Source organism: Rhineura floridana, chromosome 3 (genome assembly GCF_030035675.1).
Source record: "Rhineura floridana isolate rRhiFlo1 chromosome 3, rRhiFlo1.hap2, whole genome shotgun sequence".
Lineage (NCBI taxonomy): Eukaryota > Metazoa > Chordata > Lepidosauria > Squamata > Rhineuridae > Rhineura > Rhineura floridana.
This window is the reverse complement of record NC_084482.1, coordinates 11,021,655-11,079,946: the sequence shown is the minus strand read 5'-3', so window position 1 is coordinate 11,079,946 and position 58,292 is coordinate 11,021,655. Positions and strand designations below refer to the sequence as shown.

Genomic DNA, 58,292 nt, shown 5'->3' with positions numbered 1-58,292 from the left:
GCTGCCACAAGATTCTGTTTTTCTTTTGCAGCTCTGATTCCAGCTCTACACTCCTCAAGTGCATTGTTTGCACTTCAGTTTCAGAGCTTATTTTGTTTTGTATCATTCTGAACCATGAAAGCTTTTGCATGGCTGGACAAAATAAGTTTTGCCAACTGACCAGATTTTCATGCTGCTGGCCAGTTACCAAAGCAAGAGGAAATAAATCCCAAAAACAAAAAAATAATTATGTGATCAGTGTTTAGTTGTTGTCCAAGATGTGTATTTGGCAGAGGATGGGGATGGGGGGAGGCACTATTTATATGCTCAAAAATAGTCTGTGATTTTGTTGGAAAAGAAAGACACTCTGTACATAGTCAGAAACACTTTGTCTTTAAGCTCCTTTTTTTAAAAAAATCTCACTTTGGCAAAAAGCACTTTGCACATGCTCAAAGGCACTCAGCTTGAGGTGGAAGGAATAATATTGAATCTCAAGAAGTGTCCAGAGCACTGTCTAGTCCTCTTGTGGTGGATGAGTTTCAGTTGATAATAATAATAATAAATAATAAAATTTTATTTCTAAGCCGCCTATCTGGCCGAATTAACGGCCACTCTAGGCGGCGTACATAATAGGATAAGATAAATACAATATAAAATACAACATATAAGCAAAAACATCAACTGAAATTAATCTAAAAACCACCCACAACTGCAACAAGATAAAAACTAGTCCGCCCCAAGAATCCTGTAAGCTCGTCTGAATAACCAGGTTTTCAAGGCTTGGCGGAAACTTGGCAGGGAGGGGGCATGGCGGAGATCATAGGGCAGAGAGTTCCAGAGGGTGGGGGCCACAATCGAGAATGCCCTCTCTCTGGTCCGCACCAGCCTGGCTGTTTTAACTGGTGGGACCCAGAGAAGGTCTTGTGAGGCTGATCTCGTCGGGTGGCATATTTGGTGATTCTGGAGGCGCTCCTTCAGATAAACTGATAGGGCTCAAGGACATGGACATCTTGGCTCGGTGTGGGCAACTACTTATTTATTTATTTATTTATTTATTTATTATACTTGTATACCACCCCATAGCCGAAGCTCTCTGGGCGGTTTACAGTAACTACTTGCGCTCTTGACCGTTCCCCTTCATGGCTGATAAAAGCTAGCAAGGAAGAGACAGCTGGCTGGGTCAAGGAGATGATTAATGCCTCCTTGAGAGTGGGGGTGGTCCCCACCTGCCTAAAGAGACGGTGATAAGACCACTCCTTAAGAAACCCTCCCTGGATCTGGAAGATCTAAATAATTACCAGCCAGTTGTAAATGTTCAATTTTTGGACAAGTTTCTGGAGAATGTGGTTGCAGGTCCGATCCAGGCTGTTTTGGATGAAACCGTTTTTCTAGATCCATTTCAGTCAGGGTTCAGACCCAGTTTTGGCAGACTGCCTTGGTTGCCCTGTATGATGACCTATGTCGGGAGAGAGAGAGGAGGAGTGTGTCCCTATTAATCCTCTTTGATCTCTCAGCATCTTTTGATGCCATTGACCATGGGATTCTTCTGGAGCGGCTGTTCAAGTTGGGGGTGAATGGCACTGCTTTGCAGTGGTTCCAGCCCTATTTGGATGGTCGCTCTCAAAGAGTGATGTTTGGGGAGTATCGTTCAGCCCCATGGAGCCTCCAATGTAGGGTCTGACAGGGCTCAATTTTATCTCCCATGCTATTTAACATCTACATGAAACTGCTGAGTGGGATCATCCGAAGATTATGCTGGCGACACACAACTCTATCTCTCCTTTACATCTCCAGTGTGGCAACAGATGTGGTGGACCAGTGGTTCCCAACCTGGGGGTCTTGATCCCCCGGGCAGCCACGAAGTAATCCAGAGGGAGCCGCGAACAGTAAAGAAACGATTTGTTTAAAAAAAGTCTTCACTCCTTGGATGCTGTCTGCTCTCCACTGCCACTGCAGGTGACACCTCCCTCTTGCTACAAACGAGAGGGCAGGACTTTGCTGAAGCTCCAGAGCATCTTTCAGGCTCACTGAGGGCAGGCATCTGCCTATATCACATATGGCAGATGCCAAAGGAGGCTGACGGTGGAGCTACCAGGAAGAAAAGGGGATTACTATCCCGACTCCTGTCTCCTCTGCCACTGCTGCTGCTGCCCTTGCTCAGAACGAGAGGAGAGGCTTTTCACGAACCAAAAAGACGCAAGGCTGCAAGGAAAAGCTGCTTTCCCCCTTCCTTCCTGGCAGCCAGCCTGCCTGCCTTTCTTGGCTCCTGCTTCGCTGCCACCTCCTTAAAAAAATTATTCTTATTTGTGAGGCCACCCAGATCTCACCTTTTTGGAGACGGAGCCAAGGAGCAGTGAGGAAACTCAGGACTTGCTCACTCCCCATCTCTGGGGCTAAGTGTGTGTGCCAGTGTCCTCCCTTTCTTCCACCTACATTCCACCCTCCCAATCTCATTCTCCAAGATTCTGCGGCAGTTGAGGGTTCCCCCCTCCCTCGTGCCCAAATGCATGCACACCTGCAAATGCTTGCAGGAGGGGCAGGTGTGTTTGTGTGTGCACGTGCGCTGATCTATCTTCTGCTCCTCTCTCATTCCCCAAGTGCATGCTAACCAAGTCATCAGTTCTGATGATCATCCCAAGGCCTAAATGCACTAACCCCCCTCCTCAATCTAGCCACCCTTTTGTCTTCACAATCTAGCATCTCCACCACTACCACACTGCTGCTTCTTGATGATGATGATGATGGTTTTAAAAAAGCTCAGCAGGTTGGCTGAGGCTGGGGTCCACATACAACAGCCAAAATGTATTTATTTAATTATTATTGCATTTATATTCCACCTTTCCTCCAAGTTGCTCAAGGCGGTGCACATGGTTTCCCCCCCCCCTTTCCATTTGATCCTTACACCACCCCTGTGAAATAGGTCAGGCTGAGAGACTGTGTCTGGCCCAAGGTCACCCAGTGGGTTTCATAGCTGGGTGGGGATCTGAATCTGGATCTTAGTCCAACACTGTCACCCACTGGTGTTGGGAGACCAAACTGTACATCTTCAGACTGTGTGTGTGTGGGAGGGGGATACCAATTTGATTGGACCTTTGCATTAAGAAAAGAAAGCAACACCTCCCTGTCTGCAGGGAGCTTTTAATGGAAAGGGATATTTGGAGATGTGATTTTGCCACACACCAATTTTTTCAATTAACAAAGACTAAAATTACAATGTGGGGGTGCCACAATTTTTTGAGCTTGCAAAGGAGGTCCCGTACTCATAAAGGTTGGGAACCACTGTGCTAGACCAATGTCTTGCCTCGGTAATGAACTGGATGAGAGCCAATAAACTGAAGCTGAATCCACACAAGTCCAAGGCATTGTTAGTGGGTGGTTTCCTAGACTGGATGGAGGGGTGTGGTCTGCTCTTGATGGGTTTACACTCCCTCTGAAGGAGCAGGTACATAGTTTGGAAATACTTCTGGATCTACTATTGTCACTTGAGGCTCAAGTGGCCTCGGTGGAGAGGAGTGCCTTGTATCAGTTTCAGCTGGTGGCCCAGTTGTGCCCATATCTGGATAAGGATAGCCTGACTTCTGTTGTCTACACTCTGGTAACCTCTGCGTTAGATTACTACAGTGCTTTATATGTGGGGCTGCCTTTGAAGACAGTTTGGAAACCGCAGCTGATGCAGATTTCAGCAGCCCAACTGCTCACTCGGACAAGACAGTTTGAGCACATTACACCAATTCTGGTGCAACTGCACTGACTACCAATTAGTTTCCGGGCTCAATTCAAAGTGCTGGTTTTGATCTATAAAGCCTTATATGGCTCAAGACCCCAATATCTAAAGGACCACCTCTCCCTATATATACCAACCTGGACTCTGTGTTCGGCATTGGAGGCCTTTCTTCATGTGCCCCCTCTGAAGGAGATGTGGAGAGTGGCAACACAAGAACGGGCCTTGTCAGTGGTGGCCCCTCATTTGTGGAACACTCTCCTCAGGGAGGTATGCCTGGCACCATCATTATTCATCTTTAGATACCAGGCAAAAAACATTCTCTTCTCCTAGACATTTGCTTCTTAACTTGGGAAGGCTTTTGGAGGGCTTCTGTTGTGTAGCCTTCCATTGCCTTATGTACTGTTTTGTTTGTAACTTTTTATATATTTTATTTTCTTTATTATTAACTGTAAGTCACTTTGAGTGCACATATTTGTGTAGAAAAGCAACTAACAAATTTAATTAATAAACAAACAATATTGACAGAGTGCCTCCACCTAAGGACTCTTGAAAACAAGAACTTGGAAACCTTGACAGGAAATCTTGTGCTGACATTCTGCACCAATCCTTTCTTCATTACTTGTCAGGAAATGCTGAGCCTTTTTACTGTGGAAGGTTCTTTCCCCCCCCCCCGATCCCCCAGTGCATTTGTCCTATGGCATCATTAGGCTTGCACCCCGCTGATTCTGCATATTACGCTGTTCCTCACTCTGGGGATTGTTTGAACAATGAAGAGCAGGTCAGAAATAATGTAAATAAATAAATTCTTTTAGCAAAACTAAACCCAGCTAATTCATGATCACAGAGGACAGAGACTTTGCCAGTCCCAAGTGTTTGGGATAGATATATAGGTCAGCAAATGGTCATTTCTTGCCAAAGATTGGACTAGATGATCTTTGAGATGCCTCATGCCTTCATGCCATGCTTGTGACGCATCCCCAAAGCACATGGCTGGCTACTGTTGGAAATAAGTTGCTCATCTGATCCAGCAGGGCAATTATTTGTGTTCTTGTTGCGATGGAATGTGGGGGAAAGCTGGGCTAGAGCCAGCTGGTTTTATTTTATTGTTGTTTATATAGTACTTATAGAGTTTAATAGTGCTAAGTGCTTGGTAATGTTGCCTCAAAGTAAAGCTGTGTTCCACTGATTTTTACTGAGCGCAAATGGCATCAAAGCGGAAACTGAAAAAGAAACTTACTTTTCAGCTAATTGAAAGAAGATCATTTTTGTAATTAACACACAACCAACTTGCAAAACCTTGAAAAAAAAGGTTACAGAGACTTGCTGGTGTTGCCACCCTACCTCACTGCAGACAGTGCATTCAAAAAACACAGCCCCTGAGCTCACCTCGGTGCCCCGCGCCACCACCCAGCTTGGTGCCCCCAAGTGCGCCCTACAGAATATCATAGGGCGGTGACCCCAACATGGGCATTTTCTGCAGGAATGCCATTCCCTCTGCCATACATGAACCAACAACCATCAATTGCTTAAAATGTCTTATAAAAACTTTACCTCTTTGCCCAGGCTTTCTTTGCCTCATAAGATCAGTCCCTGTTTCAATCCCCTAATTCCTGTTTTATTTTTTTTATATGTTTTTATCTTACTGTTTTATTGGTTTAAGTCTGTGTCTTTTAAAAATTATATCGGGGTGGGTTTTTTTCAAATATTAAGTGGTTTATAAATCCTTTTAAATAAATACAATAGAATAACAGGTGTGTTATATGCTGAAGCATATCTGCAAGACTTGCCTTCCCTAGTAACATCAACTAGCCCATATACATTGGGATCAACTTCAAAGGCTGGAAAAAGGACCTTCTCAGTGGTGGCGCCCACATTACTGAATGCTCTCCCTGGGCAGGCTTGCCTGGTACTTACTTTGTTGTTGTGCTCAGCTTTTTATTTTGCTAGGCCTTTATATGCATTTTAGCAAGTGTTTTTATGCTGTTTCTACCTGCTTGCATAGTGTATTTTTAATCATTGTTGCTGTGTATATATTGTCCTGTATTTTGTCATCTATGGTTTGTGAAGGGCCCAAGAACATTTTATGTTGAAAGGGGGGCATGTTATAACAACAACAATAATAATAATTTGGACAAAAAACGGAGGGTTAAAACGTCACCACACTGCATTTGGAGAAGAGACCTTTTTTATTTTTCGTTTCTGTCTTGCGCAATCGCTTTTGGGAACAACTATGATAATAATCTAAATTAAGAGGTTAGAGCTGTGGCTAAAACTGCAGCTGTTTCAACCTTCTTCCTAAGAACTGAAAGGGTACAGGAAGAAATATTCCAGCCAAAGAAATGAGCTACATTATCTGTAGAATTAGGAAGGTAGCAAAGCTTAGAGTGTGTGTGTGAGAGAGAGAGTTGAAAGCGAGACAGATTTCCTTGGCAAATCTCTGCTCTGCAAAAAGAAATGGAGCCTCGCTGCTCAAAGAAATCAATATGTGGTGGAATGGAGCCCAGGCAAGTTCTGTGCTAGGAAACTGGGACAGCTGTTAGGAAGAAAACCAAAGGGAAATAGATGAGAAAGGGACGTTCGGTCTCAGCCAGGAAAAAATAGAAAAGAGGAGATTATGAGATTGAAAATTTAATGCTTGATTTTAGAGGTTTTTAGATAGCCATAGCCTTGAGTCTAGAAGTAGGGGTTCCAACTGACCGGGGACAAAAATGGCCTAGCTTGCTTCTGTGCTTTTACATTTATATCCCACTTTTCCTCCAAGGAGCTCCAAGGTGGTATACATGGCTTCCTCTCCTCTCAGTTTTTATCCTCACAACAACCCTGTGAGGTAGGCTAGACTGAGAGACTGTGACTAGCCCAAGGCCAGTCAGTGAGCTTCATGGCTGCATGGAGATTTGAACCAAATCTCCCAGGTCCTAGTCCAACACTCTAACTACTATACCATCCCTACCTTCCCAGCTATCTGCTCCCACTAGTGGTACATGCCCTGGTCTCCTCTCACCTAGACTACTGTAATGTGCTCTACTTGTGGTTACCCTTGAAAACTGTCCAGAAGTTGCAACTGTTACAGAATGCGGTGGCTCGCCTGATTAAAGGCAGCTGCCGGCGAGATCACATTACTCCAGTGTTAAAGGAGTTACACTGGTTACCAGTTATTTTCCGGGCCAAGTTCAAGGTGTTGGTTTTGACCTTTAAAACCCTGCACGTTTTCGGTCCAGTCTATCTGAAAGAGCGCCTCCAGCATCATCAGCGATGCCACTCAACAAGATCAGCCTCAAAAGACCTTCTCTCCATCCCATCAGTTAAAACAGCTAGACCGGTGAGGACTAGGGAGAGGGCTTTCTCAATCGTGGCCCCCACCTTGTGGAATTCCCTCCCAAATGATCTCCGCCATGCCCCCTCTTTGATGAGCTTTGTTGAGTCAGAATTTGCGATCCAGTTCCCTGCAGAATTATAAAACACGTGCCTTGCAATGAAACAGCTTGAGCATTATGGGAAACTGAACCAAAGTGGCCTTTGAATGACTTTTGATATAAAATATCGGTTTATTTCCTGGTGACCTGACCCTTACCTACATTCCAGTGGCTCGAATAATAAAAGCCGGTTTAAGCTGGAAACATTACCATTATGCATTCTTGTATCACAACTATGCCTATAACCTTGCTTATTGTTACAAATGTGCCTCACATAGAAATGTTAAAAGTTATCCCGATGTCCCACAGACCTTGACTTGTAAAACCTTTGATATGCAAGCGTAGTAATTTCATGTCTGTCTCCATTTCGGGGCGCCCGGTTGCAGCTGGGCCTTCTCTTCTGAGATTTCCCTTTGTCTATGGATGTAGAATGCTTATCTCAAGGACATGCGAAATATGCAGACATAGAGTCTGAAAGGCAATCTCAATGTTTCCACTTGTGTCCTTCCCCTACACCCCTTTTACCTCCTTCTACATATCTTAAGGTTGAAACAACTGCAATTGCTTCTTTTGTATTTATGACGTTACCCCAATATTGTAAACTTTGGGGAGAGGCTATATATACCCTAAGCTATCAATAAACGAGGTTCCCATGCTGACCTGCTTTGGCTTGTAAGTATTGGGTCCCCTTTGCAAAGGAATTCTCTTGTCTTTATTTGATCTCTGATAGTGGGTTCATTTGCACTCAACTCCGCACTTTCTCGGGTGTAAGCGAGTTGGGGTTGACAGAGGCGACTCGCGTGTTGGGTTTGGACCTAACAGCTTCCACCAGGCCTTGAACACCTGGCTCTTCAGGCAGGCTTTTGTGGTGGGGTGGGTTTTACTTACTGTTGATTTTAATGTTCTAATGTAATTATATGTTTCAATTATGTATGTTGCCCAGAGTGGCTGGACAACCAGCCAGATGGGCGACTAATAAATCTAATAAATAAATAAATAAAAAATACGGACTTTCATGGTACTATCTTGCATATATCTCCATGCCCTCAAAAGGCTTAAGCCGCAGACTGTTGCAGATCAATTTGCTGTTTAAAGGCATACCAGAAGGAGCAGGATGGAATGGTGCCCATACTACCTGAGCCACTGCAACCCAGGGAATCCTAGCACAGCCGTGCTCCTTCCCTTGGAATAATGTGGTTTTCTATATATTGGCAAAAATGCTGCACAGAGCCACTGCACTCCAAGGACTCAAGAACACTGAAAGCATCAGATATGGTGGGTTAATGTTTTCCAAGGGGCGTGTGTCAGCTTGGGAACACTTCTTTCACTTTTGGCTGCTTGAGTTCCCCAGCAACTGGTATTCAGAAGCACCTGATCCCACTTATACTGGAGGTAATACATAGCCATTATGGCTAGCAGTCATTGATAGCCTTCAGGAATTTTTCTAATCCTCTTTTAAACCCATCCTAGTTGGCAACCAACACTGTGGCTGCGAGCACACTAGTCGGCTACAGCAAAGTGTTTCCATTGGCTGCACCTGGAGGGGGAACAGGTTGATCTGCCTTGCAAAGCCTCTTTGAAGTGAATTTAAAAAAAAAAAACACTCAAGCAGATCTCACCAGGTTTTACAGTAATCAGGGGCACGGTTTGACTAGTGTTGTGTGCCCCCGTTTTCAGAAAGAGAGGTGGGGATACACTGGAACCGGCAGAACAGTGAGTGTGTCTGTACACTACATCTTGTGGGAGCGAATTCCATAGTTTAATAAGGGCTCATCCAGACGACTGCAAAATGTGTGACACGCGCGCTATGTGTGCTTATTATTTTTCGGTCATCCAAATGACATTGTGCGGTGTCACGCATTTTCACTAGTTAAATCCGCTCCTTCCAATACCGGCAAAAATGCGATTTGCTGTTTGAAATCGGGAATTTCATTGGGATATTTTTTTTCATTGGAAAACAGCGAAAAGTGAGGACTATTAGCTGACAAACCGGATATGGAAACGGTGGATTATCCCGCTCCGTTTGGATAAGCCCTAAGTATGTCATGTGTAAAGAAGTACTTCCTTTCATCTGTCCTAAATCTCCCAACAGTCAACTTCATTAGGTCATTTTGGGTTCTAGTATTAGTAGATAGGAAGAAAAACTTCCTCCTATCCAAGTTACTTTACTTAATTTTATTTATTTATTTTTGTGAGCGGAGTTCCACTTTAGGGATGCTTCCAGCCTGCTCATATTTTGGGGTGGGATTCAGACCCATACTGGCTGATTCAGGTTGCACGACTGTAGTTGATTTGGAGCACTTGCACAACAAACCAGCTTCCCTTCAAAACTGGACCTTTTGCAGTAAGAAAAGTGATGGGAAAATGCCCTGGAAATTGTAGGATAACACTTGCTTTGATGCAACAGCAGCTAACCTCCCCGCAAACAAGTAAGAATGAATGCTTAACTAATCGCCAATGTCGTCCAATCTCCCTCCAAACAAATCAGGATGAATGCTCAGTAAACAGGCTGTCTGGAAGCACCCTGAGTGCAATCCTAACCCTGCTTACCTGGAAGTTAACCCATTGTATTCAGTAGGATTTACTTCTGAGCAGACATGGTTAGGATTGTGTGTAAAGCATGAGTTCATTTTTTAAAGTGCTATAATGAAGTGAGGTTCTTTAAATGTATTTAGGGAAGTGCCTATGGCACTGAGGAAGTGCTTAAATTATACAAGTGCATCCTTCCACTCCACTGGCAAGTACATTTTTTATTCTGGCAATCCCTTTTCCGGAGCTGAGAGAAATGGGGGGGGGGATTGCCCATACCTCACTGTGAGCTACAGAGAGGCTTGCAAAGCAGCAGCTCAGTGCTCCAGGGTCAAACCCCAACCTCTCCACCAGCTCAGAATTGTATTGTTATATAAATATATATATATTTGCAGAAGTGCAAGTCGGGTGCATCAGTGGTGCTTTACTAGTCCACATGTGGAAGTCTGCTGCTGCAATTCTATACAAACTCAGGCTTTGTTGTCCAAAAGAAAGGAGGAGGAGGAGTGTAGTAGTTAGAGTGTGGGACTAGGACCTAGGAGGCCAGGGTTCAAATCCCCTCTCAGCCATGAAGCTTACTGGGTGATTTTGGGCCAGTCACAGTCTCTCAGCCTACGCTACCTCACAGGGTTGCTGTTAAGATAAAAAGGAGGAAGGGGAGGACCATATATGCTATCTTAAGCTGCTTGGATAAAATCTAGGATATAAATGTAGTAAATAAAATAAAATAAAATAAATGAGGGGAAATAGTGGAATGTTGCTAAATAAACTGGCAACAACATAACTTAGATTCTCTGGAAACCCTGAGATGGAACCTGGAATAATGTCAGTTCTGAAGAGAACACCTAAACAACTTGGACCTTAACCCCAGTAACCTTAGGAACTTCAATTGTTTTCACACAATAAAGGGCTCTGTAATATGATCAGAAACATTTCCTGCACTGCTATCATTCACTAACTCCTGAGCTGTTATGTAATGTGTTCTCAGCAGGTTGTCATTTACATACTGGTGTATATTTTTGCTTCTAAACATGTTGATTCAGACTGCGAAACCTGTCCACAGTTCATGAGAGCAAGTCACACTGAATTCCAAGGACTTACAAGTAGACAGAGCATTGTTATTAATTTAAACAACAAACAGATCCTTCATTAATCAGGGAAGCAACAAGAAAAAAGAGGAGAATCTTCATACATCTTTGTTGATCAGAAGGCTGAAGGATGTATTTAGTTTGACAACTTATGGGTGACCACAGAGGCCTATTGTTCCCTGATCTCAAAGCACATGAGGCCATCACCTGTTCAGCACTAGGTGGCTATGCAAGAACCGCAAGATTTTGCAAGCACACCAGGGGACGCAAATATTGGCATACACTGGCTGCCCTCACCAGAGAGAGGCTGTATACACACTAGCCCAGCCAACCAGTGTGCCTCCAGATGTTGTTGGACCACAATTCCCATCTTTCCTGACCATTGGCAATGCTGGCTGAGGCTGATGGGAGTTGTGGTCCAACATCTGGTGGCCCACTATTTGGGAAAGGCTGCACTAGCCCATTTGTGGCACAAAAATTTAGTTTTTCTTAACCCAGAATAGTTCATGCTTGTCCTCAACATGCTGCTTTGAAACTATATTGACTCTAGATCTTGCTGTCCACAAGGGTGGGTGTGGTTACTTGATACACATTTGAAAACTCTCCCTTTGATTATGTTATCCATGCCTTTTCCTCCCTGCATGTGCTCCAGGTGAATGAAGAAGGAAATGGTTATTGCAATCTTGGTATATGTCCACCCACAATGTGATTGGGCAGGTATAGATACACACCCCTGTTGTTGGGACCTCCTACATCTGTTTTTTTCTGTTTTCAAATGCACACACTGCAGGGTAACATAGAATCAATCAGCATTGAGCTTTTATTTTTGGAATGAAACCAGTTTCTCAAGAAGTGCTTTTAAGGGGCAAAAATAAATGCAACAGATCTAGATTGTGTGTGGACTGTGCAGAAAAAAACAAATACTAATTCTCCATTGATTTTATAATAAAATGTGATCTGTATACAGCCAGAGATTACTTGTACATATGAGACTGAGGAGTGTGTGGACACAGGATATATGACAATACATCTGCACCTTTTGCCAACTGCTAACACAGGGCTGAGCCTTTATTGGATCTCCTAGCTCTGGTAAGAAGAAAAGCCACCTTATTTATTTGTTTGTTTGTTTGTTTGTTTGTTTAATTTGTATCCCGCCAGGTTATTCACCTTCTGAATAACACTGCTCCACTCACCAGTAATTTATTCAATATCTATTTATATTTCCACAGGTTATGTCCTCCACCTCCATTCCCCCACATGAAACACTTCTGGAACCCAAGTCCAAATATGGCATGAACCTGAGGAGCATCTTTGTTTTGATTGGTTCATTGTATTCTTATCCCTCTCTAACCTGGGGTGGGAAACTTGTGTGTCTCCTTAGCATCTCGTAGATCTCTTTTGCCCTTTGGTGTCAGCCTTACCCTCACAGCTCCTGCCAGGTCCTAGTTTGCCTTTTGTTTTCAGTAACTTCTCCCCATGGGAAACAAGAGTCTTTAACGGTTTGCCCCAGATGTACCATTTTGTTCAATCATTGTAGATCTCTCTCTCTCTCTGCTGCTCCAGGCTTTGCTCAACTCTGCTTGACCTCTTGACACCATCATGAGTGCAGAGTGCTTCTGCTCTTGCTACATTGCTTCCCTTGCCTCTTCTCTAGATTTATTGTTTTCTTTGGGTTAGTTAGAATCCTGAAGGGAGCACAAGCCTTGTATTCCCAATTAAGGAAAGGTTTTGCTTGTTTTAAAACCTTACTGGGAGGTTCTAAAGAGCTCAGGTTGCTTGGCTGGGGTCAAGGATGACCTACAAAGGCTGCCATATTTTCAGTCACTCCACAACAGCAGTCAGTGTCTCCTGAACAATACACAGTCTCCTTGTTATCTGCCGACTGCACCATCCATTCACAAGGCTGGCTGCCTAGCACTTGCTACAACTCCAGCATACAGCTACAACCCCATGCCCTCAGGTCACAGTGACATTCAGGAAATGGGCTCTTTTTCTTCTGCTTTTGTTGGAACAGTTTATTCCAAGTCATGATTTATTATTTCCCTTTCTATCTTCTCCATTTCCAAACACAGGCTAGGTTTGCCCCCGTGTGCCCCCAACCTGAGTCATTTGCATTCAAGCGTTTCCCCCTCCCTGGTGCATCAAGACCTCCAATTCAACTCCCCAGATTCCTAGCAACCCTTCCTCGTTTTTTTATACAGCAACCGTTAGACTCTCTGCTCCTGTCTGCTTCTATCTCTTTCACGGACAAGTCTACGCTATCGGTCCAGATGTGGGTTTGGGCTGTAAGCTGTGTATGTTCTTGCTCTAGCTAACCGTTTTGCCATTTGGTGGCACTGCATCTGGCACTGCAAGCCACAAAGCCAATTTACCCGACTGTCCAGCATTGCCTTCTGTATTCAAAAACAAATTGTTTTATTCATGCCCAGATTGGGTCTCGGTCATTTTCACAGATTTCCCCCCAATAGGTAAGGTGAGTAAAGATACTGTGCAATATCCCTCACGTCACGTAGCCGTCTCCAGATTAAAGATTTTTTTAAAAAAAAATGCTTCCATAGTCAGACATGTAACTCACATGTTGTTCATGTAACATGAGAACGCACACAGGCAAGCTTCGAAACATAGTTTCCTGCTGTTATAATCCCTTCCCTGGTTCTGCTTTCTCCAGAAGGTGCTGTTGCAGCAGGAAGTCCTGGCATGTGATCACTGCACCAGGATAAAGCACCCTCTCTGAAAGGTTGCTGGCCCTGTTGACACAGATAGGACAGAATACTTAGTATGGCCACAGTTTTTACCAGCCCTGGTCCTGGGCCACAGCTTTAACTCAAAGACGGGAAAGCTGCAGCCTTCCATACATTGCTGGGCTCCATCTCCCATAAGCCCCAGCCAGCACAGTCGTGGCCAGGCATGATGGGAGATGTAGTCCAGCCACACTAGGTGGGCTACATTCCCCATCCCTGCTTTAATAGCAACAACATTCATAGAAATTGAGCAGCGGAAGCTTAGGGAAAGCTCCTTCTGCTAAATTTCAGTGTGCCAGGTTGTTGCCAAGAACATGGCAACAGAGCCAGCCATTCTAGCTGCACGCACCTTACCTTATCTGCCTTCCTCCTTCACAGACACCCTTAAGGTATGTGCTGTGGGACTGTTTGGCTGCCTATGCACCATGCATTTAAAGTACATTTCCCCCTCCCCTGCCCCCAAGAATCCTGGGAACTGTACATGGTTATGGGTGTTGGGAATTATAGTTTTGTGAGGGGTAAACTACAGTTCTCAGGATTCTGCAGGTGGAGAGGGAGTGCCTTAAATGTACAGTATACAGTCTTTGTGTGCATCTTTCTGGGCCGGCCCAACCCAGTAATCAGTACAGGTGGCTGCTTGGAGCAGCCAAATTCAAGAGGTGCCGGCATAGATAGGAAAACTCCAAGGGTGGAACACAATTCCATCCTCCCTCACAACAATCCTGGTGATAAACAGGCAGCTTGTCCACCTTTGAGCATTCTTTTGTGGTTAATCCACGTTTTCCCTGTTCAAATTAGACTGGAGTAGTTCACATCCACACATATTTGAATTTGTACATGAGGAGCAACTTGGTTCATACAGATAAGCATACCCTTCTGTGTGTGTCCCCACCATCTCCTCTGCTGATCATATTGTTGCGCGCCGGGGCAACTAAACAGGCCCATTAACTACCTGGCCACTCTATTTGATTAACAAAGGAGATTCATCTGGCTAGCAGAGCCAGCCTCCCAGGCACAGGATTCCAAATCAGAGGCTGGAAAGGTGACCCACAGAAATCATCCATTCCAGCCCCCCCTAATGCTCATAACACTACACCCTTCTCTGAAAAAGGTCTGTCCCAGACCTGCAAACAAACAACAGAATAACAGCTTTTCCTGCAAAGAGATAACAGGTACAGGTTAGTAAGACATTGCAATATACATCATTAAAAGCATAGTCATATTACAGTCTCATTTCCACACAAGTACAAAAACAGTCCATTCCCTTACAGCACCTTTTTCAATTAATTACCCTCTCTTTGGGCTTCTTTCTTGGAGCTCCCAGTCACAGTTCTGCATCCAACAGCTTACCCAGTCCTCATAACTTGGCAGTTGCCTGAGTTCCTGATATGTTTAAGCATGCCCTCAACCGCATGTACATTTACTCCTTGCTCCCCAAAACAGTTGTACATACACAATCCAAGTCACAGAATAACAAATCCTAAACATTAAAATCTTATTACAAAAAAAACCCTATCAGCATGATTCCTAAAAAACCATTAAACAGCTCATATCCCCACCAGCACGCAGAAAGGCACAAATCAACAGCATTTCAAAAGGCAATACTAAAACCATCAGAAAAATTCCTACAGCAAATGAGTACACAGTCCCATCAGCACGAAGCTCACCCCCAAGACCATGCGGTTGGCCACATGGTGCTTTGTCTTGGGGCTTCATGGAGTTCCCAGTCCAGGCTGATCCCTCCTGCTGCTGCCTGCAGGGGGTTGGGGCTCCTCTCCAAGAACAGATCAGCACATGGCAAGCTGTAGCCATTTCCTTTCCACTCTGTGCTCTGGGAAAAGTCTTTAAGCCAGTCCACTTGGTCTCCTGCCCCAAATGCCAAATCAAAGTTCTGCCACAAGTCTTTATCTGGGGGGATCTTCTTAAAGATTAGCTGGCCTAGTCCACCCAGGTTGGCAGAAAGAATTCTTCTCTGTTCTCCCTCACAATCTCCAGTATGAAACATGAGCCCAAACAGAGGCAGGTAACCCTCCCAGTGTCTCTTACCCTTCAAACTCACAGGGTACTGGGTGCCTCTCACTGCTGGAATTTGCCCAAGGACTGCACCCATCATAGGAGCTGGATCCCACCTTATAAGGCCATTATGGGGCACCCAAGGGACAAAGTCAAGTGGGGACCTTATGTCACCCGTCTCTCCAGGTGCTGGGAGTTCCTCTCCAGCCTCTAGTTCACCTTTCTCCAAAGCTTTTTCTTCCTCCTGCACTTTCTCTTCCACAGCTGGCACACAGGGAGCAGAGAAATCTATCAGCAGCATCTCTTCTCCAGCCTCTATCTTACTTTCTTCCAAGGCATCTTCCTCTTCTTTTTCCAGCCTGTCCTCCTTCAAATCTTGGGGCTTCACTTCCAGCTCTCTGCTGTTTTCCCCCCTGGCAGGCTCCTGGACAATCAAAACTTCTCCCTCCTCCGCTACTGACTGCCTCCTTATAGCCCACTCCCTCCAGCTGCCCATCCACTTTCTGGATCTCTTTAGCCACCCCCATCTGGGTGCTCTGCAGCTGGCCTCCTGGGTCACCCTCGACCCCTTGTAGTGGCTGATCAGGCAGGGCTCTCACCTCCTCACATAGGGTCTGCTTTTCCTCTCCAAAGATGCTTTCAATTATCTCTCCCATTCGTTTCCAATGCTCCTGCTGCTCCTGTTGCCTTTGCTGCCGATCCTCCTGGCGCTCTTTCTGCCTTTGCTGCTGGTCCTGCTGGAACATCAATTTCATCTGTTCCAGGAGAAATGCTGTTCTCCCCTCCATCTTGACTCAGGCACACCTTGCTCCCAAGGCTTCTTCTAGGAAACTCAATCCCACTTCTAACACCAGTGTTGCACGTCTCCCCCGATCTCCAAGCAGTGAGATTTCGGGGGTCCCTGCGCCCATCCAGGGTTTGGTTTCCTTTGGGAAGAAGGTCAGCGGAGACTGCGGTGTCTTTATGAAATATGGTTTATTTATTTACACACATCCCAACCTGAGCTTAGGATGGAGGGGTTCAAGGCATCAGCAGTCTAATATCCAGCTTTTCCATGTGGGTGCAGGGGCATCCTATCACCATGATGCAGAGCCTGATTTCCACCAACTGATTGGATTATCCCTGTATTGGGTAAACCCGAATCTAATGGGAAAGCATCTAGATTGGTGTTGTTTGAAGGTAACCTCATGTGGACTAGGCAAATTAAATGGGAATGCAAACAGCTGCAAACACACAGTAAACTCCAGCGGTGGACAAGCGCAGCAGGGTCCGTGGTGTGCGAGGGCAGGTGTGTCTCCCTGTCTCACTGCAGCCCTGTTTTCTTGCTCCTTGGCTTTCCCAGCTTTTCACTGCTAAATTGCAATGTTTTGAATTGCTGCTAGTTTCCTTTTCTGTTTTAAATTGTTGTTGCAGAATGATGGGAAAGAGCTGTTGCTCAGTGGTAAAGGGCCTGCCTTTCATTGCAGAAGGTCCCAGGTTCAATCCCTGGCATCTCCAGGCAGGGCTAGGAGAGACCCCTTCTTAAAACCCAGAGGAACTGCTGCCAGTCAGTGTTGACAATACTGAGTTAGAAGGGCCAATGACTCGGTATAAGGCAGCTTCCTAGATTCCTATGTTTGTTTATTTGAACTATTTATAGCCTACCCTTCACCTGAAGAAGGTCTCAGGGTGGGACCCCAGAACATGTTAAAACCACAAATGAAAACAATATAAAATCAACAAAACAATCAACATTAAATAAACATCAGTCAAATAGCAGCAAAACAGCAGTGACAACTGGCAAATGGGGCTCTGCCCTCCCAACCTCAGTCGGCCCTCAACCAACTTCATCACTGCACAAAGCCCAGCTTGCAAAAAGAGGGTTCTGTGACATATTTTTTCATTGAAAAACACTGGCTTTTTCTCTGCCATCCTTGCATTTATGTCATAAACAGAAAAGAAACGCCGACTTTTATGGCCCATCCACCGAAGCCGGCTTTCCTGCATGGAATTGTTTGAAGACACTTTCCTAGATCTCTCTGTTTGTCTTTTATATCATGTTTTACTGTTAGGATCTCTCTTCTTATTGATTCTTTTATTGTTGTAAGTCTCCCTGAGAATATTTATATTGAAGTGTGGCACAGTACCTGAATGAATAAATAAATAAATAAATAAAACATTTAAAAATCACTCAGGAAGTGGGGGTGGGGTGGGGAGAGGGACTGTACCCAATCAGACCACCTAGGAGAAAAAACATGGTGGCTACTTCTTCACTCCCCCAGAAAGCCAAGAGTGGGATGCACAAATGAATTCTTGCCAGGGGAGCTAAATATTTATTTCATTAGAATGATAGGCCTCCTTTCAGCATAAAGCTCCCAAACAGCCTGAGCTAGCCTTCATGCCTTTTCCATATAAGACCAGGTAGTGATGGACCTAGTCCCATGCATCTACAGGAGTGGGGAAGAACCTGTGGTTCCTCCAGATGCTGCTGGACTAAAGCTGCCATCATCCCTGACTATTGGCCATGCTGCCTGGGGCTGATGAGAGTTGTACTTCTCAACATCTAGAGGGCCAAAGGTTTCCCCCATCTGTGATCTATAGCGAGTCTTATTCCATACAAACTCTGTGGAGAGACTGCTGGGTTTGGAAGCGAGTCTGAAACATTTATCCTCAGCTGGGTAACTTTGAATGTGGGGTTTCATGCTGCCAAATACAAAGCATGCTCAACAGGAATAACAACAACACCACAATAATAATTAATAATCTATTATTAATTACTCTTAATATTCCTGAAAAAGTTGTTCACTTGTCTTTCCCCTCTGTTTTCTCCCGATTGGTCTCATTTTAAGCAAAGAACAGAACCAATAAATGTGTAATAGCCATGTCTGGCCACAAGAGGGAGGTACTAAACCACAACAACAAACCACGTGCCGCCATAAATGAGATGTTTCAAAGCCCCAACAACTGGTAGAGGTGGGCTGTGGGCTGGGCTTCAGGAACAATGGTAACATCAAGGGGATCTGGAACATCCCAAGTGTGGAAACTCTGGAACTCCTCCTGATTGAGGGAGGCTCATCTAGCTTCCTTGTTGATAGCTTTCTGCTGACAAGCAAAACTTTTTTTTCAAACAGGTGTTTTAAACAGTGGCATCTGGTTGGCCACTGTGCAAACTGGATGCTGGACTACATAGGCCATTGGCCTGATCCAGCAGCGCTCTTCTTAGGTTCTTATGTTTGGCCTACTGAGCTCTGAGTGGGCCCCTAGACTCTGCTGCCCTGAATTGAATAGTTTTTGGTTGCCTGCTATTAAAAAAAACTTTTTCATCTGCATTTATCTGATACTTATATTGTGTTATTGCTTAGCATATCAGATAAAAGCAGATGAAAAAGTTTATATATTTATAAACCTTATATTTTTAATCTTTATATTTTTATCTGATTATTTATATTGTGTTGTTGCTTAGGATGCACACCTTAACGTGGTGAGGGGGTTTGAGAGTGTCAAAGAAGCTGAGAGCAATGCTGTCAGGGGTCTAGACCAAGAGGTTAGACTCCTAGCGGGGCACCCAAGGTGGAATGGTAAACTGAGACATCAGACTAAGATGCATCCAGACTCAGAGGAAAGCAATAGTAAATCACCTCTGAAGAACTCTTACCATGAAAACCCTATGAACACAGTATCCAAAATGCAACACAACATAGTGCTGGAAGATGAGACCCCCCAGGTCAGAAGGCACTCACCAAGCTACTGGGGAAGAACAAAGGACAAGTACGAGTAGCGCTGTGACTAATGACACAGCTGGGTCAAAGCTGAAAGGAAGCCCAGAGGCTGATGCGCACAGATGCGAAAGGAGACTCCGGAGTTGTACAAAGTACACAATAGGAACATGGAATGTAAGAAGCATGAACCAGGGAAAGTTAGAAATTGTCAAGAAAGAAATGGAACGTATCAACATTACAATACTTGGTGTGAGTGAATTAAAATGGATGGGAATGGGACATTTTCAATCAGGCAACTACAAAATATTTTATGCAGGAAATGAGAAATTAAGAAGAAACGGGGCTGCTTTAATAGTGCGAAGTGATGAAGCAAAAGCAATTAGGAGCTATAACACAAGGTCTGAGTGAGTTATATCAATGAGATTAAACGGGAAACCTATTAACATAACCATCATCCATGTCTATGCTCCTATGGCAAATACAGAAGAGGAGGAATTGGAGAGATTTTACGCAGAAGTACAGGAAGAAATTGATCACACACCAAAACAAGATGTGCTGATAATCATGAGGGACTGGAATGCAAAAGTAGGGAACAGAGAAGAACTAGGAATTGTGGGGAAATGGGGCTTAGGAGACAGAAATGAAGGAGAAAGACTTACTGAATTCTGTGAAGCCAATGATTTGTTTCTTGCAAACACAGTTTTTGAACAACTTAAAAAAAAGACAGTACATGTGGACATCACCAAATGGTCAATATAGGAATCAAATTGATTATATAATTGGTAGCAGAAGATGGAGAAGTTCCATACTTTCTGCAAAAACAAGACCAGGAGCAGACTGAGGTACAGATCATGAAGTGGTAATATCAAAAATCAGAGTAAGGCTAAAAAAGAAGAACAAAGCAATCATAATGCCAAAATACAATTTCAATAACATCCCAGAAGAATATAAAGATCAAATAAGGAACAGATTTGAGGCTTTAAACTTCTTTGACAGAGAACCAGAAGAACGATGGAGTGAAGTCAAAGATATTATCAGGGAAGAATGCAAAAAGACAATACCTCTAATTTAAAAGAGAGAAAGACCTCAATGGATAACTGAACTCTTAAAATGGTTAAAGAGAGAAGGAAAGCAAAAGCAAAAGGAGATATAAACACGGTTAGAAACCTAAATGCAACTATATTACAATAATTATTGTATAGAAATAGAAGAGGACAACAAAAAGGGTAGAACAAGATTCCAAATTCCTATTCCAAAAGATTAGCGAAATTAAAGGGAAATTTAAACCAAGAGCAGGGATGTTGAATATTCGACAGGGGAACACACTGACTGACCGAGATAAAATAAAAGGAAGATGGAAGCAATACACTGAAGAACTCTATAAAAGACTCTATAAAAGATGCAAAGATGTATCACTGAACATCCAAGTCAGAATCATTCAGACCATGGTATTCCCAATCTCTATGTATGGATGTGAAAGTTGGACAGTGAAAAAAGCGGGTAAGAGAAAAATCAACTCATGTGAAATGTGGTGTTGGAAGAGAGCTTTGCGGATACCATGGACTGCGAAAAAGACGAATACTTGGGTGTCAGAACAAATTAAACCAGAACTGTCACTAGAAGCTAAAATGATGAAACTGAGGTTATCATACTTTGGACACATATTGAGAAGACCTGATTCACTAGAAAAGACAATAATGCTGGGAAAAACAGAAGGGAGTAGAAAAAGAGGAAGAGCAAACAAGAGATGGATTGATTCCATAAAGGAAGCCACAGACCTGAACTTACAAGATCTGAACAGGGTGGTTCGTGGCAGATGCTCTTGGAGGTCACTGACTCATAGGGTTGCCATAAAGTCACAAATGACTTAAAGGCATATAACAACAAATTTGCTTAGCATGTTTTGCTGATCGTTTAGTTTCTGCTGTGGATTTTATTGTTGCAACCTTCCTTGGGCATTTTTTATTGAAAGGTGGAAGGGGAGGTTAACCCAAAGTTAGCCTTCGTCAAGTGTTAAATCTGAAGAGAATAACTCCCAGTACAGTGGTAAGCAAGCAGCATGCATCACTGTTTCAGATAATTGCCAAAATATATTTGTTATACAGCAGGAATGGGGAACCCCAGACCCAGGAGCCAAATGAAGCCCTCCAGGCCTCTCTGTCTGGCCCTTGGGACTCTTCTTGGCCACACTCCCTCCCTAGCCACACCTTCTTTGCCCAGGCCACACCCTTCACTGGCCTTGCTTCACACATCCTTCAGTATTTTTGGATGGAATGTGTCCTTGAATGCTCATAACGCCTCTTGCTTGCCTAGACAAGGCAGAGAGAGAGAGAGAGAGAGAGAGAGAGAGAGAGAATTAGCCTTTCATTGCTCTGACCATTTTTGCCTCTGGCTCCACCCACCCTGGCTCATGCCCCTGGAAAGTTGTTGAGAATGGAATGGGCCCTCAGGTTACAAAAAGGTCCCCACCTGTGTTATAGAATTTAAGTCATGCCGTTGTGCTGTCCAAAGTGGGGAAATGTATCTCACCATAGGCTTTCACGTATCTCCATCACAGGTGGGAGATAGATAATAGCCACTAATGGACAAGCTCCAAGCACCTAGAATGCAAGTCGTACTCACCTGCCATAGTGATTGCTGAAACCAATTTTTGCTTGTTCTGGCAGAGTTACTGAAATCTCGGGTGATGGGAAGTCAGGGAAGCTGGATTTCAGGGTGCTGATGCTGCTTTGTTATAACTCTGCTTTCTTCTGTGGTGAAGATCATGAGGTTCTTTCTGGAGCAGGTCCAAGGGGCCTGTGACCTTCTAGATGTTGTTGGACTCCAGCTCCCCTGGCCAAAGGTCAGGGGTGATGAGAGCTATAATCCAGCAACATCTGGAGGGCCACAGGTTCCCCAGATCTGATATAAAAGGTGCAGCCTAGGACAGGAGTTTTCACAACTGTCTACTCTCAGGCAATCTAGCACATCAATTTCCAGAGCATGTTCTGGGGCATATTGTAAGACCTAGGGGATGCTCAACACTCACCTAAGGCCACAAATTATAGGGGAAGCTCAGTTGTAGTAGCTGCGCTGTCTTTCAAGGACACTTGTCTGCCATGATCAATTATCTCCTTGATGAGCAATTGCTCAATGGTAGAATGTATGCTTTGCATGCATGAAGGTTCCAGATTCAATCCCTGGCATCTCCATGTATTCATGTAAGGATTTCTCCAAAACCCTATTCTGAGACCCTAGTCAGCCACTGCCAATCAGTGTAGACAGCACTGAGCTATATGGGCCAATGCCCTGACTCAGCATAAGGCAGCTTCATCTAGCCAGTACCTGCTTGAATTTTTGAGGAACTCCATAGGTTGAAAACATTGTCCACAACATTGAGGACTGCACCACTTCTACAACAGCAGAGATAATTTTGTGGCCACTGATCAATTCTTCCATTTGAATTTTTCCAATTTGGTATTGCAATTACTACAGGAAGGGCATCGCTCAGTACCAGAGCAGATGCTTTGCATGCAGAAGGTCTCAGGTTGAAACCTTGGCATCTCCAGGTAATGTTAAAAAAATCTGCCTGAAACACTGGAGAGCTGCTGGCAGTCAAGGTAGACAATACTGAGCTAGATGAAGTAATGGCCTGACTCATCATAGTGCAGCTTCCTAGACACCTCGTCTATGGCATTTGCCTTTATTTCTTATATCATGCAAGTTTATCTTTAACAAAAAAAAAATCTGGGCATATTTCTAAGGCCCCTCTTTTGATGGTAACACCAAAATTGGTCAGCAGATGCCATGACCTCTAGGACATCAACCACAGACTGCAAAATCTCCATTGCAAGAGGTGAGGGCACATACATTTAATGTTGGGCCAGGTGGAATATTAAGAAGCTAAGCTTAAGATTGCACTAGAGCTCCCAATATCCTAACCATCCACCTCCCCCCCCCCAATAAAAGTGAATGTTCCATTGGTGGACAGGAACCCTGAACTTTTAATAGTCACCGAGAAGAGAGAGAAATGCAGTTGCGGCTTTTCTCACGCCTACATAGCACAAGCTGCGCCTGATGACGTTCCCTCTCCTCCACATTACTAGTCAATGTACAGGAATCCTGTCCATTTTGATGTGGCATCTCTCTTTCCTGATTCTGTGCATCTGTGCAAGATGTCAATGCACGTTGGTTGTCTACAGCAGCCTTTTCCAACCTGGCGCCCTTCAGAGGTTTTGGCCTACGGCTCTCAGCCCCAGCCAGAGAGGCGGTGCTGACTGATGGGAGTTGTAGTCCAACAACATCTGTAGGGTGCCCAGTTGGGGGAGGCTGGTCTGTAGGCCAAGTGCAAGTGCTCCAGAGCTGGAAAGCTCTTATTCCTAGATGGCGCCAGCTTCATCATAGGGTTTGACTGCTGATGTTGAGAGAGGTGTTCAGTTTGTGAGGTAGATATATGCTTCCAGTGTCTGACTCACTGCCTGGAGATTAGAACAACTCCAGAGGTCAGAAAGGTTGGTCATCTTCAGTGCAAATATGCCACATCACAGCCTTCCCTCGACCCTGGTGCCACCCAAAGTCCCATCATACCAGACCATTGGCCATGATAGCTGGGGCTGATGGGATTTGGAAGTCCTCCACAACATCTGGAGGACATCAGGTTGAGGAAGGCCATCCCACATGCTTTACTTTCTTCATAGGAAACTCAAACATGAACCCACCACCACCCTCAGGTCTGCCCTCAGCATGCCAACTCCCTGCTACTATTGTTCAGGCTCTATTTCTTAAGCCATGAAACACATATTAAGCATTGCATAATACACTTTAAAATGGATGGACCCCAGCCATATTGACTCATCAGATAAGAGCTCCTTCCATCCAGTCAGAAAAGAGCTGTCCAATCCTGGACACAGTGGAGGCTGGTAACTCTGAAGCCCCACTGACATGGGAGCCGGCAGCCTCCACTGCATCCAGTATTCCCATCATGTCCCCAGAAAAAGGGCAGAGGAGAATAAAATTTGGTGATATCATAACTATGAAATCACTTCCATTCCCACCACTTCCTCAGATCTGCCAGGTATCAGAGCTGACCACATTTCTATAAATTGCAGGATGGCATCACCAGGGCCCCTTTTGGCACGTTCTCTTCCCAGCCTGTGTTTCTGGCTATCGTTAAATCCCTCCGTCAGATCTCACAAGAAGAGCTGAGGATGGGCCCAGGAGCCTCTGCTCCAAGACTTTCACCCCTCTGACTTTCCCATATCAGTGCAAGGCAGTCCCTTCTCAGAGAGCAAGGCTGGGCCTTATCAACCTTCGGCACCCACTCCCAAGCTGTTAAATGCATTCAATACGTAGGAGGACATGCGATGCTGCTCCTACTCAGAGTACACCCACTGAAGTTAATAAAATGACTGCCATAGGTTGGTTCATTTCAGTGGGTTTACTCTGAGTAGGACTTAATTGACACCTCTAAATATGGGGGGTATCAGTGGGATCCTGTGTATGTGATGCTAGAGAACCCAGGCTTCCTGGCCTCATTTTTCCACATGCAGCCCCCCCCCACCATCAAACGAGGGTCTTCTCTGCTTCCATCTCCAGAATAATAAAAGCACGTTTCAAATGTTCAACGTACTTTTGCGTGTGCTATTTGAGTCATCCTTCCAACAGCCCTGTAAGGGAGACGGGTGTCGTCATTCCCCATGTTACTGAGGGATAGCAGCTTTGCCAAAGGCCACCTGCCGAAATCAAGACTGAGGTGAAGGTTCACACGTGGAATTCCGATCCTGGCTCACACTTGCAGGGGAACTTGGAAGCAAGTCTCGCTGGGTTCGGCGGGGCTTACTGCTAAAGGACCGTGCGTAGGACTGCAGCCTTTTGCTTCTAAGGGATACCAGCTCTACCCCTAATAAGCCTATCCCTCATTTCTTAGGAAACACCCACCCTTCCCTACACAGATTGTCCATCCTTGTTTCTTTCAGTCTGCTCCCCGAGTCTAACAGCCCCCTTGCCAACTCACAGAGAGAGCCCAGGCGTCCTGGTCTTGTCTATCCCCAGGCTCAATCTGGACTCGAGCCCCAAAGGCAGAGGAGGCGCCACCAATGTATTATTAATCAGCCGAGCTAGAAATTGCCGTACCCCCCTTTCCCGAAAAGGAGGGGGGAGGTTGAAGTCAGTCTACCATCATCCCAACATCGCCCCCCGCGCCGCTCCTCTATACATCATGACATCATTCCTGTCCCCTGCCCACCCCACAGAGAGGTGATCTCCATCTGGGCGGCCGCTCGCCTCCCCATTGGCCAGGAAGCGCTGTCCGTCATTCCCTGAAGTGGGCGGCCCCCACGCTGCTCTCCCTACAACCCCCACCCCTTGAAATCTGGGACTTCAGAGCGTGACAGCTGGCAAGAGGAGTTGGATGCCTACCGACCCCGGCGAGAGAGAAGCCAACCCCCAGCTCAGCTACAGGCAAAGGCAGCGGGTGAGTGAGCCTGGGTACCACATTCCACCGCTAAAGGATGCGGTTGCTGGGGGAGATGGGATGCAGGAGGGGTGTGCGGGGTGGGGTGGGGTGGGGTGGGGGAACAGCTAGGCGGAAAGTTTCCCCGGTTTCATCTCATCCTCTGTACTAACCTAATTCCTCAGTGCCCCTTCTTTGATCCCAGCATCATCCTTCCAGCCCATTCTGGATGTCCCTCCTTCCTTTTTATCCAGTCTGTCTGCACTATCCCCCACTCCCCTTCCTGATGATCCAGGGACAAAACCGAAGGGATTCCCTTGTGCCCAGCCCACCTCCTGTAATGCCCCACTCCTCACCTACGACTGGGAACACAAGAGCAAGCTAGGAGTTCCGGTTGGCTTTTACCAACCCTCTGAAGTCAGGTCCAGCCCAACCAATAATTAACTCCTGGCACAAAAGGACAGAGGTTATGGATAGTGGTGTTTGAGGTGGTTTATCTTATTTTATTTTTTAAAGCTGCTCTCCTTTTGTGACAGAAGCGCCTACTACATCTAGGGCTGGGCAAAAACACTCCTGGGATCTCTTCTAGACTGCTCTGGACCCGAACAGGAGTCAGTGCAGACAAAGGCCATGGGGCTGGAAGCCAAGGCTTCTGGGATGCATCATGGCCAGAGAGGGTGGCAGGAAACTTTGGGCTCTTGTACAGGGATGGGGAACCTTTGGCCGTCCAGATAATGCTGAACTACAACTCTAGCTGAACTACATTCCTAGCCATTGGCCATGCTTACTGGGGTTCATGTGAGTTGTAGTTCACCACCATCCAGAGGGCCGAAGGTTCCCCACCCCTGCTCTAGGCACTGAGCACATTGACTTCCATCCCTTTGCAGTGCCAACATGCCCAGCAGCATACTTGCTATTTTTAAAGGTTAGGTCAGTTCTTCCCCTGCCTCTATCCAGTCAGTAGCCCATTTGGTGGCCACTGACACATTGCTCCGTAGTTTCATTCCAAGTGCTTTGGAATTGACTGAACAGCCCTGAAATGCACTGAAGTGCATTGAACTGCCGGCAGGTTTAGAACCGCTGCATTAGTTAACTGTGCTGTAAGATATGTTTCGATTAAAGAAATTACAAGCTTGAAACCCTCTCACTCTGCCTCCAAGTTCAAAATCCTCTAAACTAGCAGTTAAGTGGAAAGCTCTTGAAGATACCAATGGGAAAGGGGATGTAACTCAGTAGTAGAGCACTTACCTTGCCTGCAGAAGGTTCCAGGTCCAATCCCCAGCATCACCAGATAGGGCTGGGAAAGAAACCCTGGAGAGCAGCTGCCAATCAGTGTAGACATTACTGAGCTAGATGGACCAATGGTCTGTCTTTAGTATAAGGCAGCTTCCTCAATCCAGACCTCACTGCATCTCTTGATAGGCTGGACAGAGACTCTGAAGCAGTGCAGAAACTCTAAGAGGAGGACAAAGTTAAGTTGGGAGAGGCACTGCCCTGCTCCACAGGACTCCCTGGTCCTGCCACAGCTGCCAAAGGAGAATGTGTGTTGCATGGAAGCAGGTCCCATATGCAGCCCCCGGGATGCTTCCTAGACAGAAACAGAAGTGTCATCCTCTGATCATCCTGCACAGGTTGCCAACTAAAGGAGCGCTAATTCTATACAGAGAAGCCACTGCTCAGAGCACGAAGGGCAAAGCTGGTCCTTTCCTAAAGGCCAGTTCTTCTGAGGAGATGACCTTCTGGGATGTGGGTGTATGGGCAATTGCATCAGCTAAAAGAGAGAAAGGAAGTCTGCTCAAGTGAGAGCAAGAATTGGGGGCTTATAAACAAAATAGACAGCAAGATAAGTTAGACAATCCCTTTGACGCATCCAGGTGTGCTACGTTCTTTTGGGCATCCAAATAAGTGAATTCTAGTTCAGCACCATCTGGAGGTCGAAAGGTTCCCCACCCCGGCTCTAATCAAATCAATCAATCAATCAATAAACAAACAAATAAATAAATCATCCTTTTGACCCATTTGGGATTCTGTGGATATGATTATTCAGTAATTCTCCACTGTTCTCCCATATCCCCTTTCCTTCTCCTGATGTGACTGAGCTCCCTTATGAATCATTTCTTTCTGGATGTCCTCACCTAGGCTGCTTCAAGTTTGGGGTTCCTTACATCTGATAAGAATAGAAACCCAGCATATGATAGATATATTAGAAAGGGTCCCAGGAGAGAAGGGGTCTTGAAATCAAAAAGCAAGGAAGAAAAGTTGAAGGAACTGGGTAATTTTTGTATCAAGAAGAGACAGATGAGGGATGCTTGTATGCAGAAATGATGTGAAATATACAGAAAGGGGGATCAGGACTCCCTGAGGCCACCTAGAGTCAATGAGAGGGAATAGGACTGGGTACCAAATCAAATATTAGGGGGGGGGACTTTCCTGCTAGAAAAAATCAGACCCATTTGCTGGAGGCACATTCAATATACATCCATCCAGAAAGGTTTAAAGATGAAATTATCTTGATTTGATGCAGAGTGGCACATCTCTCAAGGTGCCTTCCAAGTCCATAATTCTATGATTATTGCTACTTTTGCTCCGGAAAATGATATAGTATCATTCTTTGTTTATTGTTTAAATTCACTGATTCCACCACCACCACCACCCTGCAGCTCCCTGCACTAAGTATACATTGATTCCCTCAATCAGCTGTCTGCACTGTTTCCTTTCTGTACTGCACCATTTTCATTTATTTATTAAAATACTTGTTAGGTGCCTTTCCTGTGCAGGGACTCAAGACAATGTAAATAGTTTTTAAAAACAACAACTGAATATCACAGTAAAAACTACATCAAAAATGAAATACTTAAAAAAAATACTTTGCCAATTAACATTAAAAAAACCAACTAGCCCTGAAAATGCTTGAAATAATTTTTAAAAATTTAATGTGTGGCAAAAGGCAAACAGTGAGTGATGGGCTACAGGAGGCCCAGGGGCCAAATCTGGCTTGTGAGCCCAAGAACCCCCCTCCCCCCAGTCACTTGCATTGCGATGCAGTAAAGGGCTCTTTAACCCTGTCCTCCCCCGGAAGCATGAAAAGCATGAGAGGCTCCATTAGCATTCTTTCCTAGTCCTTATGCACCTTTGCAGCTCTTTGCTCATGGCTGGGGACAAACCTGTGGCCCTCCAGAAGTTGCTGGATTAGAACTCCCATCATCCATGATCATTGGCCACTCCGGCTAGAGCTGATGGGAGTTGTAATCTAACAACTTCTGGAGGGCCAGAGGTTCCCCACCCCTGACATACACAAAGCAAGGTACAGGCAAATGGTGGTGAGCATCTGAGACAGTTAAAGAAAGTGCCCTGGTCAATGGGGTTTGATACTGAAGGAATTAAAGAGCCTTTTTATCATGCTTCTTGGCTCATGTGGGAATGAGTCAGTGGCAAGAGCCAAAGTTACTGGCCCTTCAGACCAGTAGTAACTGCTCATCTCGAAATATGGCCTGGTTAGAAAGTTAGTTGCTCATTTGGGGCATACAACAAAGGAGCCATCTTAAGCCTCTAGGTGTTCCAACAGAGAAGTCCTTGCTATGTATGATCTGTGATTTCACTTGATCTAAAGCAGGGGATGGGGAACCTGTAGCCATCCAGATGTTGCTGAATGACAACTCCCATCATCCTTGGCCATTGGCCATGCTTGCTGGGGCTGATGGAAGCTGTAATTTAGCAATATCTGGAGGGCCAATGGCTTCCCGCACCTGCTTGTAAATACACGAGATACACGTTTTGTTTATATGGCATATTCATAGATATACTGTAGCAGTAAGTATCACAACAGGATTGTGGGTTCTCCCCCCCCCCTTCACAATTATGTTCACATTCATATTTGTCTGCAGGAAGAAGGCATTGCAACTTTTAAAAAAGTATCTCAGTTCCTTATTGGTCATAGAGGAAACAGAGTTGCCATCTGGTTACCTGAAAGTCAATACTGATGGGAGACATCAGCACAGCAGCTATTGCTAATGTTGACCAAACTCAATGGAGGCCCTGAATCCAGCCTGGGTTGCCAAACCAGAATGAGGGCTGTTTTTACCCTGAAGCAATGGGAAGCCCTTGCTCAAGGCAACAGCTTCTGTGAGGGAGGCACAGTTTTCCTCTCTCTAAACTCTAAGTTTGTGTATCCTTTAAATAATGAGCTCTGACTCTGAACATTTTTCACTTCAAGAACAACTAGAAACAACTAAACCTAGTATGAAGGAGCTCAGGGATTCTACTGATGCCATGGTGCTGGCCCCTGACCCTATGAATGGTGCAAGTGGCTGGCCAGACAGTGGCGTTGGAACTCCCTTCCAAGGAAAGACCACTTTGTCACCTCTCTGAACACCTTTCATCGCATGGGAAAATCCATCCTTTTGAGGGGGGTTGGTTGGTTCACATTCAGTTGCAAGCTGCTTTGTTTTATTGGATGGCTTTAGACTGTTTCAAACTCATCTACTTTTTATTTTTGCACCTTTTTTACAGTATTGTTCTTCTTTATTGTTTTAATTGGTTGCTGTCACCAGCCTTGAAGTCTTTTTGAGGAAAGGCAGATTTAAAAAACACATGTTTTGAATGATATTGATAAGAGCTAAAGAAAAGGAAATGCACCTTCTGCAAGTGCAGATGCTTTCCTCTTGATTACTGCTTCACCTACAGATACACTGGGAATTGCATATTCTTGTCATCAGTACCATAAGCTCCAAATATCTTTATTTACCAGGGGCAGACCATATGTTCTGTCCTTAGTAAATCACTGCCTCCATTTTTGCCTTTTGTTAAGGGCCTTTTAAACTTTGTGAGATGTGAGAAAATTTGTGCTACTGTGAGATGAGATACTAGAATTATAGAATCATAGAGCTGGAGAGTATCTCAAATATCATCTAGGTCCCAAGTTCAGTTCCTGGCATCTTCAGGTAGGAGAGACTCCTGCCTGAACTCCTAGAGAGCTGCTGCCAGTCAGTGTGAACAGTACTGAACTAGATGGACCGATGGTCTGACTTGGTACAAGGCAGCTTCCTATGTTCCTATATTCCTTGCTGATTCAGGAAATTCACTGCTGCAGCATGCCTGATAGATGACCGTAGCAGTCATTCTTCAGGGTCTAGCTCTTCCAGGTAGGCACATCTCTGAGTGGGAATGATGCATCTTATGCACATGCATGAACAGGAACTCTAAAGCCATGTACACATTACTGGCGTAAAACACAGCTAGCTTGTTCTTTGTGCAGATCCACACCATACATTTAAATTCAAGGTACATAGCTTCCCTAAAGAATCCTGGGAATTGTAGTTTATTATGGGTGCCAGGAATTGTAGCTGTTTGAGGGGAAACTACAGTTCCCAGGATTCTCTAAGGAAAGACATGTGCTTTAAATGTGTGTTGAATATGCTTAAATGCTTGGTGTAGACTTATCCCTTTTCTCAGTTCAGATTGAAGCCAGTTTGGAGAAAAACACATCAAAACATAGGATTTTATAAGAAATAATATACAGGCAGATAGATATGGATTGCGGATAATGTTTTGTGTACGCCGCTTCCTAAACCAGTGGTGGGAACACACTGGATGCAGAGTTAACAGGAGTGTGTACACAGACTTAGTCACTACACAGTACATACACATTGTAGCTCCTGAGGTCTGTTTTGAACTACTGATAATTTCTTATAGGACAATCACATTGTTCCAGTATATCTTTAACCAAAAGAACAAGCACTGTCTTGGCTTTTTAATCAGCGAAGGAGAGGCTATTGCTGCATGAATGAAAAGAGCATCCAGCAGGCAATGCATAATAATTGTTGGAAGAGATGAGCTCAGGCTCTGATTATTATCATGAAAATAAGAATGATACAGGCATGTCCTTATTTTCACCTGTGAAATGATGGAAAAGTTGGGGGTTAAGGCAGCCTAGGTTCCAGTGGCAGTTGGTGGCTCCATGTCAGTGGGGCAGTGGAATCTGTTCCGGGTTTTAGTCTGAACTTTCAAGGAGCTGTCCAAGTGCTTCACCTTGGACAGCTCCTTGAAAGTTCAGACTAAAACCTGGAGCAGACTCCACTGCCCCACTGACATGGAGGCATCAGCTGCAACTGCTAGGTTCAGAATTAGGTCTTGCTCTGAAGCAGCTGCTCTCTTGAAGCATTTCTCTGTCCTGTTAAAAGAGAGGAAGGAGCCATCTTCTACATGTGGGATGAGAAACCTGTCGCCAGCAGGCTGCATGTGGCCCCCAGACTAATTTTATGTGGCTGCAGAGATGGAGTAGCACAGGTTGGGATGGGGTGGTACAAAGGAAGAGAAATATGCAATGCAGCACACTCTGCTACTTTTGTTACTAGCTCTGCTGCACACACACACTCAACTTCCTCCATAAGTCAATGGCGCTACACAGGAAAAAGGTTCTCCACCCCTATCATAGAGTAACCCACTCTGCCTGAGGCTTGGCACTTAAACAGCAGTGGCTGGTGCCTATTGGGACTGGTAGGGTGGAAGGCAGGGAGGCCAACAGTAGGTGGAGCCAGAGTCCTACAAGCGGCAACACTAAGCCTAAGGTGGAGGAAGCTGAAAGCTAGGGCCAACTGCTGGACTGGTTGTAAGTAAGAAGGTAGGTAGGTGGGTTTGGGATTGGCAAAAACAGGGTTCTTGTGCCTTGTGTCCACAATCAGGAGGACCAGCAGGACATAGCTGGCTGTCCAGGAGTGAGGGGAAGCATGGGTGCACTCTCTCTCTAATTTTATGTTATGCCATGATCCCACACGCACACACCCATAGCAGCCATTTTGTGTTATGTCATACATTCCCATGGCAGCAATTTTGTGAGTGGAACTCACAGCATTCTCTCAAAATTTGAAATGTGTCCACTAGACCAAAAAGGCAAGTGGCCCCCCTGACATAGAGGCTGTGTGAGGCCAGAAAGGTAGAGCTGTTACAGCCCCAGTGGCTTGTCCATAGAGAGGCTCAAAGTGTGGGGAAAACTGCTTTATGCAGTTACATCAAAGTCTGGCTGGAGCTGCAAGGATGATGTGGGAAAGGCCTTTCAGTCCTCAGCAGTTTAATGGAGTAGTGAACATCCAGCGGGAAACACTTGGGGCTGAGCCTGGTATATATGCAACTATGACACAAAGACCACTTATAAATGGAGTGGGGGTGGGATTACTCTATTGATTTCTCTACCAGTAGCAGACAATTCAGATGTTCTGCTTCCCCCTCTGCATGTATATATATTCAAAACTTGGGGGAAGGAGAAGAAGAAGAGAGTATGTAAATCAGGAATCCTTGCTGCTTTCCCCAGAACATCTGTCCAGGATAACTGTCAATTAGGTTCACATTCACTTGCTTGCTTGCTTAAGAAATTTTTCATTCATCTCTCCACTAGTGATGGAAAGTTCTGAATTTCGGTTCTCTCAGTTTCTAATTTTTCCAATCTTAAATTCAGTTCTCCAAGTTTCAACAATGAGTGGATATATTTTTTAAAAAGTCCTCATGCAAATTCTTCAGCACAGTTTTGTAGGCTGATATATACATTTTTGCAAACAATTTCTCCTAAAATAAAGCATTCTGTATGTTGTTTTCACTAGCATATTCATTTTTATGCACATTTTCTGCTAATACATGCATTTTTGTAAACATCTTGTAAACATTGCTGGGTTGGCAAAGTGCATTGCAAAATTTGAATAAGTGAGAATTTGGAAGGATGGCTGTGTTTCGGTTCTCATATTGTCTTGGAAAGTGCAAATTTGACACATTCTGCTTTCAGAGCGAACTGAATTGAATTTCTCTGCCATCCCTTATATCCACAATGGTCCCAAAAGAAGCAGTCATCAGTCAAATCACCAGACATTTAAAAAAATCCCCAAAATGTTTTTTAAAACGCCTCCAAATGACCAATGCAGCCAGACAATGTAAAATCAAACTTGGTCAGCAGCATCCAAAGGCCTTCTGAAATAAATAAATAAATAAATAAATAACTTTTCACCAGCTTGCATGAAAGCTACCAAATTTGCATTGATGTCTCTGCCCTTAAATCTATAGGTTCCTGCAAAATTTTGCTTGTTCCTCTTTCCCAGCATTTCGCAACTCTCAGGGGATTTACTGAATCATTGACTTTTATTTTTCCCCATGGAGGAAAGAAAAAGAAAAAAAATGCAGGGGGAGAAAAAGCTTTTTTAAAGCAACAACGGTTGATCAGAATAAGTGAATGGCTTCCACCAATGTGTGTGTTATTTTTCTAATGCATATCTAGAATCTTTCCAAAACACACTCTGCAGTGATTTTACTGCTTGGACTTAGAATTTTTTTTCTGGCAGCTGTTTTCCCTTTGGATTAGCATCAGGGTAAAGATTTCCAAAATAACAAAATCCTCATTTGTTTAATGAAATGTCAGACTATGATGTGTTTGAACAGGCATGCACAGGCTATTTCCACCTATCAGTGATATTGCTCTTTTCTCAAAAGGGGAAAAAACACACACAGAGACACCATCATCATCACTGTTCATTTGCATATGCTCATGTAAACAAACAAATTTAGAATCACTCATCCAATATTATATTTGGATATTAAAACTATATTAAAACAATATTAAAGCAACAACAAGATAGCACCCTTTATTTTATATTATATGAGCAGGTTCATACCTGGCGTTGCTCTGGAATTTTAAGAAACAAACAAAAAAATCAGTGCAGTTTTGAAATCAGTGGTTAAAATCAGTGCAGTTCTGAAAGGTTCAGTCCATCATCTTGATTCAAAATTATATCAATTGCATCCAAATGTAGACATAAACCTGCTCCTTTATCTCAAGAACCATCATGCAAAATTTGGTTATGGTACCTTAAGGGGTGTCCAAATGCATAGCAATCAGAACATCTCATGGGTTTATGGATGATCACCCAACAACCATAACACTTTTGTGTAAGTAGGCTAGTAAAATGAAAGCTGAATTTTAAAAGGAAAAGATCCGCATTCCTGGCAGTTATTGCAGATCTCTTTCTGAGGGCTGCTTCAAATTTGTGAAGGCCAGGTCAACGCAACTCTCACAGCCTAACATTCCTCACCCCATGTCTGGTTTTGTTTGTTTGTTTACTCTGTCTGCCCTGTCACCTATTTTAAAGTAAACTTCATGTCCTGACTGTTAGATATAAAAAAGATTTTGCTCCTGTTTTCTATAAATCACAGTAGTCTTGGGCAGCACTTGTATAGAATTTCATTTCTTCTAGATGATCTGGGAGTTCCTTGACTGTATGGGAGTACACACACCATGTTCTCAATTTCAGATGAATAATATACAACTGTCACATTTTCAGGCTTCTGTGGAAATCTTGTAATAGGGGTGTACCAGATTTCAACTTTCCGCATGGAATGGAAGGCTGCAATCTTAACCATGTCTGCTCAGAAATAAGTCCCACTGAATTCAATGGAGCTTACTCCCAGGAAAGTGGGTTTAGAATTACAGCCGTAACAATTTTGAAATACACTTTCGGTCTTCCATTTTTAGGGAGATATGTATTAATGCTTTATTTGGATGTCTTGGACTACATGTGTACCACATGTCAAGTTTCTATCAAATGATTCTTCAGCCATCTCAGCCTATATTCCCTATCTCCTCTTTCAAGGGAGAGATACACAACTGTTGTCCTTTTAGAGTGTTCTAGTAATGAAGCTGTCTTAAACTTTGTATGTACTAGGTATCAGCAGGTGCAACTTATCACAGTGAGAAACGCTGCATCTATAGAAATTCCCTCTTCTGACTAACTTAAAGGGACCTGTACTCCTTTGCACCATTCATTCATAAAATGTATGTCTTCTCATCCTAGATAATGAAACTCTGGGTTCTAAAGATTGAATTAGATTTTTAAAAATCTACAATCTAATCATTAACTATATTTCATCTTGGGATAGGTAAGACTATAAATAGCAGCAGGATTATTATCTTAGGAATTCAGACATAGATGCCCATCACAGATGTACAGTGCAACTGTGGATTTCAAATGGCCAGCAATGGGAATGGCTGTAAAAATCTCAGGAATACCCTGTCCATATGGTCAAAATTGGCTGTCTCAGGATAACTCATTTACCACTGATTTTACATATCCATTCTGATTCAAGGAGACTGCATAGTCTTATTGTTGTGGTTACCGTCACAACGTTGTTGTGAGGTACACCACTATAATTCTTATTTTGTCAGTAGGAAACTAAGGCTGATAATTATTTGTCCAAGGCTACATACTGGGTGAACGGCTAACATGGACCATAAACCCAAGCATCCCAGATGCATGTCTAGCAAATGCCCAGACAAATACAAATATGTTCATGCTGTGAGAGCAGCAATCTCACATAAGTGCAATGTTCACCCAAACACACACAACATATAGGCATATTAAGGGCACACCTTTTAAACAGAGAAAGCTGGAGACAGGCCATTTTTAAAAGGCGAAAGTACTGCCTGTGAAGATGACTGTCATTAAAGGATATCTGGGACATCTGCATTACACCTTAGAACATGCCCTTTAATTGTGCAAGGTAAAAACAAATCAGCGCAAGGGAAAGCTCTATATAAGTCGGGTTTGCACATAAAACTAAGCCATAGAATCCTAGAATCATAGAGTTGGAAGGGGCCTTGTAGGCCATCGAGTCCAATCCCCTGCTCACAGCAAGAAATCCACAGCTAGAGCATCTCCCACAGATAGCTGTCCAGCCTCTGCTTGAAGACATCCAGCGAAGGGGATCCCTCCACCTTCCTAGGCAGTCGGTTCCATTGCCGAACTGCCCTTACTGTCAAGAAGTTCCTTCTAATGTCCAATCTGAATCTACGCTCCTGCAACTTAAAACCATCAGACCTAGTCCTACCCTCTGGGGCAGCAGAGAACAAATCTGTACCCTCCTCTATGTGACAGCCCTTCAGGTACTTAAAGAGTGCAATCATGTCACCCCTCAGCCTTCTCTTCACCAGACTGAACATGCCAAGTTCCTTCAACCTTTCCTCATAAGACTTGTTCTCCATACCGGCTATCATCCTCGTCGCCCTCTTCTGAACCCGCTCCAACTTGTCTATATCTTTCTTAAAATGCGGCGCCCAGAACTGAACGCAGTATTCCAGATGAGGCCTGACTAATGCAGAATATAGTGGGACTATTACTTCCCTCGACCTGGAAACTATAGCTCTGTTTATGCAGCCCAAAACCGCATTTGCCTTTTTTGCCACAGCATCACACTGCTGGGTCATGTTCAACTTGCGATCCACTACAATTCCAAGGTCCTTCTCACACGCACTACTGCTAAGCCGGGTATTTCCCATCCTGTACCCGTGCATTTTGTTTTTGTGGCCTAAATGCAGAATCTTGCATTTGTCTTTATTGAATTTCATTTTATTAATTTCAGCCCAATTTTCTAGTGTATCCAGGTCCCTTTGGATTTTATTCCTGTCTTCCATTGTGTTAGCTATCCCTCCCAGTTTCGTATCATCCGCAAACTTCATAAGGCTTCCCTCCACCCTGTCATCTAAGTCATTGATAAAAATGTTGAAGAGTATCGGCCCCAGGACAGAACCCTGTGGCACTCCACTCGAAACCTCCTTCCAGTCCGAAGCAGAGCCACCGACGACCACTCTTTGAGTACGGTTTTCCAACCAGTTGTGAATCCACCTGACAGTATTTCCATCTAGTCCTTATTTGACCAGTTTGCTAATCAAAAGGTCGTGGGGGACTTGGTTAAATGCTTTGCTGAAATCTAGATAGATGACATCTACAGCATTTCCACCATCTACTAAGCTAGTGACTCGATCAAAAAAAGAGATGAGATTAGTTTGACAGGATTTTTTCTTGACAAACCCATGCTGGCTCCTACTAATCACAGCATTGTCATCTAGATAGTTGCCAATGGACTCTTTAGCCAAACTGTGGCTTGTTTGAATGTCTAGAGCCAATTCAGCAGACTAACCATGGTTTGTTTTTTGGCAACAAATCATGATGTGAAGCTATAGTTTGTTGGTGGCTTATGGACCATGACTAATTTTGACTATGGTTTGGTGTTATATTTGAAACCAACAGCCTTGCTTAACAATTATTTGTTTGGTTACCTCACCCCACATGCTCACCAAACTACAGAAGCATGAGGCATGAACAGCTGGAAAACAAACTAAGCTTTGAAGAAACATGTAGCTTGTTTGCTCATCTGTGAAATGACTCATGGTTTGTTGAGCAAACCTTGGTTAAAACAAACCATGGCTTAAAGTTACGTGCAAATGCAGCCAATATATAACAAAATGCAATTATCATGGCAACATAAAAGCTAAACAACAGAAATGCAAAACATGCACAAGTTGGAATGCTTGAATTCCAAGTGTGGATGTTTCAGAACCTCCACACTTGGAAGGGCTCCTACTGGGAGGAACTGCGGGATATTAATTAATTAATTAATTAATTGACTTGTTCTAGAATATATAATGGCTTGTTATCATGAAAAATGCACAAAAGCTGAATATCTCCCTTGTTAATCTTTCAAGTGCTAGGAAGACTTTGCCTATGTTTATATCAAATTTCAACTTCCTAGCTAGTGCAGCAATAGCCTACCTATTTGGGGGTACACTTGAGGGTGAGATGTACAATTTATTTATTTACTTAGTACCATTTACAGGCATAGCACTTTGCAAAAAGAGAGAGAGAGAGAGAGAGAGAGAGAGAGAGAGAGAGAGAGAGAACAGGTCCCCAAAGGGCTTATAATCTAAAAATAGACATATGGGGAGAACAGAGGAAAGGGGGACAGGGTAACGGGGGAAGAAGATGCCAACAGCTTCTCATAAAATACTTATATTACTAATAATGTTGCATTGTATGTACATAAAGTGACCAGATGCAAAAGAGGATAATGTTTCTGCACCTTTAACAAAGGATAGTTTTATTGGCAGGTATTGCATTTATCATCCCTTTGTGACAAGCAGCTGCAACTGCCAACATTCTCTCTTTCATACAACTATTTGACAAGGATCCCTATTCTGCTTTGCATCTTGTTACCATGCAGTATAGGCACTACAAACCTCCACAAATAAGCACAAGGCACAACAACCAACGCATGGCAAAGTGCAGACCCAAGTGTGTGTGCACAGCCATAATCATGTGAGACCCCCGTGCCCAACACCGTCTGGAAACAAGTACCTTCTAGCAGCACACATTGAGCACGGAAGGGGGTACAAAGAGGGTCAGCTCAAGTACTGGATTGACGGAGGGGGAGGGAATCAATTATTCAAGAGGCCCAATTAATATTCATAAGTCTTCGGCACTAAACTGTCAAAGACTAGGAAGGGAGATGAGCACAAGCATTAGCATGTTGTGCTTTTGTGTTATTGTGTGTGTGCGTGTGTGTGTGTGTGTGTAGCTAGTTTTTCTCAAACTTGTGCCAAGAAATAACCCATTTTAAGAGTAAGAGAAGCTGCATCCACATATACACCTCAGCAGTGGTGGCTTTTGGCTCCATGTCAGTGGGGCAGTGGAATCCGCTCCAGGTTTAACTCCGAACGTTCAAGGAGCTGTCCAAAGTGCTGAACCTCATAGGTTTCAGAATCTTGAATATCTCCTTGAAATTTCAGCCTAAAACCCGGAGCGGATTCCACTGCCCCACTGACATGGAGCCAACAGTCCCCACTGCAGCTCAGGCATATTCAGTGACTAAGCAAGTGACCCAAAACTTCACCAACATTTCCTGAAATTAGCAGGAACAAATGAGGGACTAAATAGATAACCAGAAATTAGCACAGAAGCCGCTGAAAAGCTCACTGTGTGTAGCAACTACAACCATACTGGAAGATGGCCACCTGCAGCCTCTGGCCATGCTGTAGGCACAGAGTTAACTTGCACCCGTCTTCCAAGATTTCCAAGCAACTGTGGTTGCCTGTATGGCCAGAAGCTATGACCAGGATGGGATTACTGTTGCTATATGGCAAACTTTTAAAAGGCTACAGAGTGGATACTTCCCTGTTGTCTGTCTGCATTCCCCAACTTTAATTTGAAGTAAAAATGCTTAGAAACAATCAAATCAATAAACAGAAACAATAAATAACAATTCAACAACAAATATTAAAAGAGGCAGCAGCATCAGATTTAAAAATCCAGTAAACAAAGACCACAGAAAATAAAATAGTCTTCATCAAGCAATTCATCTAAGTGCCAAGAGAACATCTCTGCAGAAGGATGTTCCACCTACGCTAAGAACAGGCCTCCATTTAACTTCCATGGATGAGGGCATCCACAGCAAGGCTTCTAGTGATGGTCTAAGTAAGAGATGGGGGACCTGTGGTCCTCCAGATGTTGTTGCACTACAGCTTCCATCATCCCTGGGCATTGGGCATGCTCATTGGGGCTGATGAGAGTTGGAGTCTAACAGCATCTGGAGGGCCACAGGTACCCCATTCCTGATCAAAGGAAACAGGTTATGGATGAGCTTATACCTCAGATATCAAATGCCAATATCTTTATAGTTGGGAACTATCATGTGACAGCAATATCCCCAGACCAAAGAAACACGAAGCTGCCTTAAGCCAAGTCAGACCATTGCTTCATCTAGCTCAGTATTGTCTACACTGACTGGTAGGAGCTCTCTAGGGTTTCAGGGCAGGGGAAATTCCCAGCCCTAACTGGAAATGCTGTGGATTGAACCTGGGACCTTCTGCATGCAAAGCAGATGCTCTGTCGCTAAGCCATGTCCCTTCTAGTGCTTCAGGGCCAGTCCAACACATTTTATTGCCTGAAGTAGAGCCCAAAATGTCCCTCCCCTGTTGGGACCAACACTTAAACAAAAATCTTGTTACACCATTCAGATACCATTTTCTGCCTTCATCTATTTCCCCTCCCCACATTGTGCTGCCTGCAGGGGGTCGCTTCAGCCTGCTCCATGGCACAGCCAGCCCTGAGAAGCCACCACCATACAGCCAGCAATGGCACCTCTGACATTTGATTCCCTTCTTTCCCACTTGCCCTAAATAACTCTCCTACTACATCCATACAGAGTTTGGGGCGGGGGTGGGGGAATCGAGATACCCTTCCTTCAAATATCAGTGTGGGAGGCAAGCTTTGTGAAGAAAGACTGTTCCCTGCCACATCAGCTGCTGGTTTGCAATGCAGCCTGCTGGTAAACATTTTGCTGCTTGTCTTTCCCTAGCGTGATCAGATGGAGCATCTATCCCATAATTATTAAAGTTGCCAAGTTTTCCCCCCTTTAAATTGGACCTTGCGCTTGTATTTGTAGCAACAGCCTGACATGCTGCAATTTAGCAGGTGGAGAATTTCCTGGTATGGCAATAAAATAACAGGAAGAACTTTGCTTAAAACATTCGACATGTCAAACTGATGTTAAAAACCCAGGAGCAGGGAGTAAATTAAGAAGATAGTGACCCTGCCTTTTCTAGTTGTGACTGCAGCTTCACACCCCCCCTTCCCTGCATGGCAAGCTGAAATGCTGAAATTCCCTCTACTATACATGATTAAAGATTCAGGTTGTGGCTTCCTTTCCAATGCATCTGGTCTCCCTAGCAAGAACTTAACTGTTGTTAGCCACTGCCTAGTGAGAGAAAGGCATTCTGTGAATTGCCAGAGACCCTCTTTTCTTTTTTATTGTTTCACATGTTCTTCCTTTGCATCTAGTCACTTGCCTCTTTCCCAGGAGGTGAGAAGTTCAGGGTTGCCACAGTGATGTAGTGGTTAGAGGTTTGGACTAGGACGTGGGCAACTAGGTTTCAAATGCCCACTTGACCATGAAGCTCACTGGCTGGTCTTGGGTCAGTTTTCAACTCTCAGCCTAACCTACCTTACAGGGTTGTTGTGATGATAATATGGAGAGGGGGAAAAGGACCATGGATGCCTCCTTGAGCTCTTTGGAAGAACAGTGGGATATAAATGTAATAATGAATTTAATCAATTAAATTAGCAGGATTTATAGTGCTTTTGGATTTATCTGGGCTTTGTGTGTGTTTTTAACAAGTACACATGTTGAACAGGCCCTGAAGGGGCACAGAAGGAAGCATACAGAGAGATGGTGCTAGTCAGACAGCTACTTGTTATGGAGAAAAATCAGCCAATGATGCTTTTTTACTGCATGGGGACAAACCTTATTCCCTGCTAATGTTTGTGCATCAAGCTATTGTTAAACCACTGGAGTAGGAATCAGAAAAGAAGTTGGCAAGCCTGTTTTAGATCCAAGCCAACAAATTGTCCATTACCCTGCATCAACCGGTAAGGCTATGAAAGAAAGTTTCTCCATTTTTTGTATAATAGTATTATGACTCTCAGCAATTTAGTTGTCACCAGTCATTGCACTAGACCCATACCTTGGTTTCTTTCTAGAGATGTGAAGGCCCAGAAAAAATCATGGGCGAGGGGGATGTGAAAAAATGTTCTTTCTGTTTTTCAATTTATCCTTTTATTTTTTTTCTGGGCCTTTCACACCTCAGCAGCCTCACACACAGAAAATCCACAAGTGATGCTTTTCCTGGCAGGAAGATGTTGGATAAGTGCAGCTTGTCATACCAAGGGTAGGAAAAGCTGCAGCTGCCAAAACTCTTCTACAGGAGCTGTCTGCCACTGCATCTGCTCACCCTGGTTATCACAGGCCATTGTTCCTTGCAATGGCAGGCAATTACCAAACAACAAAAGGCAAGCAAAACATTGGGTGGCAGTGTTAAATCTGTTGCTGAGCCTGAGCCTGTGCTTTGTGACCCTTCCAGTCTGGACCATTTATTTGTTCAGTCACTCAGGTTTATGGACCAGAGGCAATTGGAAGTTATAGTTTATAGATACACACTCATGTAGGGAGCAAGTCTGCCAAGAAAGTAATCCAGGAGACTGTTCACACCCTTATCCCAATTGGGGGGAGGGAGGAAATCTCTCATACTAGTTCCCCCCCCCTGTGGAATGGAAACATTTTGTTCACTTGTTTTTTTTATGAGGCATGACCTCATCATCAAATCACTGCTCTCCTGTGTTTTCTATGTGCTGCTTCTGTCTTTTCTCAGACTCCTGAAAATGGACTTAAAAAAAGAAAAAAGGAACCCATGACACAATCTCCAAAGATTGCTTTAGTGCAAAGATGAGGAACCTGTGGTTCTCCAGATGTTGATGGACTCCAACTCCTATCAGCCCCAGCCAGCACAGCCAATGGTCAAAGATAATTTATTTATTTATTTATTATTTCATTTATATCCTCCAAGGAGCTCAAAGTGGCGTACATGGTTCTCCCACTCCTAATTTAATCCCCACAACAACCCTGTTAGGTGGGTTGGGCTGAGAGACAGCAACTGGCCCAACGTCACCCAGTGTGCTTCATGGCTGAATGGGGATTTGAACCCTTGTCTACTAGATGTTAGTCCAACACTGTAACCACTACACCACACTGGAGTTATAGTCCAACAACATCTGGAGGGCCACAGCTTCCCAACTTCAGTGATGTTTTTTGTCTTTCTTAAGAGGTATGGTTTAGATACATGCAATGATGTATCACACACACCTTAGCACACCTTTACTGTTATGTTTCTGATCAACATCATTTTAGTTGTATGGATTTTTTAACACTGAATTTTTAATTTGCATTTTCAGCTATATTTTTAAAAATGTATATATTCAAGCTTAAATATGCTATTGTGCAAAGCTGAATATTGGCTTTAAAAATGTTGCTTTTCTAGCTGGTACCACTTTTTGGCCATTCAATTTTTCTTCCACTACTTTTTAACATTACTGAAGTAATCACACATTACCAATTAATCTTTTAAAGCTCTTATTTCATGCAAACCCGGGGGAAAAATTAAAACTTCAGCAAAAACTGTTTTTTAAAAATGTCCCTTACCTTCCTGTCAATTGCAATACTGTATGTAGCATACTGCAGAAGCTCAGTGATTAGGTTGCTCTAAGTACCATCAGTCTGGAAGCAGGGACATATTCAGAATCACTTAAAATTTATTAGTTACCTCTTCAAGTCCTCTAATTCACTGACCTTTGACTTTACCAGATCAAAGTCTCATGTTTAACCCAAACTTGCAGTGCTCGACCCACTTTTAATTTCTAATCAAATATTGTAAGATCTCCCTCTGTGTATTCTTCTCCTCCCCTCTCCTTTTCTCCCCAGATCATCATGGTAGTACTTGTGTGACCCACTTTAAATCAAGCTACAATCCAATTGTGGGTTCTGTTCTTCCTAGGGATGGACAGATCAGTCTACTTCCAGTCCAATTTATCTCCTTACTGTATTAATCTATTTTTTCAAAAATCTGCACCAAAACTATTTAAATATACAGTTTTCTCACAAAACACACATTTCTAAATGTATTTTTAATTAAAATACAGCTTTTATATGGTTTTTGAGTAGAGAACTACATCAAAAAATTAAAGGTAATATCTGAAAGATATCTGCATTCTCATCCACACATTAGCCAAGGAGGAATAGATCAGATCAGGTCAGTTTGTATCAGGATTTGCAAAGGACAAAATTCCTAAAGCATCCCTCATGCTACTTGGTGATGACCAATGCTCATGTTCACAATCAGAGTAGTTAAAGAGAGTTTAAAAAGGAATGTCAAACACAAAATGGGCTGGAGTGCCAAATTCCACGGATACCATTACCACTTCTACGCAAGTGCAAAGCCAAATTATTAATTTCACCTCAGTCAGACACTAAATTTGCAGGATATGGGGGAAATGCAAGTTGTTTCTGTAGCTCAAGCAACTCACATGTTCTTAAAACACTTAAATGTGAGAACAAAAAGGTGTTATGCATACACACATTCTGCCATGCTGAGTCCTGAGACCCCTTTGGCCATGTGAACTTGTGAAACTGACTTGTAATGATGAGTCAGACAGTCCATCTAGCCCAGAACTGGCTGGCCCAAGTTTTGCAGCCCTTAAAAGGCCTAAGAGGGTTTATGCTTTAAACCATAGGTTAAAGGATGGATTTCCCCACCCTCTAACTCGGATGGAACTCAAGGTCTGCTCCCAAGGTTTGTTGGACCGCAACTCCCATCATCTCTGACCATTGGCTGTGCTGCCTGGGGCTGATGGGAATTGCAGTCCATCTGGAGGGCACCAAGTTAGCTAACCCTGCTCTAACTGCATGCTAGGTGGCCACATTGGTTATTTCCAGTTAGCTAGTGCAAAAAATACAAAAGTGAGTTCTTCTGCCCATTGAACGCTGGGGCAGAACTCCTAGATTTCTCCCCGCTACCTCCAACCTTCACTTTCTCCATGACTTCTCCACAATCCACTTTCCCTAAATAATTTTTTAAAACATGAGAGAGCGAGAGCTTGTTTCGTGACCAGCCGCACAGCAGCCTTCCCCAGCAAAGCTGACAGCTCCGAACAAGGGAGCCAAGAAGGCCTCCGAACAAGAAGACCTGTGAGGTCAGAATTAAGAGCATCAGCAGCAGAGGGGAAAACATGCTTTCATCGCAGGCCTTGTCAGTGGCAGCAAGCTGCCATCCTGAACGGCTCTATGCCCCCCCTCCCTTCCCGCCATCACCAGCACGATTTGAACAAGGGAAGCAACAAGATGGGGACACAGGGCCAGGTTTTCAGTGTCATGCCTATTCTGAATCCCTGACAACTTCAGAGCTCCATTCTCCAGTCCCTCATAAGCCCTGTTTAAAATCCCAGTCCTAGTCAGCAGCTCCACTTCCTTCTCTCTCTCTCTCTCTCTCTCTCTCTCTCTCTCGCTTTGGCACATCTCTATTTTTAGCTTCCCCTTCAGACGTTTGGCTGCTGTTGTTGCTCTCGGCCCTTGTGCAAATGAGCTCACGCTCTGCCTCACACGCCTGGATCACAGCACCTTCCAAGCCTGGCCGCCAATTCAGCAGCTGGGGGGTGGGGGCAGTGGCAGAAGGAGGAAGACAGGAGTCTCTCCAATCCTCCAGCTTCTGAGGGCCCTCTGCTTTATCGTACCCTGTGGAAGGCACTCGTGTGGCACGGGTTAGGCTAGAGACTAGAACAAGGGAGACACAGGCTCAGTTCTTCAAGTGGGCCACAAAGCTTACTGGGTGTACTTGGATCATTTGCTGGGCTCCTCCAGAAGACCTGTTCATTCCGCATTCATCCTGATTTGCTGGCACAAACATTACGCGGTGGTTAGACTCCGGTGTAGTCATTCAGGGTCTCGGTGTGTGTGTGTGTGTGTTAGACTCCTTACTTTTTTGGGAGCCAGGTCCCTGCAGGGTCCTGCTAATCAGCAGGAAAGGGGAGTGTGTTGACCACTGAGGAGAGCCTTCTAACATGCTTCCTTGTTTTGCTGAAACCCAGCAGCAAAAAAGCCCAGAGAAAGAGGGATGAATCTATTCACCCAGCATTTTTTTAAAAAAAAGTTTGAGTTTTTCTTTATTACTGTAGTTATACAGAAGCTACAGTAACTGCAGAAGAGACAGTGAAGCCTGATGACAGCATTGCATCTACATCATTAAGCAGTTTGGTAGCAGCAGGAGATAAATGTGTAGACACTGAATTCAGTAATTCAAGCAGCATCTCAGACAGTGAGAAAAGACAGTCAAATGGTGGCAGTGATAGAGAAGCAGAAAGCAGTATTCATGCCTGGCCTGATTATTCTATAATCTCAGAAGGGCATGTGGCTGTGAGGGGGCATGGCTGTGGCTATCATGAAGGGACCCTGTACTTCTCAAATTGCCACTACACTACTGGTTAGACTCTGATCTTTATTGTTCTGATTCATTTGTAGGGAGATTATATGACAATAAGCATCCTGGTTTGCTTGTGGGGTCTTGCAGTCCTAAGAGAATCCTGAAACTAGTCAGAAGCACCTCATTCTGCTTAGGTAGTGGCTCAATCCATACCCTTTATATCAGGCTTGTAACCTCATCAGTCCCAAGCAATATGAACAGAGGAAAAGTGCTGCTGTGCCATTCAGATGAGTCAACAGATGGAATCAGATTGGGGTGGGGTGAACCTGAGTAATACAAGGAACTCACAACAACCGTCAGACAGAATCCACCATGGATAAGAGCTTGGAAAAGTTACTTTTTTGAACTACAACTCCCATCAGCCCAATCCAGTGGCCATGCTGCCTGGGGCTGATGGGAGTTGTAGTTCAAAAAAAGTAACTTTTCCAAGCTCAAGATTGCAAGGTCCACCTTAAAAGGGCTCCTATACCACCTTCAAGGGTTGCAAAAGAGAGGGAGACCACATCTGCACCATATGTCTAAAGCACTCTTATGCCACTTTAACAGTCATGGCTTCCCTGAAAGAATACTGGGGGCTGTAATTTGTTAAGGGTGCTGAGAGTTGTTAGGAGACTCCTATTCGCATAGAGCTACAGTTCTCAGAGTTCCCTGGGAAGAGGGATTGACTGTTAAATCACACTGGGAACTCTAGCTCTGTGAGGGGAAGAGGGGTAGCCCCAACAACTCTCAGCACCCTTAACAAACAACAGTTACCAGGATTCTTTGGGAGGAGCCGTCGCTGTTTAAAGTGGCAGGAATCAAGATACTGCTTTAAATGTATAGTGCAGACAGGGCCTGAATATCAACAAGTGAGGTTTTCAGGGTTGCTGAGAGCCAGGACTGGGGCAAGATGCATGTTCAGGCCTCCCCCAAATCTTCCTACAAACCAAATGTTACTACTTTAAACAAGTTTTTGTGATTTAGGTTAACTTAGGGCAAGAAAGACCGAAAATATCTGAAAGCAATTTATCAGAACAGGATAGTTAATATGTTTATTTGAAATAACACTGTTCACAAACCCAACTGAAAATAAATAATATTTTTAGTACTACTGCATTACTAAACTATTTAATTAGCAGGATGTCCTCTCTTCCTTCCATCACCACCCTGCCCCCTCAGGAGATCTGCGAGGTTTGTCAGGCCCCAGCTATTTCGCACAGTGGTTTATCAAGGTCACCTATTACCCAGCAGGCCCTGTTGCTGCCAGCACCACTGTCTAGCAAATCTCATCCTGTACAGATGGAACAGATCAACGCCGCCAGAGCTCAAGAACTGGCCATTGATTTTTGCTCCAGGGCATCAGGAGGGGAAACTCAGGAACATACAACAACCCACCCTCAGGCCCATAAAAGTAGGAACAGAAGCTTCAGCATCCACACTAGCTGTTTTCCTTGGGATTAGCCCTAGATCAACCTAAGAAAAGCTGCATCTCAACTGTGGGACTGGTATTGAGCAGAGTACCAAACCAGGTTTATTTTATGGGCAAAACTGCTTCATTAAAGTAATACTAGTATGCTTACCCACAACATTTTTGTGTCAGTGACATCTTGTGAAAAACTATCTGGCCCTTAAGTTTGCCACTTAAAATAAGAGGCAAGGAACATGCTCACATGTTCATGGAGAAGTGCACCAGCCTGCTTTTTCACATGGGAAGATAGCACACCTACATACAAATAAATTTCCTTACAGGCAAGCACCCCAATCAACCATTTTAAGCAACATGCTGGTGCACCTACCCGTGCATAGATCTACTCTCAAATTAAGTGTTTCGGGCTGCTGTTACAGGTAAGAGACTTTCCTGGGTGTATATATTTGTTTAATCTACAAGTATTTCAACTCCATTCTTGAATCCTAGGAGAGCTCCCAGGGTGGCTAACAATAAAAACCTTTCAAAGCATCTAAAAGGCTTAGCAAATAATAAAAGTAATCGCATGATGGTGCTGAAAATACAGCCGCGTTGGTGCCAGGTGAGCCAATCTAGGGATGGAGGGTTGTATTCAACACTAGTCCTACTCAGAGTAGACCCGCTGAAATTAATGTACTTAACATAGCTATGTTTATTCATTTCAGCAGGTCTAGTGGTTAAAGTGTTGAACTGTGACCTGGGAGACCAGGGTTCGAATCCCCACACAGCCATGAAGCTCACTGGGTGACCTTGGGCCAGTCATTGCCTCTCAGCCTCAGAGGGAGACAATGGTAAACCCCCTCCGAATAGCGCTTACCATGAAAACCCTCTTCATAGGGTTGCCATAAGTCGGAATCGACTTGAAGGCTGGCGATTTCCATTTCATTCTGAGTAATTCCCAGCACCCTCAGCAAACTACAGTTTGCAGGATTCTTTGGGAACAGTCATGTGCTTTAAATATATGGTGTATATGCAGCGTGAGTCTTTGAATGCGAGTCTCTAGAACTGTGGTTTGTTGATCTGCCATTTATACAAAGAAATCAGGAAGGAGTTGTTAGAATTAGGATGACCAGAGATTAAAAAATGAGCTGGGTTCTGGTACCTTGTAAGGGTTGTAAAGCACAGCGTATTTCAGTATGTGCAGCTTGTCATGAGGGGATGAGAAAAGCTGCACTGGCAAAAAATTCCATCTTCTGTGCAGCCATTAAATGTATAAGAGCCCTCTTCTCTTTCGCATCAGGTCACCTTAGCTTGTAAAAAGAGTGAACTTTACCTGCTTTCTGCCAGATCAAATTCCTCTTGAATGGAACAGACAGCCGTATAAGAAGTGCAACTTTGTTTGCAGTGGTAAAAGCACCGAAGGGTTTTTTTAAGTGGGAATGTGATTGACTGCAGTGGTGACAAGAGGATTCAGCAATGTGCTTGGGGAGTATAAACACATAATTCATCTCGGGTTTGATCTCTGACTGATGTATGGAGTTAGAGATACATTTTTGTAACGGTTGTATGCCACACATGTTTTTGTACTTTTATTGTTAGTTGCTTTAGCCTATGGCCAAAAACAAATGAAACAAACAAACTACATTTAAAAGGAGGTGGGGGAAATCTATCTGGGGAAAAGTCTGTTTTCTTGGAGATCGCAATGACCCTCAGCAACCATTAGACTCAGTGGCAGGCAAACTCTACAGGAGCAGAAAACCCAACTATGGTGAGAATGAGGAGCTATACAACAGTGGCAAAGACTGACTGAGCTTAAAAGGTTCAAATTAGGGACATTTGAAAAATATGCTTAGTGGGAGGCGCTCTTACTGGGAAGAGACTGGGATGGGAAATGTACAGTACTTGGCAGGCACAACTGAATTGTAGCACACCAGCAACATCATAGAAAAGTTGATTCAAAATGCAGACCCCTTTCCCTATCAAATAACGTGTTGCACAGCAAGTGAGGCACTCTCCTGATTCAACAGGCCTATTTAACAATGAAGTCCGTTTTAACATTTTTAGGGTGGTAGCAGAGGGGGCCAGAACTATCCCTGTCTCAAACAAACATATTTTTTTCTGTCCTGCAGCAGGCTCTAGGGAGCAAACCAACAGGTTTTCCTGCACAGGTCAGTTTGGATGAGAGTCGACACTGGTGGTAGGCACCTATTGGCTAGTGCTCATGCCTTCATTAACATACTGAGAGCACACTGGAAACCCATCCCTCTGGTCCTGATTTCTCTACACTTTTTTCCCAATTGACACAGATTTTTGTTCCTCAGACCCTCTTCTGTGACATCATATCACTTTAGTCAATGGCTTGTAAGATGCCGTTATGTGTTTTCATCAAGTTCTGCCCTTTTGTAGCTATTTTGGCAAGTTGGCAAAACCATCATTCATTCATTTATTGGCATTCACACATTCTATGCTTTCATTTAATACTTTATTCATAGTAAGACCATAGATCATAAGCCTATCCATGCCTCCATTCCCTGCTTCCTCTGTTGTTCTCCCTGTGACTATTTTCCATTGTAAGGCACTAGGGGTAGGAAATTGTTATCCCTGTTCTTTGTTAAATATCATATACCTTTATAGACCCTTTCTATATTTGTACACACAGCTTATAATAGTCAATTTTGTTTACATACCTGTTTGAACATTTGGACTGCCTATACAGTTCCCCTGCTTGCTGTTACCTTAATTCATATTGCCCCCATCAACCAGTTTACCCTCAGAGGGTCTCCATGCATTTTAAACCCCTAGGAGGAGCCAGTTGGAGGGTGATTTAGAGAAGGAAAATGGTGGGTGGACCACAGGATTAACCACCTCTTCCTCGACATTTATCAGCTCTCAAATGTTCCCCTGCCTCAAGTAGCTTTTCAAGCAGGGAAATATGTCTAGCTGTGGTTATGTGCATTAGCATATAACATATATCTGGCCTTAAGGTTGCAGGTCATATCATAAAAGTTGTCTTATTTCAGCCACACTTTTTATATGATATCCAACATATGAAGGCCCAGTTCAGATAATTATTTAAGTAATGGTTTAGCTAATGGGTAGGCAACCTGTGGACCTCCAGATATTGCCAGAGTAGAACTTCCATCATCTCTGACCATTTGCCATGCTGGCTAGAACTTATAGGAAGACTCCTACAACATCTGGACAGGACAACTACAGGTATACTGTCACCCACTCCTGGATTAGTTTATCACAAGAGCATTGGGGAGCCTTGGACTCATGTATTTTCCCTCCCTGCTCCGGCATGCATGAGAGGAAGAGGATGAAACTTTCTACTTCACTTTTGACTAAATCACACTTCCCTATTACAGATGGACCAAGGGGACTGTAGTTTATTCTAACTCTAGTAAGTTGACAAAGCAGAATATCAAACCAAGGTTTGATCCTGGTTTGTCTTTAACTTGGAAGTATTAATTTAACTCACAGTTCCCTGTGTTAGTAATGTGACGTTGTGACAAATAGGAAGGTACTCCCTTGTGGACAGGCACCTCTGCAAGGTTAATCATCACTTCTTCCTTGTACACCCTTACTCAGAAGCTGGGAGGCACTTCAGAGATACTGTTTCTTGAGAATAGGGATGTAATTTTCTCAAGTCTGCTGGGTCTTACCAGTTAGGCTCGGATGAAAAAAGCCTTCCTTATTTTGCTGGATGGAAGGAAGAGTCCATGAGATGTAAGGGATTTTTAAGGTGAGAGGATATGGGCTTTGCCCTGTTACAGAAACTGGTCTCGTTCACAGCCAAAGCATTCACTCTCCTTTTCCTTCTGCCCAAAGGAAGGAAAGAGGGCTGAAGGAACCTGAGGCTTGCTCTGTTTCATTTGAGATTATCTAAACCAGTGTTTAAACAATCATCTGAACAGGACCAAGGAGTTTACTATCATAGATACTCTTATAAATTGAAGAAAATCGTTGGAATAATTAGTGACTAAATATTATTATCATTTCAAAAGCTTTACTAGTTGTACACTCTTTAACACTGCACCAGCACTGTTATCTTTTCAGTGCCAGGTCAAGACTTTCCTCTTCTCCCAGGCATTTTAGCATGTGTTTTTAAATTGCTTTTTTAAAATGTGTTTTTTTAATGTGTATATTTGTTTTTAATGTTTTAATTGTTGTAAACTGCCCAGAGAGCTTCGGCTATGGGGCAGTATATAAATGCAATAAATAAATAAATAAATAAATAAATAATTTATATGTGTAAAATCAGGATCGATGGAATATTATTGTTAATGTCAGCTGGCAATTTTTGTTACTGAAATTATTATTATAATTAATATTTTTCTTTTTTCTTTTTTTGTGTTATTCACAAATTTTAAAATTGGAAAAAAATAAGAAATGGAATATAGATTTGGGGGCCTAAGAATGGGGTCTTGTATTATGGGAATTCTCTATGGACATTTGCACAGATTTTCTTACTATACTTTTTCTGTTCTAAAATGCAGGGGCTCAAATAATAAAAGTGAAGATGAGCAGAGTTGAGAAATGGATGTGTGAAAAGTGTGTGCGTGCGTGGAGGGGGAAACAAGGAATGGGAGAGGTGGAGTTACAAGGAACAGCACAGGACACTGACTGCTTACTTCTAGACCACCACTCAGTTCCTGCTTCTGATTTCCAGGCCTTTACCAGATGTTGCTCACAATGTTCACTATGATAATGAGGACTAGAAACCTGCTTTTAAAAGAGACTAGAAAAGGAATGTATTTCAGAATACATGCTTGCACTGGGGAACCCTACTTTTATATCAATCTAATCCTCTCTTTTGTCTTACAGAGATGAACTTGCTACGTGGGCTACTCTAGATCCCATATCTGACGGATCAGGGATTGTCCTTTTCTCCCGAGCTAGACCCCAGCCTGTGGGTTGTCAAGGGAGCTCATCGGGGAAGGCACAATGTCCTGTTTCCCACTCTATACTCTGCTGGTGCTACTCCTTCAGGGATTGCTGTCTACCACTCATGCCTGCCCCCCACAGTGTGTCTGTGAGACTCGCCCATGGTTCACCCCACAGTCTGTATACCATGAGGCCCGCACAGTGGACTGCAATGACCTGCTGCTGACCCAAGTGCCAGGTAATCTCTCCTTGGACACCCAGGTTCTTCTACTGCAGAGCAATAAAATATCCAAAGTTGGCAGGGAGCTCCAGCATTTGTTCAACTTGACCGAGCTTGACCTCTCCCAAAACCACTTCTCCAGAATCATCGATGCCGGGTTAGCTAACCTCTCACGCCTCATTACTCTTTACTTAGAGGAGAACCAGGTGGAGGAGCTGCCTGACCATTGCTTGGGTGACCTCACATCACTCGAGGAACTTTACATAAACCACAACTACATCTCCTGCATTGAGCCATTGGCATTTGCTGGTTTGACCGGCCTGCTCCGGCTACACCTCAACGCCAATCATCTCCATGCCATCGACCACCGCTGGTTCCTCACTCTCCCAAATTTGGAGATCCTTATGATCGGAGAGAACCCCATCTCCCAGCTAGAAGGTGGCAGCTTCCAACCCCTGGGACGGCTTCACAGCCTCGTCTTGGCTGGGATGGAGCTAAGAGAAGTACCCTCTGATGCATTCCAAGGTCTGGATTACCTGGAGAGTTTGTCCTTTTATGATAACCATCTTCCACATGTCCCTACCAAGGCACTGAAGGGCCTGCCTCTCCTGAAGTTCTTGGATCTCAACAAGAACCCTATTGCAGAAGTTCAGACAGGGGACTTCAAGGATATGCTGCACTTGGAAGAGCTGAGCCTCAACAGCATGGAGGAACTCACGGGCATCCAGAAAGGCGCTTTTGAGAATCTTCCAGAGTTGGCCAAGCTCGAGCTGTGCAACAACCCACGTCTCTCCTATTTGCATCCAGGTGCCTTCCAGGAGGTGCCAGCTCTTCGCACTCTGCTAGCTAGCAATGCAGCCTTCAGTCTCCTCCCCCTAGGTCTGACTGGTGCCTTGCCAGCTTTGGCTGAGCTCAGTCTCTTTGGAAACCCACTGCGCTGTGATTGCCCAGAAGCCTGGGAACCCTTAGCCATGGGACATGTCCGGCTGATCGAGTCCCAAACCACTCTCTGCACCGCGCCTTCTGAAGCTGCTGGGCAACAGCTCCAAGAGGCTCTGAAAAGCATAATGGGAGGAGCTTGCTTGCCAGAAATCTCCTCCAAGATTCTCCCAGAGTGGATGGAGGTTTCAGCCGGCTCAACAGTAGCTTTGGATTGCCAAGCCAGCTCGGAACCACCACCACAGTTCCACTGGATAACACCGTCTGGGGAAAAAGTGACCACAGGGCTGGGGAGGTTGCATCTGAGGGTAGGTGGAACCTTAGAGATCAGCACAACTAACCCCGCAGACTCAGGAATCTACACATGTATGGCATGGAATGGGCTGGGTTCTACCAGCCACAGAGTGGTCCTTGCTGTGTATGAAGAAAGACCCATTGCTCCTACCAGGTTGCTAGTCCTTGCTAAGAAGGTACAGTCACATTTTGTGGTGGTGGAATGGACGACATCTTTTACAGAGGAGCGGGAAAATGAGAGGAGCAGTGAGTCAGCCACACCGCACTCACCTCCTCCTCTACCACCATGGTCGTCGGCCACCATGCGCATCCATAATCCCCACCTAAGCTACACAGCACGGGTTCCTGTGGGTATAAGGGAGTTCAACCTCACGCACCTGCAGCCTGCCACCCATTATGAGATTTGTCTTACTGTTGTGTCCTCCATTCCCAAATCCTTAGCTGCTGCTGGTTACGCTGATATTCCCCCATCCTTAGCAACCTTCACAAGCTCTTCAACATCTTCTGTGAGTTCTTCAGAAGCGGCCTTAGCAACCACAGGTGCTTCTGCATCTTCTCCAGGTTCCTTGGCAACCTCCAAAGGCTCTTCAGCATCTTCTCTGGGTCACCTAGCAACTGTGGTTTCTTTATCAACGTCCACAGGATCCTTGGCTCCCCCAACAGGCCCCCTGGCAACCTCCACCATTACTCCACCCCTTTGGCAACTGCCTCGCACTCAGCGCTCTTGCCTCAATGTCACCACCAAGGAGGCCTCACTGTCTGTGGAGTTGATGGGAGGTTGGGCTGGAGGGGCAGCCCTGGCTGCAGTCACTGGTTCCTTGCTGGCAGCCCTGAGCGCCGTGCTCCTGCTTCTCTGTGCCTCGCGGCGACTCAAGGAAAAAGGCTGCCGCCATTCACTCAAGAAATACATGCAGCATGCGGCCGCCATTCCCCTCAATGAAGTCTACCCTCCCCTGATCAGCTTGTGGGATGCTGAGGGGGACCCACCCATGCCAATGGCTCCGCTTGCGCCTCTGGCTCCATCCACACCAACTCCTCCCCCTCCAGCCATAGTAGGAGGGCACACGCTTCTGCTGCCACCCCCACCTGGCCAAATTGACACTTCCAAGACCTATCTGTGGCAACAGCCATGAGTATAATAGGAGGCGGGGAGGCATGCACACCTCTTAATCCAGCCCTTGGCAGGAGACCTCCCTTCCTCGTGGATTTTAGGATGTAAAGTGTGGGGCTTTCCAATCCACGTCCTTCCTTCTCACCTTTCCTTCTTGCACACGCACACCTTTACACCACCTCTAGAGAACACCAGGAACCTGGATTTTTTTTTTTAAGCCAAGATCTCACTGTGTAGTCGTAGCCAAAAAGGGATGGCAGGGCTCCTGGGACAGTGTAGCCCCTGGGGGGCAGAAAAAAAAGTTTTGAATAAAGTTAGTGAGTTGGAGAACACAGAGTGTTTGGGTGTGTTTGTTCAGGAGGAAACAGCTGCAGAACATCCCGGTGCAGCAATGACATGTATCCATCTCTTATCCAAAGTAAACATAATAGTGCTGTTTGGGGGGAAAGGTTTAGATGCTCCCCTCTAGTGGACATTTGGGGAGTAACAGGCCTACCTCTCCCATTGGGCTGAATTTACAGGCTTCACTCAGTTTCAGAAATGAGACTTAGTGAGACATGTGACTAAATAGCAGTCCTGCACTCTGGCCTGTAAACCCTTCATTCTAATCACAGTTATGTGAGGACTGGTTGTGCTTACTGAGTAGCAAAGGAAAGGCAGTCTATACATGCTTAAAGAACATTACTTCACATGTCCTCTGCACATGCTCAGATTCACATGCCCCAGGACTATGAGCTATGATTTTAAAAAAGAAGTTCTGAGGCTGAGCCCTGGTAAGCTCTCTCCATGTTGTTATCCAATACTTGCTTACTTCTATATAGCCTTAGCTGAACCCTGTTGGCTCTCTTTGCCTGAGGAGGCAGATGGGTGACTCCAGCAGCCAGACTTGACTCTGTTTTACTAATGTGGTTTGGGGGAGATTAATTAAACGTTAGCAGGAAAACTGCGGAGTGTTAATCCCATTGCTCCTTTTCTATCCTTTCTCCAATCAGTTCAGTTCCTTTCAAATTCCCTGACCCATTAAAGATGACCCTCACACCAAATAAAAAAAAAGTTTTTATTTATTATTTATTTATTAGATTTATATCCCACCTTTCATCCCAGTAGGATCCCAGGGTGGCAAGTGGCTAAAGAAAGTTGGGGCAAGGATCAAAACATCATTGTGGCTGAAACAGCAGAGATAGGATATCCTTCCTATGGGTTCACATGCATGACGTTGTAGGGGAAAGTACTTTTGCTGCTGCCTTTGACAGATGGAAAAGAGCTCCCCACTTGCCCCAGTGCTATCTTGGTGCACACACTCTGCTATTCAGGAATGCCAGAAGATGAAGTCAAGATTGGAGAGTGTACACCATGTGGCAATATATGCTATACTGTGCTTGTGTCAGTGAAGCCTCTGATTGGCTCAGCTGGTACAATGCCACACAGTATCATGATTCTGCAAAATGCTTACGGAACAACTTTGCAGTCCAAAATCTGTGAGGTAATGGGAAATTGGAAGCTTGGCTGGGATTAAAAATATTGTATAGGCTCTAGGAGGAGCTTTGCAAGGCAAGCTACGAGGCAGCCAAGTGACAAGATGGCTAAAGGAAGAGTATAAAGTAAGCACAGGACTGAGAAAGAACTTAGTGAAAGGGCAGGTTGGGGAGAGGGAGACTTGAGTAGAGGGGCAGAGGAGACAAAGAAAGGGGCTAAAGAGAAAGGTCTAATGAAATCTTAAAGTTTTTAAGGTTAGTCTGCATGTTGGTGGTGGGTGGGAGACAATGGGAGGTACTGAGGAGTAGGTATGAGGGAGAAATTCAGTTCACATTTGAAGCTGAATCTATCAAATTTGCACTTTCCAAAACAATATGAGAACCAAAACACAGCCATCCTTCAAAATTCACACTTATCTGAATTTTGTGATACAGTTCTGTAGCCAGCAATGTTTACAAAAATGCATATATTAGGGGAAAGTATGCGCAAAATGAATATATTGGTGAAACTAACATACAAAAATGCATTATAATAGGGCAGATTGCTTGCAAAATTGTGTACATTAGTCAAAACTGCATACAAAACTCTGTTAGGAGAAATTCACACTAAAATGCTGAAGAATTTTCATTAGGATTTTAAAAAATGCAAAATGCTGCAGAAATGTGGAGAACCGAATTGCTTAACTGAGAATTGAGAAACTGAGAGAGCAGAAATTGACAGATCCTTCCATCCCTACTGAGGAGGAATGAGGGAGACTAAAAGAAAGAGGAAATGGAGGAGAGCAGGAAGTGGGCTAAAAACATGGGGGGTGGAGACCAAGAACTGAAGACAGGAGGAGCCCAAAATAGAAAGAAGACTGTGGAGAAATGACACATTTGGTCTAGGATAGGAGGAGTTATGTACTATTGCCAGGAAGGAAATCTCCAGGCAAAGGAGATTTGCATGGCTGAGAATTGCGGGCTGAGGACTGAAGTGTGAGTCGGATCCTGCCAGCACGTTATGCCTGTGAGACATTGTGGCCCTCCAGATGTTGGATTCCCAGCTTCCATCATCCTTGACTATTGGCTGAGCTGACTGGGGCTGATGGGAGCTGGAGTCCAGCATCATCTGGAAGGGCCACAGGTCCCCACCCCCATCCCTGCTGTAAGAGTTGCACATGGTGGGGGTGGAATTCTACCCGTTCTGTCCTCTGCTGTCACTGCAGAAATGTAGCCTGGCAACCCTTAAGAGGGTAATGACTAGGTTCAAGAACAGACAGCAAGTGTGTGTGTGTGTGTGTGTGAATCTCACAGAGTAATCTGAATTAATGAGCTAAATTCCTTTTCTAGTAGAAAATGGAGGTCTGTGGTAGAAGATGGCATGCAAGAAGTCCTGTGGCCCTCTCAGTGGTGCTTATTTTCTTAAAAGACATGCCAATGCTCTCAGGACTGTCAGAAAGCTACACACTCCATCCGGGGTGCCTTCCCCCAATCACAAATGTGGTTGAGGTAGAGGCAACCTTCCGCTCCCACCCTGCATGCCAGAAGTAGGTGGGGCCAACAGGAAAATGGGTGTGACTAAAAGCAAAAAGTGGGTGAAGCAACAAATGTGACTTTTACCTTTATACAGTAGGTTTTGTTCCACATCATACATTTAAAAGACAATTAAAATGCATAACTTCCCCCAATGAATCCTGGAAGCTGGTTTGTTAAGGGTGCT

General features: G+C 44.3%; 1 protein-coding gene across 2 annotated transcripts; it reads left to right on the top strand.

The window, feature by feature from the left end:
• Nucleotides 1–25,549: 25,549 nt before the first annotated feature.
• On the top strand, nt 25,550–55,303 carry LOC133382032 (leucine-rich repeat neuronal protein 1-like). 2 transcript variants are annotated; one of them, XM_061621689.1, is made up of 2 exons: nt 25,550–25,636; nt 52,495–55,303. In XM_061621689.1, exon 2 carries the CDS (start codon nt 52,615–52,617, stop codon nt 55,138–55,140), a length of 2,526 nt encoding a protein of 841 aa, XP_061477673.1. In that variant the 5' UTR covers nt 25,550–25,636; nt 52,495–52,614; the 3' UTR covers nt 55,141–55,303. The 2 variants fall into 2 exon arrangements, with proteins under 2 accessions (XP_061477673.1, XP_061477674.1); XM_061621690.1 differs by lacking the exon at nt 25,550–25,636 and adding an exon at nt 42,731–42,771.
• The last annotated feature ends 2,989 nt before the right edge of the window (nt 55,304–58,292 follow it).

Bases quoted from the DNA above. Each gene is read 5' to 3' on its own strand.
- LOC133382032 (XM_061621689.1), top strand. From the start codon at position 52,615: ATGTCCTGTTTCCCACTCTATACTCTGCTGGTGCTACTCCTTCAGGGA.